Raw genomic sequence first — 72,089 nt, forward strand, 5'->3', positions numbered from 1 at the left:
AAACATATCATCATAAAACATAGTTTGTAAAATGTAAATGGAATAAAACATTGAAATATAACAGAAAATAAATATAAAGTTAATATGGAGGTTGGATTATCGCAAGCCTTTCTCAATTTTATTACAAAACCGAGAAGTTATACTCACCTTTACCTCACTGAAGTTTAATCCAAATCCTTAACCCTTCCAAAACGATAATCAATATGTCGAGCTGACCGGAAGTTGAATACGTTCAAACACTACACCAAATAATCGAAAATCAATATCATTCTTCACCTCATTAATGATAACCGTCGTTTTGTTATCAAAATAATTTTGGCATCTTAATTAAATAGAAAGGAAAATGTAGTATAGAGAAGTAGGGTCGATCCACAAGGACTATGGTTTTTGCAATTTAGTAAAACTATTTCTTGATTTTATGAAGAGATAGAGTTCCAGGTAAAGTTGAAAAGATTTAATAAAATAAAATAGATAATAATAAATAAAAAGGGAAATAATAAAATAATAAATATTAATAGTAATAAATAAAAATGAGGTTTTGAATTATTTAAAGAAGTATAATGAAATAAAAATTAAATAAACAAATAAATAAAATAACTAAATTGGAATAAAGAAAACTTATTGTGAAAGCAGCCTCCATCTTCAGTTTTGCCTCAAGTTCCTCGGATCATCGAAACAAATTTTTACTTCAAGATTCACGTCGACTTACAAGGATAATTCTTTGCTGCCAACTCGGATTATGTTGTTTCAACAATAATTGATTCCGATCTCAGTTTCCTCTTAGCAAACAATTTTGCTAAGTGTGTTCTTGGGAAGTCGAATATGCTTCAATAAGAAAATCCTTCTTCAAACGTTAACCTTAACAATATCCGGACCAATGTCAAATCATTTTGATTTGAAAAGTAAGCTCAGAAAACAGAGAGAAAAAATTCGAAGCGATTTAAGTACCTTACAATTCTCACGTTTGGAATTGAGTCTTCGCTTCAGTCTTCGGTGTGAAAGAAATTTAGCTAAGCATGACCAAAGTCATACTTTGCATAATTGAAAAGTATACAAAAACTAGAGAGAAAAAGAAGATTTTATTCTCAGATGAGAGAGATATGATTCTAGGCTTACCCTGAGAGGGTATTTATAGCCTTCAAATTCCTAAAAACAAGCTAAAACATCTTAAATCCTAATTAAAACACTTAAAACTATTTAAACTAAAATACCTAAAAAATAATATTTAAAATAATATTCTTAATCCTAATTAAAATACTAAAACATATTTAAACTAAAATACCTAAAACAAAGATAAAATATAAAAATAATATCCTAAAACTTAATTAAAATACTAAAACCTATTTAAACTAAAATACAAAGATAAAATATAATGTTTAAAATATTATCGTAAACTTGAGTTTAATTCAAATCTGAATTCCAGAAACGTGTGGCCAATCTATTCGTGCTTCTAGAAATGCTGACTGGATCTTCTAGAAACTGTCAGTTCAGACCGTGTCATGCCCAGAGTCGTGCCCATGTCTCCAGTCGTGACCAAATAATAAAAAATGCAAAATGCCTTCTTTTTAGTGTAATTTCCAGAATCTTACGTTAGCACAGAAAATGAATTAAAATGAACAAATAAGCCATAAAAATCAATGATTAAGGAGTAATTTAAAAGTAAAATATTAACTAAATTAAGCACTTATCAAATTCGCCTCACATATTCAATGCTTGTCCTCAAGCATTCATTAATTAATACATCCAAATCACAAGTTTCCATCTTCAATTTCAATTTATTCCTCAAACTTCCAATTGAACTAAGTCCATGATATTTTTCAAATTCAAGTAACAATCAAGAAAAGGTATAACCAAGAAAAATTTAAAGTAAGTAAGATATCTCAATTAATTGCCAACTTCAATGAAACATGACTCAATACCTCACAAAGATTTACACATATCCGCTCAAAGTGTTTGGGGTAAATGAAATCACTCAAACTGAAACTAACCAAAATATTACCATAGGCTTGGAATCCAATCAAGTCTCCACTACGAAAAATGAACTTAATGCAATAATCAAGGGGTCTTTAAACAAGGTGTAACGAGCTTAGGTTAGGGTAGGGAAAGACCGAAAAAAGGTTTAAAATACCAAAACAAGATATCAAAATAATTAAGAACAATCCACGAATTAACATGAAGCGCAATGAAGAACAAAACAAGGAAAAAGAATATATGAAAGACAATTGAAGCGATCAATTTTTCCTTCCTTTTTTTTCGAACAAAGGGTCTTCTTTTCTTCTTTTTTGTTGTTGTTCAAAACAGTGAACAACTTGTTTTCTTGGTTTTTTTTTGAAACATTTTTTTTGTGGAACAACAATGATACAATATCTCAAGTCTCGGCAAGGGTGTGAAAAGAGAGGAAAAATAAAAAGAAAAGATTCAGGTTTAATTATGAGGTGTAAAACAAAGAAAGGGAAATAGGCTCAAATATGGTTCACTAGTGGATATATAAACGGGTAGGCTTTTTGGGAAGAGTGGGTTTATCCTAGGTGCCCCTATCACATTAAAACATTACGTTTAACATGTAGTCTCGATATGCATTGTGATTACAAGTTCTAGAATATTCTAATTAGTTCGACACACACAAGTCAAACAATGAGCAAGAAAGAAAATGTATGCTCGTTAGGCTCAAATCTCAGAAGAAAAGTTTATATGCATTGAGTCAAGTTCATCTCTATCGACAAAAGCATGAAATATCAATACTCAACAAACAATTCACCAGCTATATCAATCACCAATCATGCAAATTAAATTCGATCAGAAACATGGTCATAATCCAAAAGGAAACAATAGTATAAAGCGAAATTCAAGACTAGCAACCAACGTTTCCAACATATCAACATTAGAATAACTCAATTTTATACAATTAAACAAGTCAAGGAAAATTTAATACATACTTATCCTTCCCCCTCACTAAATCCATTTTGTCCCAAAATGTATGTCGAATTTAAAAATAAAGATAAGGAAAATGAATACTCCCCAATCTAGTTGCGACCATGACCAAGGTCATGTCGAGACGAGCCCAGGCAAAGTCAAGAAATATTCAATCAGAATTCGAATCTGTTCAGAGAAAAATAAAATAAAATTAAGCATATGATAAAATAAAATAAATGGAATGGAATGAAATGAAATAAATTTGACTAAAAATAAAGAAAAATTAAAATGAAAATAAACGAAATGGGTTGCCTCTCATCAAGCACTTTTGTTTAATGTCGTTAGCTCGACGACCTGATTCAGACTACAGGTTCTAAGAGAAATACTTCTTCCACTTTATACACTTTTTTCAACTAAGAATTTCCTTATGAGAAATTATATGATTGTATAATTCTTTTATTTTCTCCTTGTAGAATTTGACATTCTCATAGGTTATTCTTTAGATCTTTTTTAGCTTTGACAGCTTATCCGAAATAATCGGTGAAGTAGCATTTTCTCCTAAAAATGCACTCTTTAAGTTTTTCGACATTTGTTTCAGTTCTATCTCAAGTCCCTGCAAAATAGAAGGCAAAACATTAGACTTAGCAGGAATCAATTTTAGATCGGCACAATCTGAAAATATTTTTTTTCAACTTCCTGATTTCCTCAGCATAATCTTCTAACTCCCTACATAGATTAAAAGAAAAATTAGTTTCTACAAACTCATTTTCCAAAGAATCAATAATATCAACATAATTTATACTCGCCACTTTGTCTGAGTGTTTCATTTTTTATACACATCAAATTTAACGATCTCACCATCAAACTCCATGGTTAAAGTTCCGCTTCTTACGCCAATCTTTGTGTGCACAATACTTAGAAAATGACGCCCAATAGAATATCAGAAGAAGTGTTGGTGCAATCATTCTCCATGTCAATTACATAAAAATCAGGGGGAAATATTATATCGTTTACCTCCACCAGCACATTTTCCAAGAGTCCTTCTGGGTTAATGACAGATTTTTCGGCAAGCTAAATTGATATTTTTGTATCTTTCAAGGGCTCATTAGTAATCATATTGTAAACAGAGAGAGTCATTGCATTAATAGAGGCGCCAAGATCACACATGGCTCATTTTATCATAACTTTACCAATTTTATAGGGTATATCGAACATACCTTGGTCTCTCAGTTTCAGTGGTAACGTTTTTTGGAATACAACTGAAACATGTTTTCCTAGATTTACCTTCTCATTCCTGGTAAGCTTCCTCTTTGTTGTACAAATGTCCTTAAAAAATGGGGCATATCTTGGAACCTTTCGGATAATCTCAATGAGAGGTATATTGATTTTCACCTTCCGAAATACGTCTAGTATTTCCTTTTCCTCAGTTTGTTTATCCCTTTTTACTAACCTCGATGAAAAAGGTGGTGGCACATCATAGGAAGATGGTGTTGGATCTGTTTGTACTTCGTCACTCTTCTTCTGGGATTCTAAATCTACAATATTCTTCCCTTTTGGATTACTTCATCTTTTGGAACAGGTGACGCCACTATTGTACCACTCCAAAGAGTGATGGCACTGACATTGTCCCTTGGATCAGTTGGAGAAGGTAGTCTTCATTGTGATTCCAATTTCCCCATTGTTTGAACTAGTCGGCTCACTTGGTTATCCAACTCTTGAAGATGTGTCTCGGTTTGACTTTGGAACTTTTCTTGGGATGTAACCAGCTTTTCTTATGAAATTGCTAACTTTCCTATGAGTTTCTCCAATGATGAGTTTTGTGTTTGCTATTGAGGAGGAGGCCTTGGTTGATAAGTTGGTCTTTGATTTGCTGCATAACTAAAGTTTGGGTGGTCTCGCCATCGTGGATTGTAAGTATTAATGTATGGGTTGTATTGTTTTTGTGGAGGACCTGGAAAGTTCCCTACTGCATTGATTTCTGCATTGCCTCCTTCTTGTATCACCTGGCAGTAATCCGTCAGATGGTCTAGCTTTGTGCATATCCCACATGCTCTTGTTACTCCAGATTTTCCTGCAACAAGTGAATTAACTATTTAAGTTAATTTATCTAACTTATTTTCAAGGGAAAATGTACTTATCTCGTGAACCCGTCGACTGGGTTCACTTGAAAACTGTTGAGAGGTTATTGCCATGGTTGAAATCAATTCCCTTACTGTTGTTGGGGTCATGTTGACTAATGCTCCTCCACTGACGGCATCCACCATTTTCATCTCCATTGGTAAAAGGCCTTCATAAAAGTATTGAAGTAACGTTTGCTCACTTAATCCGTGTTGCGGAAAACGTGCGCAAAGCTTTTTAAATCGCTCCCAATAGTCATAAAGACTTTCTTCAGTCTTTTGTTGAATGGAAAGAATGCTCCTTTGCAACTCGCTTGCTTTAGCCGCCGGAAAGAACCTGTCAAGAAAAATTTGATTCACGTCAGCCCATGAATTAATTGAATTAGGAGGTAAATAAAATAATCAATCTTTAGCCAAGTCGGCTAAAGAGAAAGGGAAATCTCTCAATTTAATTTAATTCTCGGTAACTCCCCGTGGTTTCATGCTAGTGCAAACCATGTGGAATTCCAACAAGTGTTTGTACGAATCGTCAGTGGGAAAGCAGTGGAAAGTGGGAAGAAGATGAATGAGTCTCGTCTTTAATTGAAATAAAGTCTCGCCACTTGGAAAATTGATGTATAATGGCCTTTGAGTGAAAGGAGCTGTGGCTAGTTCTCGGATTTTTTGTTATTCTTCTGCCATCGAAATGTTGTATGTGTCTACTTCAGAGTTCGGATTTGATTTTGTTTCTGATCTCTGCTGTTGTTCTTCTTGTCTTTTTCTCTTCTCTCGAAGCATTTGTGCGTGGATTCTTCGTGCTCGTGCTTCGATCTCCAGATCCAAATCTACAAATTCACCTGGGTTTCTTCTGGTCATAAATCAAAAAATAGAAAAATAAATCAATACTTACCGTTAGTCCCCTACAACGGCGCCAATTTGATAACTATTGTTTTGTTATCAAAATAATTTCGACTTCTTAATTAAATAGAAAATAAAATGTAGTATAGAGAAGTAGGGTTGATCCACAGGGACTATGGTTTTTGTGATTTAGTAAAATTGTTTCTTGATTTTATGAAGAGATAGAGTTCCAGGTAAAGTTGAAAAGATTTAATAAAATAAAATAGTTAATAATAAATAAAAAGGGAAATAATAAAATAATAAATATTAATAGTAATAAATAAAAATGAGGTTTTGAATTATTTAAAGAAGTATAATGAAATAAAAATTAAATAAACAAATAAATAAAATAACTAAATTGGAATAAAGAAAACTTATTGTGAAAGCAGCCTCCGACTTCAGCTTTGCCTCAAGTTCCTCAGATCATCGAAACAAATTTTTACTTCAAGATTCACGTCGACTTACAAGGACAATTCTTTGATGCCAACTCGGATTATGTTGTTTCAACAATAACTGATTCCGATCTCAGTTTCCTCTTAGCAAATAATTTTACTATGTGTGTTCTCGGGAAGTCGAATATACTTCAATAAACAAACATTCTTCAAACATTAACTATAACAATATCCAGACCAATGTCGAATCATTTTGATTTGAAAAGTAAGCTCAGAAAACAGAGAGAAAAATCCGAAGCAATTTAAGTACCTTACAATTATCACGTTTGGAATTGAGTCTTCGCTTCAGTCTTCGGCTTGAAAGAAATTTAGCTAAGCATGACCAAAGTCATACTTAGCATAATTGAAAAGTATGCGAAAAATAGAGAGAAAGCTAGAGAGAAAAAGAAGATTTTATTCTCAGATGAGAGAAATATGTTTCTAGGCTTACCCTGAGAGGGTATTTATAACCTTCAAATTCCTAAAAACTAGCTAAAACATCTTAAATCCTAATTATAACACATAAAATTATTTAAACTAAAATACATAAAAAAATAATATTTAAAAAAATATTCTAAATCCTAATTAAAACACTAAAAACTATTTAAACAAAAATACCTAAAACAAATATAAAAAATAAAAATAATATCCTAAAACTTAATTAAAATACTAAAACCTATTTAAACTAAAATACAAAGATAAAATATAATGTTTAAAATATTATCCTAAACTTGAGTTTAATTCAAATTCGAATTCCAGAAACGTGTGGCCAATCCATTCATTTCTAGAAATGATGACTGGATCTTCCAGAAACTGTCACGTCAGACCGTGTCATGCCCAGAGTCATGCCCACGTCTCCAGTCGTGACCAAATAATAAAAAAATACAAAATGCCTTCCTTTCAGTGCAATTTCAGAATCTTACGTCCTGCACAGAAAATGAATTAAAATGAACAAATAAGCCACAAAAATCAATGATTAAGGAGTAATTTAAAAGCAAAATATTAACTAAATTAAACACTTATCAATTAATATCCAATCAGAATAACTTATGATGCAAGAAACCGTACATTCTTGTTTAATGTTTAGAAGTATCAGTACTACCCCAATAGTATTGATACTTCCCTTCAAGGGTATTGATACCTCCTCATGGTACCGATACCGATATAGCATTCTGTAATTGCATATTAAAAATGGTATCGATACCATCCTTCTTGTATCGATACCATCCTTCTTGTATCGATACTACCCATACATTATCGATACCCCTTCAACCGATATCGATACTACCCTTAATAATTTCATAGATTTTTTCCCTTGAAGTATCGATACTGTTATAATGGTACCGATACTCGAAGCCTAAAATTGCCATTTTTACTTCGAAAATCACCCAAAAATCCTCTAAAATCTATTATAACATCCTTCCTTAAGCCTTTAAACTAAACTTCTTTCATTCAATCCAACTTGTCATCAATTACTACTCTTAAACATACCAAATTCTCACTAAAACACTTACATTTAAGAATCATGTCATGATTTCAAGTAAGCTCTTAATCATTTCTAATACTCCTAACCCTTTAATTAACTCATTGACAAGTCAAAAATCTCACCAAAACTCTAAAAACCAAACCATATAAAAAATTCATCTTAAAACCCATTTTACAAATCCATGTCTAATTCACTCCTCTTGATGTTTTAATCCTATTCAAGCTTTCTTTAAACTTATTTAACACCCAAGCTTCCAAAACCAACCCAAAATTAAAGAAATGATCCGATTTACAAAGGCTTACCTTTGCTAATGAAGTCCATGGAAAGAAGAAGAAGAGAAAGAAAAGGTTTCATACACTTCTCTCTTTTTACCACATACTTATCCAATAAGAAAGCAATTAAAATATCATTCCCTACAAATTACCATTTTACCTTTGTTAACCATCCATATTTGCTATAATACCCAACACAAAAATTCCTCCATGAATCTTTGACTTTATCAAATTATTCTAATTCAACCACTGAGTTTAAAAGTTCTTATATTTTGATCACTGACCCGATGATTGAGATATTACACCTTGTTTTGAGCATGTACCAGAAACTTGAAATAATAGTAATATTAATAATAATAATAATAAATAATAAATATTAAATAATAATAATATAAATAGCCTAGACAAAATGGGTGTCTACAAATATAAGGGTGACAAAGCTTCTTCCATTAAGTATTTTAACACAGCTACAATCCTAAGATTTCGATGCCAATACTTTGGTTAAGTTTTTTCTTTTTAAAGGCTAGTCTAGTATGTTTTTCTAGGAACATACAAAAACAAAGACAGTGATTCGAACCTCGTTAAAAAATCTCTATAATCTTAAGTGATAGAAAAAGAGTGTCCCGATTCAAAGCCCAATGCGACAAGAACGCTACAAACAAACAATATAAACTATTTACCGAAGACACTCACATCAGTGGTAGACCCAAAAGTTTAAGAATGAGAGTCTAAAATTTTAATATCAATTTCTTAAAATAATGGATATACAATTTTTTTTTCTATTTTTCCTAAATATATTAAACTAAATTTCACATTCCCTTAAATAATAGCACTCACTTGACCAGTTAGGGGCTTAGTGCATCCACCCCTGACTCACAAGAGGCTAAATACAACCCCATCCAAAACAGGAATACAAACCCAGACCATACAAATGCAAGACACTAACATCAGAAGTAAATTTAAGAACCAAAACCCCAAACTCCATACATCTACACAAGCACATTACCTAGAAACACACCTAATGAAGCAAGATTGAGCCAGAAGACGATAAGAAATTAGCACACCCACACATATTTATAGTTACCAACGGAACCTATAAAACCAAAAAGGAATAGAGACGATATAGCCCGGGGGCTAACAAAACGACCAGCACTGAGTCTCTCTCTTGAAGCAAAGCTACAATGCAAAACTGCTCAACAACTACTGTAGAAACACTTAACTATTCAACAATAACAACCAGGAAAAGAAAACCCCAGAGACACAAACGAATGTAGTAACACCACGAGCAACATAAACCACGGGCCAAACCATAAAAAAGAACAGACTAGTTCCAAAGCTTAGTACCAAAGCCAATCCACCAAAGCTCCTAAGCTGCTAATAAAATTAACTATTCAACAATAACAACCAGGAAAAGAAAACCCCAGAGACACAAACGAATGTAGTAACACCACGAGCAACATAAACCACGGGCCAAACCATAAAAAAGAACAGACTAGTTCCAAAGCTTAGTACCAAAGCCAATCCACCAAAGCTCCTAAGCTGCTAATAAAAAAGGCATACAACAAACTTGCAAACTAACATCCCAGAACTGCAACACTGAAAACCTCCAAAAAAAACTCAACCTGTATCCAAACTAAGCAACAAATAAAACGAAACCAAGAGCATCAAAGACTAATATCATTACACTGAAATACCTGGAGAAAAAATAGCAACAATAGGGCATAGTATCAAATTGCAGTTGTGGATTTTGTTGCAGTTGCGGTGTCGCGGTTGTAGACGTTATGTAACGTATTGCGACTGTCACGGGTATGATCTCTTCTTCAAAAATCACAATAGGTATAAAATATTATATTTATACATTTTACAATTATCTTTTAATATACTAATATTAATATACTCTTTTAATATTTTATTTTGAAAATAAAAATTTAATTTCATAGATAAAAACTTAATTTCATAGATAAAAATTTATTAAAAACAAATATAAACCATAGAAGTTAAAAACAAATATAAACCATAGAAGTGCTATCATACTGGATAATGGGTAATAACAATTATAATGTTAATGAATAACATATAAACAATATCACTAAAATCGTATCAAATTTTTTATATTGTAACAATAAAATGTTCATTTTACATAACTTAGAAAGAAAAAAAAAACATAACTACAAATATAAAAATTTTATATCTTACAGTTCACCACCAAAATGAATGGTGTGGCGGATCTAAAGCATTTGCATCTTCGTCATTGTCTTGGTTTTGATTCATTCTTATTCCATGTGAAGAAGACATCACATTATGTGCATCATAAGATGCATCATTGGTAGGAAACATGTTGTATGATAAAATTTTATAATAAATAGATTAGATAAAATTTTATAGTTTCATAATAAATAGATAAAATACATATAATATTATAGTATTATAAAGTGAATTCATCTCTTATACAAAATTTATATAATAATAAATAAACATATAATTATGATGCTTAATGTTAATATAAAAATTTAATTTAAAATTAATCACGTCAATTTTAGATACGAGAAAAATTCAATTTAAATTAATTTAATTTTAAAATAATGTTAATAAATAATTTAATTAATTCAAATTTAAGTAACTAATTTTAAACATAACTATTACGATTTTATTAATGATATATATGTATGTATATATATATATATATATATAATACAGTTTTAAGAATTAAATTAGAACAATTCATCTATGCAATTTTATATTTAAGATAATTTAAAGTTTGTTGTGGTGTTGTGGTGCAATTTATAGCGTGTTGCGGTGTTACATAACTGTTTTTGACCGCAACAATCGTAATTTGGTTCTCTTATTGCATTACGTCGTTATTACGTCGTGGTTATCTTAAAAAATGTTACGATGAGGGTGTTACGTTGCGTTGCAGCGCATGCAGTAGGGTGCCTGCAAAAATATGAAATAGATAAGCACAAATGAGGCCACTTACTTTTCACCCACATACCAGTCCTCAACACAGCAAAATCATATAGTCGATCCACGCTAAAGCTGCCCCTTTTAGAAACGATATCATTCCTACAGAGCCACATAGGCCTGTAGACACTCGTTTTGTCCAGGTCAAAAAATTAGCCGCCAACAACAATATTCCAGACGGCCGTTAAGACTTCTTGAAGCTGCCATCGTCATCACTTACGTCACCAGCACCACCGATATCACCAAAGTCAAAAGGAGAAGAAAAAATTTAAATCCCATAAAATACGGGATTTTACCTACTCCAAAGAAATCATCATAAGCAACAACCATTATAAAAGGAGTAGGGATTCGGATTTGAAAAGGGGAAGCCGAAAACAAAAAAAAAGAGGAGAGAACTTACCCTCGTCGGAGGCTTCAAACATCGTCGGAAAAGTCGAAACATCGAAGGTAAAAATTTAGATCTATGTCGATCTAGGGGTTTTTAGAAAGAAATGTTGTCGGATTCGGCTTTAGGGTGGTGATAGCTTTGATTTGATGTATTTTTGTATTTTTCAGCCACCATGAATAGTGACTGATGGTGGTGAATAGTGATCGACGGTGGTCGAAATAGTGACTGACGGTGGCGGTGCACGGTGGTCGGTCGTTGACCATTTTCCCTTCAGTGAGAGAGTTAGGGAGAAGTCAGAGCTTCTATCTCTTAGAGAGAGAAGGAAAAATGAAAAATGAGAGATAAGGGAGGGATTTAGGCATGTTATAGGATATAAATAACCTCCCCGGATCTTTGTGAAATTTCGAGAGTGGATAAACCCTTTCCGCAAACCTCTGTTTTTGTAATTTTTATATTTTAGTCATTGAATTTAATTTTCAGTATTTTAATTTGTATTTCAAATTTTATTATGTTTACATTTTAGTCACTAATTTATATTTTTTTTAATCTGGCGTAATAATTTATGCATGTTTTATTTTGGTCACTAGTGTAAATTATTTTTCTTTTATTTTAGTCTTTTAATTGTGAAATAATTTTATTTTAATCAGTCTTTTATTTATTTTGAAATTATTATTATTATTATTTCCTAAATTTATATTTTTATATTTATTTTTTATAATTTAATATTTTATTATTTTTTATATTAACATTTTCTTAATTTTTTGTGATGTTATTTTACCTTATTATTATTATTATTATTATTTTTAATTTAACCTCTTAAAATTATTTCTTTTTGTTTAGCATTCAATATTTTATTTTATCATCTAATATTTTGATTATTTTTTCAGTAATAATTTCAATTGATAAAATGTAAGTAATTCGAATTGAATTTTTAAATTTCAATTTAAATTTTAACTTTCGCAATTAAGACAACCGAAAAATTAAATGGTACCGAAAGGAAAATTCAAGGGTGCTAATCCTTCATTGACTATAACCGACTCTCGAGCTCATTTTAATCGAATCTTTCTAAACGCATACCAGTTTTTTGTCTTAACAATAATTTTTCTTAAAATTGTTTTTAAAAGACGGTTTTAGGTATTCGACCTGCCAAACTCAAAGGTCGATGACGACTCTTTTTTCAATTATATTCAATTTAATTTTAAAATCCCTAATTTTTCAAAATTAAAGTCGTAACTGTTTTTTAAAACAATAAATAATTGTTCCACCCGAAATATGGTTATGACAGCTTGGCGACTCCACTGGGGATAAGTAAGTGAGTCAGGCCAGAATTAATTTCCGGTTGTCTTTTTAAGCGAAAATTGTAAGTTTAAATCTTAATTTATTTATTCGATTCAATTATTTATCTTTGATTATATTTTTAAATAAATAGTTGTACTAATGATTTCTTTCGATGGTTTCAGCTCATCAAAACTCTTTTTCCACCAAAGGCTCTAAACCTAAGCTCCAAACACGAGCTCTAAACCCGTTTTTAAGTGGGGGTGAAAGTGTCGCTCTCGTGAGAATTTATTCTCTGTATGTGCCTAGCAAATAACCTTCGGGATTCATATACCTTACGCTTTCGTGTGACTTTATTCTCCGTATGGGCATAAGGGAATGTTTCCTCTCGAGTTTAACTTAGTCCACAAGCTTGGAATGGGCTTAGGACTAAGGGTCTGGCAAGCCCAAGGGGGAACCAGCAAGGAGAACTCGGGTACCTTCTTTAGAACCTAAACCGAGAGAATACAAGGAATTAGAGCCCACCCCAAAGCCTCATTTCAAACCCTAGGCTATTTTGAGTTTATTTCCTACCTTATTTTATGTTCAAAGCATGTTAACAAGAAATTTATGCGGTTATGACTTGTTCAAAATCAACTTGCGGGATAGACATCATGTCCGGGTAGGAATAATAAGCATGTGGGGTAGATATCATGTAGGGTAGGACTTTTATTTTCATGATTGTTTTTTTTATCTCACTAACTCTTTTCATTTTTATTCTCTTTTATTTTATTTTTATCTTTTGCATCATTCATTTAAAAGAGGTGTTGATATACAAAAATCATGTTCGTTAAACGTAAATAATTTGCATTAATGGTCAAAAGGGTTATAATACAAGAGATGAAAAACTCAGAAGTCCGACTATGGTCAGAGAATACTCAGAATAGACCAGGATTTACTCTATGCACACCAAAAAGTCAACTTTTTGAGCTGACAAAGGTTGCAGGGGCAATAAGAGAAAATGTTATTGACCTAGAGAGCTCCTTCAAAGACAACATGCCACTATTGAAAAATTCAAGAAGCAAGCTTCGGATAGTTCCTATCGACGGAGGAATCCAATGGAACTTTCATTAGGAACAGACTCAGCAGAGAGTGAAAGTCGGAGATGCAATCCTTCGAGACTTTTTTTTGGGAAAGCAGCTCATCACTTGCACAATTTAGCCAAATAAGCCGGAAAGGATCGATAGGATATTCAACCAGTGACGGAAAAAGGCTGAAGATGAATTAATCAGTCTGAAGTTGTTGGGGTTCTATACCTTTAAAATGTTTTTTGTCTCCTAAGAAGTAACACTTTTGTTCCTAATAAGGATTATTTATAATAACAAACATATTTTTTGGATCAATGGCTCGAACATTGCATGCATTATGCATTTAAACATATTTTGCATTTTGTTATTTTCATTTCTTTACATTCGCATTAACTAACAGAAGCATGTCTCCTCGAAAGGAACAAACATTGGATACACCATCTCAAGCATTGGGCACACCCCATCTGCATAACACCCGTTTGAAAAAGAAGAAGATGGAAACAATAATCCCAAAAATCGAGGAGAATATGCTGAAGTTACAAAGAGAGCTAGAAGATAAGATAAACTAGAGTATTCTGCATACTCTGGATACAATCATGAAAAGCTAAGAGTCTTTGGTCGATCAAATTGTGGCCAAATTATCTGGTCTACATCAATTGAGTGCACTTGGGGTAGGTTCATCGGAAGGGGTAGTTAAGCCACCTACCCAGCAAGTGGTTATCACACCTAGAATCTTACCCGAACATCAAGGGGACCTATCCACTATAAAGGTAAAAACCACATTTGCTGCAAAGATACATACTAATGTATTTAACCCTGAGAACAATCCAGATTATTACCATTTATCAGATTTGGATGAAGAGAATAAAGTAGAGAAGATGGAGGAGAAAATCAAGCAATTGGAGGACCAAATGAAGGTAATCAAAGGAGACCATGACTACCATGGAGTCGATGCCGCAGAACTCAGTCTAGTCCCAGACTTATTTCTTCCTCCAAAATTCAAGTCCCCAGAATTCAAGAGGTTTAACGAGAAAAGTTGCTCGTTCGCTCACATCACCATGTTCTACCGAAAAATGACAGGATATGGAGGAAACGACCAACTCCTGATCCACTGATTCCAGGAGAGTCTGTCGGGCTCAGCCATCCGGTGGTACAACCAGCTAAGCCGATCATATATCAAGACCTGTAAGGACCTGACCAATTCATTTCTGAAATAATACAAGCATGTCAATGATATAAGGCCAGATCAAGTTATGCTACAAAGCATGGAAAAGAAGTATAACGAGAGTTTTAGGCAATATGCAAAAAAATGAAGGGATTTGGATGTACAAGTTCATTCGTCCTTGGATGAGAAATAAACCCGAAAGCTTTTTGTACAGACCCTAAAGGCTCTATATTTCGAACACCTGGTTTCAATCACATTAGGAAGCTTTTCAAACTTAGTTATGGCCGGAGAAATGATCGAGTCGGTCATAAAACAAGGCAAGATAAAGGATGGAGAGGCCAGTAAGAAACCTCATGTAAAAAAAAGGGATGGGGGGATTAACAACATTAACACCTACCACACTAATAAAGGTGTTAAAATCTCCAAACCAAAATAAAATGCAACTATACCGTCAGATACTTCTAAACAAGAATCCAGAGAACCTAGGAGGGAAATTGAACATTTTGACCCTATTCGCATGACCTACAAAGAGCTTTACCAGCAACGTCTTGACACCCATGTAGTGTCGCCATATCCGGTGGAACCCATAAAACCCCCATACTCCAAGTGGTATGATGAGAATGCTCATTGTGAATATCACGGCGGTGTCCCAGAGCACACTATTGAGAACTGTTACGCATTTCAGTGAATCGTGCAGAAGATGCGTAACCAGAATTGGATCGACTTCCACAACTTGGGGGCATCCAAGTGAGGAAGATCATTTCATCATTTGAGGCATTTTGTTTGAATTTTTTTTTCTCATTTTTTTCTCAAGTTTTTGTAAGGACATTTGAATAAATTTATGTTACTTTAAAGATAACGAGCAACGAATCAAATTTGTAAACTTACAATTCTTTGAATATCAACTGAATTAAAAAACTCTGTAAATGATTCAGAGTTACAGATCTTTGACAAGCTAATATAACAAATGACTTTGACCTTACCCAGAAGTTACGCTCAAACACCGTACCATTCTCTTGCAAGAACCGAAATAGCCTTCTCATTTCATAAGGGAATGAACAAGAGGCTTGGTATTCAGGTATGTGTTAGGAGCAAACAGAATGGGACAACTAGCATATAATATTACAAATCTAATTGGTTTCTATCTATTTATAACGTTCAATGATGATCATGATCTTTTCATATGGAATGACCAAGTGGGTGAATTTAGTTTAGGTCAGTTGCTTGGGAATTAAACTCCAACGATGAGATTTTCTGATATTCGAAAAACACCTAGACTATAACATGTTCTCCTCAACGAGCTTAAGAAATAGAATCTGCTTACCTAACAAAAAAATATAATATATACATATATATACAATAAAGCTGAGTTATCCTTATAGCAATTGGTTATAAAGGAAACTCGAAAGCCCTGGCTTTATGAATAGATTATATTCAAACCATGACATTGATCGGGTACCTGGAAATTCGGTGTATGCTCCACTGTGATTGTCAAGTCAAAGACTTTGTGACGACATGAATCCTTCAGCTAGCCTGATAAAGGTGACTATAATATATATACAATAAAGTTTGAGCTATCCCTCTAGAGCAATTGGTTAAATGCACCGGCTTTATGGATAAAATTCAGCTAGCCGAATAATGGAAAATTAAATCAAATTTACTAAATAAGGAGTTTCGGTGAATAAGGACTAAGGGAGTTGAGGAACACATGTTATAGTCAAACTCACACGAACACTCAGAAATCTCATTTTTAGACAGATATTTCTGCACTACCTTGATTAGGTGAATCTACAAAGTTTAAAAAAATGAAAGATTTTAGAGAACTGAGACAGAAGTGTTCTGATAGGTCTAGCCATTGATTATACTAATTGTATGATTTTGTTCGCCTCCAATTAAAATGCCAAGCCAAAAAAAGGGCATGTTGCTATGACCGAGAAATGACATTTTTATGGCTAAAACCTTAGAAAATAGGAGGCTAACCTAAAGCCAACTCATCCATTCAGATTTTTGTCAAAGAGCTATAACTCTGAAAGCATTAAAAAAGCTATTGATTCCTTTGATATACTTTGAACTCATGTTTATGATTTAACTCGATTGCAAGCATGAATTAAGGAACAATGTTTCACAGAATTCGTATATTTTTTCCTCCTAAAATAAGAGAAATGAGAAAAATATTTTCGAATATGACAGTCTCAAATGTGAAAGGTTGCAACCCAAGAAGAAAATGGGGCATGGTCGATTCCGAGTACAAGACCGACATACAAAATAAGGCTCCATCTAGAAGAATAAAACAGAGCCAATTCATGTTGCATGCATCTTAGGCATACTTAAGAGCATTACATTTGTTATTTTTTCACATACATAATGTTTTGCAGCTTTTAGAGTTAAGTTTCGACTCCAAAATGGAAGATACTCGATTCAAAAGCACCCTCAACAAAGACCTTCGAGTTCAATTATACTCAGCTCAAAGGCACTTCATTTGCAATATAGTTCAAGCCAAGAAGGGTTATCTTCCAACAAAAGACCTTCGAGTTCGATTACACTCAGCTCAAAGGCACATTATTTGCAGTATAGCTTAAGGCAAGAAGGGTAATCTGCCAAATAAAGACCTTCGAGTTTGATTACACTCAACTTAAAGGCACATCAATTGCAATATAGCTCAAGGCAAAAAGGGTTATCTTCCAAAGACCTTCAAGTTCGATTACACTCAGCTCAAAGGCACATCATTTGCAGCATAGCTCAAGGCAAGAAGGGCCATCTTCCAAAGACCTTTGAGTTTGATTACACTTAGCTCAAAGGCACATCATTTACAGCATAACTCAAGGCTAGAAGGATTATTTGTCAACAAAGACCATCGAGTTTGATTACACTCAGCTCAAAGGCACATCATTTGCAGCATAGTTCAAGGCAAGAAAGGCTATCTGCCAAATACCTTCGAGTTCGATTACACTTAGCTCAAAGGCATATCATTACAATATAACTCAAGGCTATAAGGGTTATCTGTCAACAGAGACCTTCGAGTTCGATTACACTCAGCTCAAAGGCACATCATTTATAGTATAACTTAAGGCTAGAAGGGTTATCTGTCAACAAAGACCTTCGAGTTCGATTACACTCAGCTCAAAGGCATATTATTTGCAACATAACTCAAGGCAAGAAGGGTTATCTTCCAAAGACCTTCGAGATCGATTACACTCAGCTCAAAGGCATATCATTTACAGCATAACTCAAGGCTAGAAGGGTTATCTGTCAACAAAGACCTTCGAGTTCAATTACACTCAGCTCAAAGACACATCATTTACAGTATAAGTCAAGGCTAAAAGGGTTATATGTCAACAAAGCCCTTCGAGTTCAATTACACTCAGCTCAAAGGCACGTCATTTGCAGCATAGCTCAAGGCAAGAAGGGTTATCTGCCAAAGACCTTCGAGTTCGATTACAATCAGCTCAAAGGTACATCATTTACAGTATAACTTAAGGCGAGAAGAGTTATATGTCATCAAAGTCATTTGAGTTTGATTATATTAAGCTCAAAGGCATATCAAATTTACAGCATAACTCAAGGCGAAAAGGGTTATCTGTCATCAAAGACTTTTGAGTTCGATTACATTCAGCTTAGAGGCATATCAAATTTACATCATAGCTCAAGGTGAGAAGGACTATCTGTCAACAATGAAACCTTCGAGTTCAATTACATTCGGGTCAAGGACATGTTAAATTTACAACATAACTTAAGGCGAGAAGAGCTATCTGTCAGCAAATCTTTAAGTTCGAATACATTCAGCTCATGGACATATCAAATTTACAGCATAGCTCAAGGCGAGAAAGGCTATCCGTCAACAAGAATTTTTAAGTTCGGAGGCATATCAATCGCAGGGTAGCTTCGAGGAAATACCTTCCGGAAGAATTTTTAAGCCAAGGTCTTTAAATTGAAAAGAAGACCAAGCCCAATTCCATCCTCAACCTGAAGTCCAATTACAGATGTTCTCCAAAAAAAGAGAATCGGACAAAAACTTGTTATCTTTTTCGTCTTTACCCTATTCTTGTTGACATAAGAATGTGCAAAAAGGGACAGTTGTAGACACCCGTATTGTTCGGGTCAAAAAAATCAGCCGCCAACAACGACATTCCAGTTGGCCATTAAGACTTCTTGAAGCCGCCATCGTCATCACTTACGTCACCAGTAGCATCGAATATCACCAAAGTTAAAAGGAGAAGAAAAAAAATTAAATCCCATAAAATCCGGGATTTTACCTACTCAAAAGAAATCATCACATGCAACAACCATTATAAAAGAAGTAGGGTTTCAGAATTGAAAGAGAGAAGTCGAAAATAAAAAAAAAGAGGTGAATAGTGACCGACAGTGGTGAATAGTGATTGACAGTGGTAAATAATGACTGACAGTTATGAATAGTAACTGACAGTGATGACATAGTCGGAGAAGTCGAAACATCGTAGGTAAAATTTTAGATCTAAGTCGATCAAGGGTTTTTAGAAAGAAATGTTACCGGATTCGACTTTAGGGTGGTGAGAGCTTCGATTTGATATATTTTTGTATTTTTCGTCCACCGTGAATAGTGAGTGACAGTGGTGAATAGTGACCGATAGTGGTGAATAGTGACCGATGGTGACGGCTCACGGTGGCCGACCGTTGATCGATTTCCCTCCGGTGAGAGAGTTAGAGAGAAGTCAGAGCTTCTTTCTCTTAGAGAGAAGCAAAAATGAAAAATGAGAGATGGGGGAGGGATTTAGGCATGTTATGGGATATAAATACCATTCCCAAAACTACGTCGTTTTAGGAAGGGATCTCTGCGTAATTTCGAGAGTGGATAAACCTTTTCCGCAAACCTCTGCTTTTGTAATTTTTATATTTTAGTCATTGAATTTAATTTTTAGTATTTTAATTTGGATTTCGAATTTTATTATGTTTACATTTTAGTCACTAATTTAAATTTTTTCGAATATGGCCTAATAATTTATGCATGTTTTATTTTGGCCACTAGTTTAAATTATTTTTCTTTTATTTTAGTCTTTTAATTGTGAAATAATTTTATTTTAATCAGTCTTTTATTTATTTTGAAATTATTATTATTATTATTTCCTAAATTTTATATTTTTATATTTATTTTTTTATAAATTAATATTTTTTTATTTTTTATATTAACATTTTCTTAACTTTTTTGACGTTATTTTAACTTATTATTATTATTATTATTATTTTTAATTTAACCTCTTAAAATTATGTCTTTTTGTTTAGCATTTAATATTTTATTTTACCATATAATATTTTGTTTGATTTTTTCAGGAGTAATTTCAATCGATAAAAGGTAAGTAATTTGAATTGAATTTTTAAATTTAAATTTAAATTTTAACTTTCACAATTAAGACAACCGACAAATTAAATGGTATCGAAAGGGCAGTTCAAGGGTGCTAATCATTCATTGACTAAACCGACTCCCAAACTCGTTTTAATCTAATCTTTGTAAATGCATACCAGTTTTTTGCCTTAAAAATAATTTTTCTTAATTTTTTTTAAAAATACTTTTTTAGGTATTCGACCTACCAAACCCAAATGTCGATGGCGACTCTTTTTCAATTCTATTCAATTTAATTTCAAAATCCCTAATTTTTTAAAATTAAAGTCGTAATTATTTTTTATAATAATAAATAATTGTTCCACCGTAAAAATGGTTATGACAAGACCAAATGCCCGAAGAAACCCAAATTCCAAACAGGCTTTACCGTTCTCGCAGTCTTTGATTATTCCAAAGAATGAGTGATTTAAGATTGTCCGGGAAGACAAGATGAACCTTTCAATGGCTACACCATCTTTGCCAAAGTTATCTCACAATGGCAAAAGAGGTGATTTACAGTCCCAGGTTCCTTTTTACAGAAGGCGCAAACAATACCCTCCTCGGCTATCACCTTTCCTTACGAAAGTTCCAAAAGGACATAAAGTTTCTATTGCACTGCTCTCCACACGAACACCTCTACTTTAGGGGTAAGCCTCAATCAAACAAAATTTCTTCGACGAATAAATACAGTCTGCATAGTCTTTATCAATTACTAATTGATAATAGTAATTTATTTTGGTCACAATAAAACACTATTAATAACGAGATACTTTTGACACAATATTTTAAAATTGTCACAATTATTATTTAATGAATGACTAAATAAAAATAAATCACAATTACTCATTTTAAAAGTAACAGAAAATAATTTTTGTCACTTTGTTACTTATCTATCTTAAAGTCTCCGTAATTTTTAAATTAAACGTTTGTTTGTTACATAACCCTGGGCAAATAAATACAAAATTTAATTATAATATTTTTTATTTCTTTCTAAAAAAGGAAAATTGTCATTCTACATTATATAAGGTGTTGTCTCCTTTTGGTTTGAAACATTGAAGTGTTATAACTTCAAGGCTTAAAGGTCACCTTTGCCCCTGTATAGACCAAATTTATTATTTTCGTCCCTATCGTATTTTCGCATCAATCTACCCTTTCAAAGTTGTTTAATTGCATCATTCTATGTCTTTTCCCCAACTTAAACTCTAAATTATAAACCCTAAGTTAGTATTTAGAGGCAATAGGGTTATTGTTTAGGGTTTAAGAATTATAATTTAAGGTTTTAAGTTAGGGGTAGGGTTATAGAACGATGCAATTGAGCAACTTTGAGGGTTAAATTGATGTGAAAATAAAATAGGAGCGAAAGTGATAAATTGAGTCTACTACAGGGGAAAAAGTTATCCTTTCGCCTAAATTTAACATAAAATTTTTGAAGAAATATTAATAATTTACCGCTTTAGTTGGAAATGAGAGGGATGCCATTCTTCATTATATAAAGTGGTTAACTCTCTCCAATTAGACGCAACAAATTATTAATTTTTCTCTTTAAAATTGTAATTGGTTAAATAACGTTGTATTTATTTAACTCAAAATGGATCATTAATTAAATTAAAGTTTGAATTCATAAATTCTATTGCAAAGACAATAATTAATCGACTAGGTACCGACTTTCGGGCCTTGTGGCGGTGCTTTAACCTTCCGCATACATAATTTATTAAAACAACTTTTAAGTCTACTTTACAGAAAAAAGAGTTCAAGAGTCAATTACATGTATGTCCTTTAGTTAAATTATAGTCCAATTAGACAATAATTAAGCATAATGTATTTCCTAAAGGTACCAATTTTTTGGCGTTGTCGGTATACTTTAACCTTCCCCGTACGTAATCAACTCCTAAGCCTATTTTTATCTAGTTTTAAACGCAACCCCAATTTAAAGATATTCTATCATACCTAGCCCAAAACGACCGTTGGCGACTCCTGTTTTCAAAACACATATATTTGCCGTGACTATTTTTAAACCATCTAAAAATGGTTTCAACATTAATAAATTGTATTGGAAGGGTTATCCTTACCTCTGCAGTACACAATCCAAATTAGTCGATTAATATATTAGATGCCGCTGGTTATACTAGAAAAATGAACTCATGAAAACTAACCTTATTCAGTTTCACTTATCTCTATACCTTTATCTCAAACTAATTACATATATATTAATGTCTGGAGTCGGTATTTATCAATGCAATTACTAAGATCTTGAATAACATAAATTTACCGTGTATAACATCAGAGTCATCTTGGTGTCACCTATCTTTCAAGGTATACGCTCGAGAAGGTGTCCAGATTTCTACTTATCAATTGTCCCTGAATTTTCTCTTTGTTCTACCTCTAGCATTGTATGAACCACTCTCAGTATGCTTACAACCTCTGGATGCTAGGGTAGACCTATTCCAAGCCACAGCTCCAGACTTAACGGTTCATAGTTCTGTTAAATCTTACAACAAAATGAACATAAGCAATAAAGAATGAACATAAATAAAGGAAATCCGTTATTATTAACAGTGTTGGATATATGAACTGCAAAACTACACTGTTAGCACTGACTGGAAATATAAACAGTAATTAAAAGGAACAAATTCGTAAATCGTGTCGTGGTATAACCACTGCCTTAGAAACGAATTCGCCCCGATGTGTGTAATCACTGCAGTAGGCGGACCGTCCCCCGAGGTTAACACGGTCGCTCTGAATTCCGTACACCCGAAATCGGAGTGGACTGCCGGTAGTATTGCTCTTCTTATCGGAAAGCACAAAAAGAATAATTGCATAAAACACTTAGAGAGTGAATTGTAAATGTTGAGAGTGAGTTAAGAAGCTGAATATAACCCTCTATTTATAGGCTAAAAATAGGGTTAAAATCGTCCATAAAATTTCAGGATTAAATCTCTTCTTTTGTAACAGTTGAAACGTCTAGATGAACCTGACTCAAAAATAGTTCAGGTTCATTGCATCATTGTTCAGCTGTTATAACTCCCGAAATTATATCATGTAACCCATGGAATTAAATCAAATAACTCCTGTAACTCCTGATATTAACAGCTTGTCTCCTCTGTACAAAACTGGAAATCAGTCCAGATACATCTTAACATTTTTTGATTTAATTTAGGAAAAGCTGTTTAATTTCTGATAACTCTCATAAACCAACTGTTATCATTTGAAATTAAACAGTCCTCGACAGCCTATAAATATCAGTTGAAATCTTTCACATTTTTCCATTTGTTTCTTTCAAAGAGAAATTCCTCAAGAATTTTCTCTAAAAAGATAGTATCTGCGCGGACGTGTCGAAGACACGTATTACCATGACCACGACCACGACCATGAGCTGAGCCGAGCCGTGCCGTGCCGAGACGAGACAGACGGCGGCAGCGATGCTGCGCGAGAGTCCCCCTTGTTCTCTTTCACTCAACAAGGAAGTGTGAATTCCATACTATAAATACCCATTCCCAATAGTGTTTCCAATACTATGTGGGATTGAACATTACCAACATTCCCCCACTATTGCGAAAGAATTCTTCTGAAACTCAAAAACAAACTTTCCAGAAGAGCAATAGCGAGATTAGTTGCTTAAGCACTAGTGAACGTATCTGGAACTAGTACATAGCGATGATGAGCAATCCTTCCCTTAGATAAGTGAAACTAGTAAGTGTGCTAGAAAAATGGCCCAACATTTTTCATAGAAGGGATATGAAATAATTAAGAGCTTTTGAAATAGCACAACCTCACAAAGGGTATGGTGACTTTCTTCAAGTTCATTATAAATGAACCACCCAAACTCTGGGCTAAGAAGTCATTAAGAATAAATATTCAACCTCATTTATCGGTAAATTCAATAAGTCCTTCTCACTAGAACCATCCAAATACTTGGATTTGAATTTATTAAGAGTTTAACAAACTCAACCTTTCTGTCGGTAAGTTCATCATTTCCTACCCACTCACTCTTGGTTATGAATTTATTAAGAATAGATATTCAGCCAAAATCAGTAAATTCATCAAGTCTTTCTCACTAAGACCACCCAAAGCATGGGCTATGAATTTATTAAGAGCACTTAAGCTCATCCTGGGCATGCACATTATTCGTCATAAGGATAGGCAATAGGAATGTGCACTATGAGTCTTTCCATGGTTTCGTTTGACCACATGGAACTTAGATAACTAAATTGGGTATCCACCATGAATTCCTCAACCAATGGGCTTTAGACCCATCCCCCTCGACGAATCTAGGACCAGCTTACGACTTAACCCTTTGGTAAGTGGATCTGCTAGGTTCCTTTCCGACTTCACATACTCTAAAGAGAGCACTTCATTCTTTATTAAGTGTCTAACAGATTCATGTCTTATGCGAATGTGTCTTTTCTTACCATTGTAAGCTTGGTTCTTAGCCACACATATCGCAGCTTGTGAATCACACAATAATGAAACCGGAGGAGTCGGTCTTCCCCACAACGGAATATCTGCTAACAAGCTTCTGAGCCACTCGGCTTCTTGCCCAGCTAGGTCAAGAGCTATAAACTCTGACTCCATGGTAGAATGAGCAATACAAGTCTGCTTTGATGATTTCCACGAGATTGCTGCTCCACCCAAAGTAAAAACATACCCGCTCGTAGAGCTTACCTCATCATTATCAGAAACCCAGTTGGCATCACAATATCCTTCTAGTATCGCAGGAAAGCCAACGAACTCAAGTTTCCAATCCAAAGTACCCTTAAGATATTTCAGTAAGCATTTAAGAGCAATCCAATGTTCACCACTCGGATTATGAGTATATCTACTCAGTCTACACACAGAATAAGCAATATCAGGCCGAGTATAGTTCATTAAGAACATTAAGCTTCCGATTAATTTAGCATATTCAGTTTGGGAAACGATACTTCCTTTATTCTTAACAAGATGTATGCTAGGGTCATAAGGAGTTCGAACAGGGACGACATCAAAATTGTCAAATTTCTTTAGCACTTTCTCTATATAATGTGCTTGACTTAAAGAAAATCCCTTTTCAGTTTTGGTAACTCTGACTCCTAAGATTACATCAACTTCTCCCAAATCTGTCATCTCAAACTTAGTGGACAAGAAACTCTTAACTTTGTTAATGGACTCGATGTTAGAACTGAAAATCAACATGTCATCAATATACAGGCTTATGATGACACATTCAGTGTCAAACATCTTCGAATACACACAAGCATCCGAACCATTTAGAACAAAACCAAAACTAAGAATAGTTTTATGGAATTTCTCATACCATTTTTTAGGAGCCTGCTTAAGTTCATAAAGTGACTTTTTAAGTCTATAGACTTTCCCTTCCATACCAGGTGCTTCAAAACCTAGTGGCTGCTCCATGTAAATCTCCTCATCTAGATCCCCATTCAAGAAAGCAGTCTTAACATCCATTTGATGTATATGTAACTTATGAATAGAGGCTAGCGCAAATAATGCACGGATAGTTGAGATTTTCGTAACGAAAGAGTATGTATCAAAGTAGTCTAAACCAAACCTTTGAGTAAACCCTTTGACGACTAACCTTGCCTTGTACAGCTGAATCGAACCATCTGGCCTTAGTTTCTTCCGGAAGACCCATTTTTTGGAGATTGGTTTGAATCCCTTAGGCAAGTCAACTAATTCCCAAGTATGATTAGACATTATCGATTCTAGTTCATCATTAACAGCGCTTTTCCAAAAACTATCATCGATAGATCTTATAGCTTCTTCAAAAGTTTTGGAATCCTCATCTAACAGAAAAATTTGAGCTATAGGATCTGAAATGGAATCTAAATCATTTATCTCAGAAATAAAGGAAGTAATAAAGTCTGGTCCAAAAGAGGTTTCAACTCTTTGCCTTTTACTTCTTCTAGGCTAAAATCAATTTTTTCAGAAGACCTAGCAGGATTACTAGAAGAACTTGATGGAATATATTCTATTTTTGTTTCGACATTTAATCTCGGTTCCTTTAAAGGAAAGGTATTTTCAAAGAAAACAACATCTCTTGACTCACAAATAGAATAATCTTGTAAAAGCATGAATCTGTATGCAACACTATTCGTAGCATACCCTATAAACATGGCATCAACGGTTTTAGGTCCAATGGTGGACTTCTTAAAGTCTGGCAAACCCACTTTAGCCAGACACCCCCACACTTTCAGATATTGTAAATTAGGAACGTATCCTTTCCACAATTCATATGGGGTAGAATCTAATTTCTTATAAGGAACTCGGTTCAAGATATGAGTTGACGATAGAATGGCTTCCTCCCACATGTATCAGATAACCCTGAACTTATTAGTAAAAAATTCATCATCTCTTTTAAAGTTCTATTTTTCCTTTCGGCTATACCATTCTGTTGAGGAAAATAGGGGGCTGAAGTTTCATGAATTATGCCATTCTTTTCACAATTATCTTTTAAGAAATTAGATCCATATTCACCACCTCTATTAGATCTAACCCGTTTGATTCTCCTATCTAACTGATTTTCAACTTCTGCCTTATAAATAAGAAAGAAGTTTTCAGCTTCATCTTTAGTCCTTAGGAGATAAACTTTTGTATATCTTGAATAATCATCTACAAAAGTTATGTAATAATGTTTTCCTCATTTACTTTCAGTGTTTCTAAAATCTGCTAGATCAGTATGAATAAGTTCTAACATCTCAGTCTTTCTATTAGAAACAATCTTAAAGTGAGGTCTAATATGCTTAGCTTTTACACAAATTTCATATTTGTTAAAGCTAGTTGTGTCTAGTTTAGGCAGAACATTCATATTGATCAATTTCTTTAAAGCATGAATATTCACGTGTCCTAATCTAGCATGCCACATATCAATGGATTCAACAATATAAGCAGAAGTGGTAGTTTTATTTTAATTAAATTGAGTTTCTATGACAAATAAACCATTGCTTAAAAACCCTTTCCCAATATAATCACTATTTCGGGAAAGTACAAGTTTATCTGCCTCAAAAACTAACTTAATACATGCCTTATTCAGAAGCTCACCACTTATCAAATTTCTACGCAAGGCAGGTACATACAGAACATTATTTAAAGCCAGAGTTTTACCAGAGGTCAGCTTGAGTAAAACCTTGCCTTTACCTAGCACTTCAGAGCTGTTAGAGTTCCCCATGTACACACGTTCACCTTTGTTCCCATCCTCGAATTCGGTGAAAAACTCATTCCTTGCGCAGAAATGCTTTGAAGCGTCAGTGTCAACAACCCATTCCAAACTATTTTCCACCAGATTGACTTCTAAGACCACCGCAACAATGATCTCATCATCTTCTTCTACAACGTGCATCTCTGGCTTGTTGTCATTCTGGGGATCTGAGCGGTGTTATGGGTAAACCGCAGACATAACACTTGAGCGTCTTTCCTTCAGGTTTGGCCTTTCCTGACTTTTTAAAGTTGGTAGCCTTCTGAGGTTTCATCTTCTTGTCTTGATTACCACGTTTCATGATCTTCTTAAATTTAGACTCAACCAGGTTAGCTCTAAAAGATAAATTAATCATAGAATTAGTAAGCTTATCTTTTAAACGGTTGTCTTCTTCAATCTTTATATGGCCCACGAGCTCTTCAAGCGAAATTTCTCTCTTCTTATGCTTAAGAGAGTTGCGGTAGTCGGACCAGGACTTGGGCAGCTTCTCAATGAGAACATTGGCTTGCAGCACCTCGCACATTTGCATCCCTTCGGCGATGATGTCAGCGACTAGGTTCTCATAGTCATGGACTTGATCCATTATCAGCTTGTCATTAGTCATCTGGAATTTGAGTCATTCGCCGACAACGTACTTCTTGATTCCAGCATCGTCCGCACCATACTTTTTATCGAGAGTATCACATATTGTCTTGGCACTCCTTTCTCTAAGGAACATATCAAATAATTTATTTGACATGTGACTGAGCAGATGTCCTCGCACCGTTTTGTTGTCTTTCTCGTACTTCTCATAGGTAGCGAGTGCAACAGCGGCAATTGCTAAGGCATCATCATTGAGGATCGTATCAGCATCATTACCGGTAGCTGGGGTTGGCGGCATGGTAGGTGGTGGCTTGAGCAGGACGTAGTCAAGATCAAGTTGCTCGAAGAATATCAGGATTCTTTGGGACCACCTTCTATAATTCTTTCCATCAAGTGCATCGAGCTTGGAAAGATCGGGTATCAGTTTGCTCAAAGGTGTTGACATGATTGCTGTATATAGAATTCATTTCTAAATTGTTGGATATATGAACTGCAAAACTACACCGTTAGCACTGACTGTAAGTATAAAAAGTAATTAAAAGGAATAGATTCGTAAACCGTGTCGTGGTATAACCACTGCCTTAGAAACGAATTCGCCCCGATGTGTGTAATCGCTGCAGTAGGCGGACCGTCCCCCGAGGTTAACACGGTCGCTCCAAATTCCATACACCCAAAATCGGAGTGGACTGTCGATGGTATTGCTCTTCTTATCGGAAAGCACAGAAAGAATAATTGCATAAAACACTTTGAGAGTGAATTGTAAATGTTGAGAGTGAGTTGAGAAGCTGAATATAGCCCTCTATTTATAGGCTAGAAATAGGGTTAAAATCGTCCATAAAATTTCAGGATTAAATCTCTTCTTTTGTAACAGCTGAAACGTCTAGATGAACCTGACTCAAAAATAGTCCAGGTTCATTGCATCATTGTTCAGCCATATACATCTTAACGTTTTTATTTAATTTAGGAAAAACTGTTTAATTTCTGATAACTCTCATAAACCAGCTGTTATCATTTGAAATTAAACAGTCCTCAACAGCCTATAAATATCAGTTGAAATCTTTCACATTTTTCCATTTGTTTCTTTCAAAGAGAAATTCCTCAAGAATTTTCTCTAAAAAGATAGTATCCGCGCGGACGTGTCGAAGACACGTATTATCACGACCATGACCATGACCACGAGCCGAGCCGAGACGGACGGCGGCGGCGGCGGTGCGCGAGAGTCCCCCTTGTTCTCTTTCACTCAACAAGGAAGTGAGAATTCCATACTATAAATACCCATTCTCAATAGTGTTTCCAATACTATGTGGGATTGAGCATTATCAACAAACGGTTCATCATTCTGATAGATCTTACAACAAAATGAACAAATGCTATAAAGAATTTTATGATGCATCAAGAATCTAAGAATAAGCAGAAATTAATTGACTCCGATACTACACACTAATCTAAAAATTTATGTCCTGGAAACATATGAATCTTTATGAAATTCTGTATGTAACAAAAGAATGAAAGAATAATGATAGATTTCTCTACCTACAAAGAATCATTGTGTCCCCCATTTTTGTACTCAATAATGGAATCAAAATAGTTACCTGTAAAACAATCAGCTTGATGAGGAAGTGAGGATGAGGTGTATGCAACATCAATGGGTGCCCAAGCTGAGACTGAATAAAGTGGCTGATCTAACCAACCAAGTGTAAGCGCTCCACCGTCTTCCCCTTGCTTCTTCACATTGTACTTGTAATAAGTGTACATCTTCAACAACAATTGGCTCTGAACCACTTCTCTCTGTAATCCCCATGCATCTGAACCTTCCTTCTTCCATCCACCTCCTCCACTTTTCGAAACTCTCGTGTCTTTCTAACCTGTCACTTCCTTCGTAAGCAATTATGTTCCTGATCTCCCTTGCAAACATCTCCTCTACTTTGATCCCAACTGGACTCTCCATGGGAAGGATTGAATCAATGGAGTCGAATATGGTAGAATAGTATCTCAATGAATTGGCAGCCCTTGCTTCTAAGATGAGTATATTAATTTTTAGCTTCTTTCTCGGCCATGACCACCACCGTAAGGTTCGTGCTACGAATAAGTCCCAAGAAGTTCCTGAGAACTCCTCAATTTCCATCATAAAGTGTCTTATGCAGTTGAAACACACAGTTCATAGCTACAGTCTCTCTCTCCTTTATATGGAGCATCCACAACCTAACATCTTCGAACTGGTTCACAAGTGGATGGAACTTGAAAGGTAAATTCAGTGCCTCGGCAAATCTCGAGATCCTGTCTCCTGTTTTATTCAGTTATTGCTTCGACTCGTCAATTCTGGTAATTCTAACATGGCTTGGTGGATTAGCCCTTGAAGCTAAACTTTGGAACAAACTAGGCCACTGAATCCCTTGCTTGATATCAAAATCTATTATGTGAACCATGTCTTTCCCTTCAAAGGCTCTCAACAATATCTCATTTGATGTGAAGTGTAAAATTTTTGGAACTGGACTTATCTGATTCAAGAGCCTCAATGCAACATCATTGTCATTATCAACCCGATCAAAGTCACGAGGAAGTGTGATATGAAAAATGTGAGACCAAAGCCTTGCGACTCGTAGAGCCAAAGCTTCAGTATAGTAAACAGTTAGATGGCTTATAGCACTCCCTCTTGGAGAAGCAATATCACCCAACTTAGCTATAAAATGATTGATGGCCGCAATATTCTTCGATCCAATTGCTTCAACACAAGCTGTAAGTAAGTGAACAAGTTCAAACGCCCGATGCTACCCATGGTTGTTCTCCTCCTCCTTATAAGCACCCATACCAGCAACCTCGTGTGGATGAGGATTCCTTTACCTATTTCCCACTTTATGTTCAGTGTCTTGTTCGTTTAACAGAAGTCCCAAACTACGACTCTCCGAATAAGTACTCGATCCAGAAGCTACCACCGGCCTATGGATTATCTCGACGTCATTGTCCCGGACATCAGTGATTTTAGTTATTACTGATTCAGTCTAAGGATTGTTAGACGATGGCAAGGACAGTGAAATCACTTCATTGAGCACAAAACACACCCTTTCTTCTTCCCCTGAACAATTAAGAGAGAAAGGTGTTGTGGAATACGGCTATAGGATAGAGCAAAATCGCAACTGATAATTTGAGAAAATAAAAATAAAGATAAAGAAGACAAAATATTTACGTGGAAAACCCCTAAATAATATAGGTTAAAAACCACGGGCAACGGTAGAAGAATTTCACTATGAGAAAATACGAATTACAACTTTTCTAGATCTACCAAGGAGAAAACAATGATAATTCTCTCTTGAAAAAAAAGAGAAAATAACTCTCAAGAAACTCTCTAAATTCTCTAGTATTGAGAGAAAGTTAGAATGATTTGGGATGGTTTTGAAGCTAAATGAGTTAGGATATTTATAGTTGAAGCTTAAGGACTAATCTTATAAATACCCTAAAGTACAATGACTAAATTATGTAAATTTACCATCCATTTTTCAATAATTGTGGGTGATTTTTTTTTCATTTCAAATCACCTTTCGGTGGATTTGTTTTTCCACCTTTTCGGTGGATAGTCAACAATCTCCCACTTGAAGATTTGATTGGAACAATCATATCTTCACACCATTCTTTCTACCTTGTACTATCATGTTGCTTACGTCTCTGACAGGCCACGAGAGGATCGACACCAAGTAAATTTATCGACATTGATTGCATTCGACTTGAATTCTGCTATGTTATCTTTGGTATGGATCTTCTACATATCTACCGTCCCTTTTTCCACCTTTTCATGAATGAAATGTCGGATTCCTAAATAGATGCAAGGCGCTTTGACTGTCAAAAAACAGAGAGACATACTCTTGATTGTGCTCAAGCTCCTCCAATAGCATCTTCAGCCAAATTGCTTCTTTACTGGCTTATGTAGCTGCTACATATTCTGCTTCTGTTGTGGATGTAGCCACAACTGACTGCAACTTAGAAACCCAGCTTACAGCTCCACCAGCAACTTTGAACACATATCCTATTGTAGATTTGCTTTTATCCAAATCCCCTGCATAGTCAGAATCGATATACCCATTGATAAGTAAGTTTGATCCACCGTAACATAATGCAATATTTGAGGTCCGTTTGATGTATCTCAGGATCCTCTTTATTGTATTCCAATGCTATTTTCCTGGATTTGCCATGTACCGACTAACCACTCCCACTGCTTGTGCAATGTCTGGTCTTGTGCATATCATAGCGAACATTAAACTTCCCACCGCCGATGCATACGGTACTCGAGACATCTCCATCCCCTCTTCTTAATTGCTAGGACTCATACTGGAGGATAATTTGAAGTTAATAGGAAGAGGGGTAGAAATTGGCTTACAATCTTGCATGTTGAATCTTGACAAGATTTTCTTCAAGTAATTCTTTTATGAAAGCCAAATCTTCCTATTACTTCTGTCTCGGTGAATTTTCATCCCTAGAATCTTATTTGCTGATCCCAATTCCTTCATTTCAAATTCCCTAGCTAGTTGTGCCTTCAATTCTTCAATATGATCTTTGTTGGGTCCTGTAACTAACATGCCATCCACATACAACAATAATATAACAAAATCGTTATCATCAGACCTCTTGAAATAAGCAAAAGGGTTTGCATTAAGTCTGTTGTATCTAAGGCACATAATGAAGGAATCAAATCTCTTATACCAACACCTCGGCGCTTGCTTTAGACCGTACAGAGATTTGTTCAACCTGCAAACCAAGTTCTTTTTTTCTTTTTCTTCAAAACCTTCAGGCTGGAGCATGTAAATCTCTTCTTCAAGATTTCCATGAAGAAAAGTTATTTTAACATCTAGCTGCTCTAGATGTAAGTTCAATGTAGCACACATTGCCAAAACTACATGAATTGTTGTTAGTCGAACCACAAGAGAAAAGATTTCATTAAATCAATACCTTCTTTTTGAGCATATCCTTTGACCACCAGTCTTGCACGATACCTCTAAACTTGATCGTCATCATTTCGCTTGATTTTGAAGACCCATTTGTTACCAATTAGCTTCCTTCCTTGCGATAGTGGCACAACGTCCCATGTATTATTTTTATGAGGGGCTTCAATTTTTTCTTGCATCGCCATCATCCACAGTGAAGCATCTGAGCTGTTTATTGCCTCTTGGAATGTTGATGGCTCATCGTCCTCTATTAAAAGGTAGTATGCAATATTACCTTCTATAACATAATCTGAGTGTCAATTGGGACGTCTTGTCATACGATCTGATTGACGAGTTGTTGGAGCTTCAGAACTCTCTGGTTCTTGTTCATCATGTGTTGGTTCTGCTTCAGAAGAATCGTCTTGTTCAAACTCATTTTTCACTTGTATCTGTGTAGTCTCTGACTTTTCAGTGTTATAATCTTCTTCTTTTCTTTGTAGTTTATCTTCTACAAAGATAACATCCCTGTTGATGATCACTTTACGGGCAGTGGGATCCCACAAGCGATACCCCTTTACTCCATAGTATACCCCAAAAATTTGTATTTCCTGGATTTTGGATCCAACTTTGAAATTTCTTGGGAGTTGTACATCACGTACACAATACTTCCAAATACATGGAGGTTTGAATAATCAGCTGGTTTAATAGTCCACATCTCCATTGGTGTCTTCAGCTCTATTGCAGTTGATGGAGCTTGATTCACCAAATAATAGGCGGTATTGATTGCTTCTACCCAGAATGATTTTTCTAAGTCTGCAGCCCTCAACATTGCTCTTTTTCTTTTTAACAAGGTTCTGTTCATCCGCTCTGCCACTCCATTTTGTTTAGGAGTGTTCGCCACTATGAACTGTCTTTTGATGCATTATTTCCTGCAAAAATCATTCAATTCTACACTTGTGTATTCTCCTCCATTATCTTTTCTGAAACACTTGATCTTATTTCCAGAATCAAGTTTCACCCGTGCTTTGAAGTTTTTGAAAGTTGAAAACACATATGACTTATTCTTAATAGAATACACCCAACATCTCCTGGAGTAGTCATCAATAAATGAGAAAAAAATATTTTGCTTCACCTAGGGATGTAACTGGTGCTTGCCATACGTTAGAATGAACCAATTCTAGAACACTTTTTCCTCTAGAATTTGACGTGTTGAATTTCAACTAGTGCTTCTTACTTGTTATGCAATGCTCACAAAAAGGAAGTGATACCTTTGTTAAGCTTGAAAGTAGTTTTTGCTCCACAAGGACTTTCATTCCTTGTTCTGACATGTCTCCAAGTTTCTGATGCCATAACATTGCAGAATATGAACTACATGAGGCGAAAGAGGCTTGTGCTTCTAGTAAAGTCTCTCCCTTCAGCATGTATAAGTTTGCAGCTATCTTTTCGCCTTTCAGTACCACAAGCGCTCCACAGAACACCTTCATGATTCCTTTTCGTGTTTCAATATTGCTTGCATTATTATCCAATAATCCGTAGGATAATAAATTTTTCTCCAGGCCTTTCACGTGCCGCACATCTCGAACAACTTTAATTGTTCCATCATACATCTTCAATTTGATGGTTCCCACACCAACGATCTCTATGGCATGATCATTGCAACTATACACAGAACCTCCTTAGAAAGGTTCATAATGAAGGAACCATTCTCTTCTTGAGGTCATGTGATATGTTGCTCCCGAATCAATGAGCTATATATCTGCATATCTCTTTCTACTTTCCAAGGTGGTTGACACTTCACAACATAGAATATCTCCATCATCTGAAGTGTTTGCAGTATTTCCTTGTGGATTGGATTTTTTATTTAGACTCTAACAATCCTTCTTCAAGTGACCCTTCTTTCCACATTTGTAGCACTTTAAATTCTTCTTACTTCTCGACTTCGATCTACCATGTTTGTGACTGCTGCTTTGGCCACGTTTTGTTGATCTCCCTCTTATCGTTGTTAACGCTTCTTCTTGTTGTAGATTTACTTGTCTGTCTTCCTTGTTCTTGTGCCAATTTTCTTCTTGTAGAACAACACATGCAATGTCATCGAAGACTAGACTGGTGACATTACTGTTTGTCAAGTTGATGATTAGTTGATCATACGAATCAGGTAGACTTTGAAGTAGAAGTTCAGCATGTTCTTGTTCTCCTATTGTACATCTTAAGGATGTAAGCTGAGAAAATAACGTGTTCAGTGTGTTTAAGTGCTCTGTCACTGAAGTAGATTCTGGCCCACGGAGAGTGTAAAATTTCCTCTTAAGGAAAATTTTACTGTGCAGCGATGTGGCCTCGTACAGTTTGGTGAGATGATCTCATATCTCCTTAATTGTCTTTTTCTCCTCGATGCTTGACAATACTTCATCTGCTAATGCTAGATGAAAGTTTGTCATAACATTCCCGTATATTTCGATCTATTTGTTGTCATCTGTGAAATCTATCGGTCTTTCACTGATAGCTGCTAGACAACCGTCTTTTCTCAGGATTGTCTTCATCTTCAATTTCCACAATGAGAAATTTCTCCCATTGAATTTTTCAATATCAAATTTCGTTGTCAAAACTTCTATTACTGATAGCTCATACTATTTCACTATCGTGAATAGTTCTCTGAAACCTTCAAAGAATGAGTAATACCTTCTTAATTTCTTATGTTAGAGGATCCACCTTTTGGTGGCAACCACAAAGACAATAAACAGTTATTACACACTTAAATCTGGCTCTGATATCAATTGTTGCAGAATACGGCTATCGGATAGAGCAAAATCGTAACTGATAATTTAAGAAAATAAAAATAAAGATAAAGAAGACACAAAATTTACATGAAAAACCCCTAAATAATATAGAATAAAAACCACGGGCAATGGTAGAAGAATTTCACTATGAAAAAATAAGAATTACAACTTCTCTCAATCTATCAAGGAGAAAACAATGATAATTCTCTTTTGATAAAAAAGAGAAAACAACTCTCAAGAAACTCTTTAAATTCTCTAGTATTGGGAGAGAACTGGAATGATTTGAGATGTTTTTTAAGCTAAATGAACTAGGATATTTATAGTTTAAGCTTAAGGACTAGTATTATAAATATCTTAAAGTACAATCACTAAATTGTATAAATTTACCATCTATTTTTCAACAATTGTGGGTGATTTTTTTTTCTTTTCAAATCACCTTTCGGTGGATTTGTTTTTCCACCTTTTCGGTGGATAGTCAACAAAAGGAACTTGAGGAGCAGTTTATCCAGTAAAACTTGGTTGAAACCAAAAATCTCCAGCACCAAGTTGACCCATTCGCAAATTACGTCCACCACCTTCATGAATATCACCAGAAAATTCATTATGATAGCTACCCTTTTTCCTCTTTGCCCTGTCAGCGACCGACTCATCAACTAAACCCTCAGCAAACCTCTTCCAAAGCTCATCCTTGATCTCCCTCCTTTCTTTAAATGGATTGTGTGCAGCAATTGACAATGGCGGCAGCCGGATACTCTGCTTGAGGGAACAACCGCTGGTCTTGGATTCAATTGGTTTGTCCACAGACAGGCCAACGGACCTAATAGGCTGTGACCTTAAAGTAGTGTCCTTGCGAGAAAAACTGCATGGAAGGTTCAATCTTTGTGTGCTCATTGAAGTTGGAAAATGGCAAGCTTGAAACTGTGCAGACGCTTCACTCCTCAGTCTATGCCTTGGTGACAACATTGTTGAAGTAGAGCACCCTGCCAACATTTCTCTACAGCATTCCTATTTTTTCTGAGTTCAATTTCAATTCACCCACCCCAACTTTGTTCTCTCTATTTTCTTTCCCTATCTCTCTTTGTTTCTATAATTCTTATGCAATGTATGAGTTTTTGTATAAAATCATATATGTTCATTTGAAACTTTGCATGTATGCTTGGACAACTAAATCTAGAGAGAGAGAGACAAATTCTAAGTGAGTGTGATTTTCATGAAACACAAACAGATGAAATAAAATAAGAAGGAATCCGATAAAAAATTACAAAAACGAATTAAAGAATATTGAAAATACAAGCTTTCCTATATGAACAATGTGTGTATACAACGAAGAACTGATTAGAATAATGGAAAAGAATATTCAACCCCAGAAAGAATCAAAGATTTGTTAAGCATTACACTAAAACATCTACCTCAAAAAAATCATCGGATTCCCAAGCACTCACAAAAAGCTCATTCGGAAAGGCAATGATTAACAATGTAAAAAACACACATCGATAATGGAAGCAAAAACGCATAGATACTCAAACCTGGACTTCATAACCTGAAAAACTGACACTCATCTCAGCTTTTGAGACTTACAAAATCTCCATGCTAACTGAAATTGAAACTGAACCCAGACTCAGAAAAAACTTGCGCTTTGAAATCAGACTATACATGCATGAACAAGCGAACAGGAAAATGATCAACCAACAAATGAAACATATCTCTCGAAGCTCACAACCCAAGAAAACCAACTAAAGGCTTTTTGAAAACATTTTACTATTTCTCCCGGTTCATGTTCTTCATTTAACTCATTTTCACTACAGCTACTACTATAGTATACTATACGATACACTATACACCTTACTGGTAAATACTCACCTCTTTCACCTTCACGTCTCCATCATTGCTTTCTTTGTTGTTCTTTTTTGGGGTTTGTGGGATTCTTTTCAAGCAAAAAAAAATACCAGGGTGAATAATAGCCTTCGTGACCGTTGGAGTGTTGTCGGTGAGATATGACCGTTAGGGAGTTGGCGACTAAGGAGCTGTTTGTTTACTTAATAAATAATTAATCGTTGAATGATTCAATTGAATCATTCAGAGATTCTGTATGAATTAACTCCGAATGTGACATGCTGTTTGATAATGACTTTGAATCATTCAGAATGTACTTCTGTGTTGAATCATTCAGAGGTAAAAAACAAACAGTCTAAATTCTAAACGGTTCAACATTTAGCGCCGAATGATTCCATACAAAATCAAACAAACAACCCCTAATTTTTTATTTCAGAAATTTCGCCCTATTTTTCTTCTTCTTCTTCTTTAGTTTGTACTAATATTACTATTTATTTTCCTACTTTCCTGTCAGAAAGTGTTAAATTTCACGTGATGTGCACGTGCTTGTCTCCCCCATACTTTAAAAATAAAACCTTTGGGTCATTTGCTCATACCTTAATCTTTTAACTAAAATACGTCTCTCAGAAAATAGGATTAAAGTTAAAAACAAATATGAAAAATTCTATGGTATACGTTGCATACAATAACATATCACTAAAATTATGTATTAAAACACACCACTAATAAAATTATTTTTATTATGTAAATATTAAAAATATAATGGTTTATTTAAAATTAATTATTTATTAAAATACAATTTTAATAAAATTATAATTAAACTAATTTTTATTAAAAATAATAATTTATTTGAGTAATAATTCGTTTGGAACTACAATTTCTAACCTATATTAATTTAAGTTTCATCTCAAATTAATCAACAACCATCGTCATCACCGTCGACGTCTACTGCATCTCGTCAAAAAATCATTTTATATAATATTCAGTGCTGTTGAAGAGTCACATCAAGAAAATCAATCTTGATTTAAATTTTAAGAATGAAGTCTAAAATTTTAATTTTTTTCTTAAATATAATAGGTATGTAAAAATTTTATTTTTTTAACACATTAAATTAAATTTAACTATTTTCCTAAAATAATGAGATATACTTGACCATAAGGAATTTGGTGCATCCGTCACTGTCCGAATTGATCATCGACGCCCAAAACCGACCGTTGTTAACAAAACTGTTGTTGTTTGTGTCGGTCGCCCGATCGTGTTCCTATGTTTTGAACTTGCGTAGAGCATCGGATACCGCCGCCCATCCCAGCCCAATCGAACTCGACCACCGCTGCTCATTCATCGGAAACCAGTCTGCGTGAATATGCTGCTTGTAACCGTCAGCCGTGATTTGGGTAAAACCCCAATTGCTTTCTGTTGGTCAAATTACGTTCCAAGCCCCCTTATGTTTGTTTTAATTCATATGGTAAAATTTCATGCAAACCCCACATATTTTCACCCGATTATATTTTGGACTTAGACGTATGGATTTTAATATACATGACTAAATTACATGAAAATCCCCATCCTTATATTTTAATTTAAATGGTTAAATTTCATGCAAACCACTATACTTTCCCCTATTTAGATTAGAAGCCACTCAAAATTTTGATTGTTCCAGAAAAAACTCCACGGTACAATTAAATTAGAATTTCACATAGTTTAGTATATGAGTAGTGATATTGAGTAGTTTGATTTTTTTGTGCAGACAGAGGAAACTAAAATATTTGGGAAAACTAGTTACTAGCAACCACAATGGAATTGATATTTTCAAGCATCGTGTATTTGAAGATGAAACCATTCAACTTAGGGTTAAGGGTCACTATTGTCCCTATATTAAATTAAATTTATCAATTTCGTCCCTATTGTATTTTCGCATCAATTTTATTATCGAAATTATTTAATTGCATCAATTTATATCTTTGACCGTGGTAACTAACAGAACCGTTAATTTCTGCTGATGTGGACGCCAACTACTTCCACCTTAGATAATTTTGATGATGTGTCAACCTGATGACATGTAAATTATTAAAAAAATATTTTAAATATTAATTATCCTATTATTTCTCTGTAAATCTCCGACCTAAAACTAATCTCTTAAAAGTTTTCTCTTCTTCCTTCATCGTCACCCCCTTAAAAACATCTGCAAGTTTGAACGTGTAACAACGATTTGTGCAATTCCTGAGAGCAATAAGCAGAGAAGCCTAAACCTGGTGATTTTCGATTTCGAAAACCCACGTTTCCAACAAGTTGCTCTTCTGTTCCACCATGGAAACTACTCTTGTTAACAAGGATTTTAGTAAATGGATTGATCCAAAGTAAAGCAATGGACAATCAACATGTAATTGACATAAAGAACCATTCTAGCAAACCATCCACAGCGAATTGAAATGGAAATCGAAAACTGAGGGTCCTATACCAGAACAAATCATAATTTCTATAACAAACCTTAAAACACCAAAAATCGCAACAAACATGAAATACCCACAAAAAAGAAAACAAAGGAATTGTGGTAATCACTAAAGAAAAGCCTAGTTTGAAGATGACCCTCATCGAGTTTCATCCTGCAGATCTGGGCATTGTTTTCATCGAACTCGAACTTCTTGTCTTTAGATTTGTCCTTCTCTTTGAGCTCTGGATTGGTCCTCGACGATAGGGATTTGTAACCATTGAGTTCGAGACCAGAACTTGAACAAGAAGGTCTACGAATGGCGACTCTAACGCCAGAAGATGAATCGTTGTTCCCTTGGTCGACGTTTTCAGGGTGGATGTAAAGAGATCATGGAGAAACAAAACAGTGATCTTGAGGAAAGTGAGGATTAAGGTAGAGGGAAATTAATTTTTTTTAATAATTACCACATCATTACTCAAACACATAAACAGTTGGTGTCTACGTCAGTAGAAACTAACAATTCTGTTTGTCAACAATGTCAACGGTATAAAATGATGCAATTAAACGACTTCGAATGCTAAATGATTGCGAAAATACAATAGAGACGAAATTGATAAATTTGATTACTATAAGAGCAACTCTGACCCTTAAGCCTTCAACTTATAAACATTTCGTAAATTAACTAAATTCTTTTTGTTCGAGATTGAATTTGAATCATTACTTTTGTTTTAACTAATATTAATCTTTTATTAAACTTTTAATTTTCAATTATGGGTAACTAATATATATTTAATTTGAAACATTATTTTTATTTTCAATTTTCAATTTGAATTTTTTAAACGTTACATTTACTTTCTTTAGCTTGAAAATAAATTATACAAATTTTAAGACCTATTTTATTTAGATTAGTTGTAGAAACGAACATCGAAACACTATTTTTTTAATCAAAGTTTATTTAATTAAATTTTAAGACCTCGTTAATTTTTCGGAATGACCTAAAACCAAACATTAATAGGCATTACGAATTACAAAAATATTAAAAAATGAATGATAAAAATTAATTTAATAATATAACATACTTACGTATTTATTTACAGGATATATGATATTTGTGTTGACTTTATCATTTTATTACAATGATATGAGTGAAATTTCTCAACTTTTCAAATTGATATTGTTCATTAAACTTGAATTTAATAAATGCTTAACATAAAATTCTACTTATTATTTTTATTCACGTTTCCTATTCGGTAAGTTTATATATTTTTTTTCTGTCTAAGCCTTCTTTTTGACAAACCAATTTCTTTGAAATTATGTGATCATCACTTCGATCCTTATTGTTGAACTCATTCGAACTTCAATACCTTTAACTTTTGCATAAGTATAGTAGAAATCGACACAATCTTCCAACGACTTTCACTTGAGCATATCCATATCATTTTCATCGTAATCTTGTAGTTCATTTCCAATCTTGTCCCATATATGCTCATTGATGAAGTAATCAATGGTATTGTCATCGTATGTATGTTTACCATCATCGATATTAGATTCAAGTTGTGCTTCTTTGATATAAGTTTCACTATTTGTGTCATCTATTTATCATCTTGGTTGAGACTACAATTTATCATCTCCTTGTTCTCAATCTTTTCTTGATCATCCATAATACCTAATATGATGCAATTTAAGATTAATGACAAAAATAAATATAAAGTCAAGATTAATGATCAATATTAATAGCAAGTAAAACTTATAATCAAAATTAATATTATCAAGATGAATTTTCACAGTTAGTATCAAGTTAAAATTTTAAATTTTAAATTAAAATTAATACTAACAAAAAATTAATGGTTAGTCTAAAATTTTAAGATTCAAATAAACACAATTGATATCAAGTTAAATTTAAGTATCAAATTGTCAAGATTAATGATAACAATTAATGCTAATAAAAATTAATGAATAAAACAAATATTAATATTATTGTTAATTAAAATTAAAATTAAAAGATAAGTTTAAAATTAATTATCAAAATTAAAATAAAGTCAAAATTATTGAGGATTTAAAATCTACAAGTCTAAAATCTAAACAGGAGAAAGTATGGGGTTTGCATGAAATTTAACCATTTAAATTAAAATATAAGTATGAGGGATTTCATGTAATTTAGCCATGTATATCAAAACCATACATCTAAGCCTAAAACATAATTGGGTGAAATATTGGGGGTCTGTATTCAATTTTACCGTACGTATTAGAAAAAAAAAGGGGTTTTGAACATAATTTGACCAAACAAATTAAAACACAAAGCAATTGGGATTTTTACCCAAATCACGGCCGACGATACGGATAGAATATTCACGCATACTAGTTTCCGATGAATGAACAGAGACGGTTGAGTTCAATCGAGATGGGACGGACGACGGTCGCGGATGGTTCTCCGACTATCTACACGCGTTCAAAACAGAGGAACACGATAAGGCGGCGGCCGACACAAACAATTACAGTTTCGTTCACGATAGTCAATTTTGGGCGACGGCGATCGATTGGGACGACGTTGGATGACGAGCAAGACTGGTTTCCTCTTGTTGTGGCTCTCCGGAAGCACTGAATATTATATAAAATGATTTTCCGACGACTTGCTGGTTGCCGGTGGTGAATAACGGTGATTGTTGATTAGTTTGGGATGAACCCTACGTTAATATAGGTTAGAAATTTTAATTTCAAATAATTAAATGTCAAATGAATTATTATTTTTTAAAAAAATATAATTTAATTATATTCCTATTTAAATTGAAACTATATTTTAATAAATGGTTAAACCATTATATTTTTTAATATTTATATGATGAGGACAATTTTATTAATAATGTGTTACGATATACGACGCTCATTGTAAAGTCATACATAAAAACATATATTATCAAATAAATTATTCAAAATATGATTCAAGACATAACATTATTAGAAAAATATTATTTAAATTGAACCATAATTATAATGTAAGATAATAACATAAAATTAAAGTATCACGTGTATCATAAATTAAAAACATGCATTTACTCATCGTAATAAAAATTATTAATTTGCCCATGCAACTTTTATTGTAAAAATTCATATTTGATGACATTGCTGAGTTGGCATCTTATCCCTTCCTCTCAAAACTAAATTCTGCTTTAAAATTAAGCATATTATTATTATAGAAAGATTATATATTAAGTTAATAAGAGTTCCCCACATCCGACTGCGTGGGGACATTCCGGTTAATTTGCCTCGTTCGACAACAAGCGACAAAGGACAATCAGGTGCCTCCATCTTTGACGCGGACCTGCAACCTTTTTTAGGTAAATTTGGTTGGGTAAAGGCCCAACAAATGAAACGAGGAAATTAGAGATGGAAACTTACCCCATAACTGCATTCTCTTTAGTCATACCAACAAAAGGCAGAATACCGACTGACCATTGTCAGGTCAGATTAAATGTATCCTCTCCTCAAATTCATCTACTTCTTCAAATTTCCATAAACCTTATAGATTTTCCGACTATTTTTCTACAATAATCGAGTAGGGATTAGATATTATTATTTCTTCAGATCAACTCCAGAAATAGGGCCTCTTGTTTGCTTGTTAACCCAAGTTCGTTTAGTATCAAACTGCTCTCTCCATCACTGAAAGCACGCCTTGGGTATGGCCTCACCTGTGCACCAAATGTTGTACTTAGAATGAGCTTACCCAATATTTTCATCCAAATTGTAAAAAAAAAAATAGTAAATCATTCATCTGTTTGTCTGTATATCTATCTATCTCGAATGATAGGATGGGACGAGGGATGAGAATTTACCAGTCTATAAGTTCCTGGCTTGACTCCTCTACCAATATCTATGAAGTCATATAAAGACTGCGAAATAAAATCAAAGTCAGGTCTAACACTAGGCATGCACAAGTAACTCTTTCTTTGCAAAATTACCTGCAGCCTATCAGACTTGAGAAATCTGCGGCCCCTGCGACTGCCATCTGGCATTCGCACAAGAAGGGTTACGGCATTTTGCTCATTGGCTGCTGGCTCCTGAGGCAGTGAGGCTTCTTTAGCAGCTAATTGTCTCTCACATTCCTGCAAATGGAATCATAGAGGATGCAATTCATAACCATAAATATTAGGTATCTAGTGTGAAATTATATTTACAAAGCATAAATTAAGAACAAATACGTTGATTGGAAAGCAACAAACAAATTAACAATTCTTTTTTTTTCTAATTACAGGAAAACTTAAATTATCTGAATAATAAAATTAATTTCTATATCAACAGAATGAATTGCTCTTATGAAGATAAAATTTACAAGTTTGTTTCACCTACAAGAAAATTTGCTGGTAAAAGTTTAATCATACTGCACAAAGTTAAAAACGAGCATCTATATAATAATTTGCCTTCAAATTATTGCTAGAATGCTGGTTTTTAAAGGTGCAAGGCGCACCGAGGCACAAAAGGTCCCTGGAGCTCAGGCGCAAGGCACTCGCCTTTTGGAGGTGCACTGTTTGTAGTATATGTAAATATAATGATAAATTTTAATTTCAAAGTAAGTTAATGAAATCTCTTATTATTTTATTTAAAAAATATATAAATTCTGATTTAGTTAATATTTTATATCTTTTCTTATTATAAATAATAAATTATAATGATCTGATTTTAAAGTTAATATGAATATATTAATAAAAGTTTAAAAGAAAATATTAGTGTAAGCAAATTTATTTTGAAATAAGAAAAGAGTTGGGTCCACACAAATTAACAAAGAATAAAAAAACAGTGGGATACACTTATCCTAAGGTGAGGGGTGTCGGAAACGGGATTTGGCACTATCCTATTTATATTTAATTACATTTTTAATATTAGTTTATTATATTATAGGCTATCTTTATTATATTATATTATAATATAAACAACAACCAAAAAAAGGTGAGGGGATAGGCCGCGGCACTATTGTATTTACTCTATCAATCTATTATTTTATAGATTAGTTTTATTTTATTATTATTAGGGCAAAAGAACTACCTGGTCGATGGCACTATCCTAGTTATGAAGGAAACTGAAAAAAATTGTTCATCCGTAGAAGAGGACAGAACAGAGCAAACAGAATAGGAGGAGGAGCAGCCGAGGAAGAGAGAAGGAGAACTACCTGGACGGCCGGTGAAGAAAAAAATCACGGTGGTGAAGAAGAGAGACGTGTCATAGAGAAAGGATATTAGGTCTTATGTTTGGTGATTGTATTGTATCGTGAGTGGGTTTTTTAATATTAAAATATAATAATATATTAAAATAGTAATCTAAAAACAAAAGGCGCAAAGGCGCTGTGCCCGGCGCCTAAAGCCCGTAGGCGTGCGCCTCTTGTATCTGGCCTCGCCTCAACCCAGGCGGGCGCCATCTTCAGTGCCTGGCTGCGCCTTTTAAAACCAAGCTAGAATGTAATTCTTTATCCACAAAATCAAGATACAAGATAGAACATATTTTCCTCAATAAATGGACTAACATTGTACCACCAGTACTAATGATCAAAACTATGACTAAAATATTACCTGCTCCTCCTCCACTTTCCTGCGAAGCTCTTCCACTTTTCGATGTTCTTCTTCAAGTGCAGCTTTTCTAGCTGCTTCCTCCTCTAAACGGCGAGCTTCGGCTTCTTCAATTGCTTTCAACTCTTTTTCTCTGTCAGCTTGCAATGATGCATAATATTCATCATCCTGAATGCATCATGCGTGTAGGCACCTGTTATATCATTTCTTTTGGACCAAAAATACCATACCTTGCATTCAAATAACAAGAAAAAAAAAACTAACTTGTTTTTCCCATATCAAGCGTTGAGCAGCCAAAGAGGGTGATGGAGGACGAGGGGTACGCCAGGGATTGGAGCCCTCAGGTTGAATGAACTGATGAGGTGCATATGGAAAACGATATCCACTTTCAGGGATACCACCAAACATTGCAGCCTCAAGCATGACTGCTTCATCATGCTCCTCAGATGAGATGCCTCCCCACTATAATTTATTAGAAAGCAGAAACCAAATTTTACTTTTAGTAAAGAACATAAGCAAAAAGGCACTAGTTAGAGGAAAAAGTCAAGTAAATGCATAAAATAAATTGTATGCTTAAGTTCAAACTGCACATAATAGGAAATTGGGTAAGGGTTTAACCTCATCAGAAGGAAAGGCATTTCCATTGCTCTGTGGGCGATTGCCTATGTCTTGCTGTCCAGGACTTGATGGTGGGCTAGCCTCAACAGCTCCAATATCTTTCACAGACTCCCTCGAGCCAGATGATGTCCGTCTGGACCTGTGCCTAACTAGAGGCTGCTGCTCCACATCTCCAGCATCATCTTGAATGGAAGAGCTTCCTCTCATTAACCTAAACCAACTCAATCAAGTACGCCATAAAATGAAGCAAAGATAAATAGAGTTACAGATTTGTTGTCATAACACAATAACTCAACAGAACACCTAATACTTAACAAGTGACTATGAGATGTACCTCCCATTTGAGGCAGCCAAGCTTCTTAGCTGCACCTCAGTTGGTTTAGAAGCTACCGATTCCGATGTTCCGGCAGACCGATCCAGCTCATGCAAAGCCTTCTCTTGCTCCACAGACTGAATTTGATAACATTGAACAAAATGAAGAGATAATCATATGAAAGAATGATTCTAACAAACTTAAGCACAACAAACCTTCAAAGACAACGAAACTTCTTCTCCAAGTTGAGCATCCTCCTCCACATGAGACCGATTTGGTGGAGGCCCCAGATCAGTTAAATCCTGCACAAACATTAAAAGGCAATTCGTGAAGCAAACAATAAGCCATCTACAAGATGGAAGTGCACCAGAATGACATGACACTGGAAACACCTGTTCGTAAAAGCTTACCTCAACTTCCCATTTGGAAGCCTCAATTGCAGCTCGAATCATTTGTTCTTCAATGTCATTGCCATAGTCTGGCAAATTATCAAAGACAGGAGCACTGGGTGTAACATGTTGGTCACGAGAGGGATTGTTCGGCTGATGTGGCAGCGTGGTAGAATCCTCATCAACTTCATCAATTACAACAATCTCATTGGAATTAGGTCCATGTGCTTGTGCAATTTCAGAGACATCCTCAATAACAGGAGCATGACCAGAATGATGTGATGGCTCATTGCTATCCCTAACTTCTATTGGTACCTCCCTCACCTCTCTTGGATGTGTAACAAATGGTTCTCGAGTTGTAAAATCAGAAACACCGTCAAAGAAGCTTCTACGAAAGTTTGGATCAAGCAATGAGAATGCATTCATTGCTCTAGATGCTGGGAGAAGTGGAAAGACTGGCCTGCTTGGTACATTTTCTAACGGATCGTCTATATCCATGGCATCATCTACAGGAACTACAGTAGATGTTGACCTTGTACTGCGCACAGGAAAAAAAATAAAATAAATAAAGCTATAAACAGAATTGCTAATAATAAGAGAGAATAGCATAATTGACAAACATGTTTCTATCTCCTTCGCTGAAATGTGCATTGACAGCTGCATTTAGATCACCACCATGCTCCTGATTCCAAGCAAAATAGAGAACAGATAAGTGAGAAATGCACATATCTAACTTGAATTTAGTAACAGATGCAAAGAATCCAAACCAACTCAAATAAATAATGCAACTCAAGAAGAAGTCTATTTGATAGTGGTAAAGGTGTTATCCAAACATCCCATTCACAAGCCATTTTCTTCATAAAATTCTATAAAACACATTAGCAAACTATAAAATGAAGTGATGCCTAGGAATTCCAGAGTCAGATATTTAGAATAAACCTCAATTTAACCATCAGTACGAAATATAGGGATAAGCTCAATAAGGATTCCAAATGCAAGAGTGCCGAAGACACTGACTGCAACACTTCTAAAATCACTAATCACATTCCAGGGGCACCAATCCATGTTAAGCGTCCCTTGCTTCTAATTGCCTTTCTAAGAGCTTCGAGACAAGAGGTTCAGAAAACCTTAGGCGTTTAATCAACATCAAATGCAATTTAGCGAAACTACGAGAAGAAAACAACTTCAAATTCCAACCAAATGCAACCTCATCTTTTCATTCAATATCCCGCTTTTGGGTACCACGTACCAACCATCGAATTTCTCTCATTTTATTTTTAAAGCGTGTTCATTTGACATATAAGTCATATACGCAGAGAAAAACAAATTAAAAAGGGGGAAAATTATGGATAATTCATTCAACACTCAAAATAATCTCATCAAACAGCAAGCAATGAAACTAAATCAGCAATGCGAAACAACAAAATTCCAATTCATTAAAATAATCAATCATCCGATCAGTTATTAACCTAAAATGAAAAACCAATTGGACAAACAAACTAAAATTAAATAAAATTAAATCAAAAAATTTCCGGAAAACTACCTCAAGCTTTTCTATAGCAACAGCTTCCGATGCCCCAGTGATGCTGATGAAAGTGTCTATTGCTTCTTGATCAGTTCTGGTCATTGCAGGGATTAAGGTTTTCCTAACTTTTCTAATTTAATTATCCGCAGATTATACTAGCAGGGGGGTTTTATGTGGAAGGAGATGAGGTGATATTTGTGAAAATTTTGGTTGGGGGATGGGCTTCTATATAATATAGCCTTGTTTATTTACTTATATGGTAGGATTTTCTCCAATCTTCTATTCATGTAGAATTACTTGAAGCTGAAATAAAAGGTGTTTTAATTAAGGTAAAAATAAATCTGTAATTTGTTTGCTTTGAAAATAAGCACAATCTATGGATGTTATAATTTTTCTCATTGATGATTGTATTTTTTTAATAGTATGAATAATTAAAAGATAATCTATTTTAAAAAATAATTTATTAATAATGTATATATTTTATAGATATAATTGTTCAAATCTAATATCTCTAAAAAAGGAGTGACCAAGGGTCTAAACACAACGTTATCGTTATGAAGAATATCTATAACAGCTGCCGGAGGTTCCTGAAACACGCGCAGACCAGGCGATAGACTCCATGCTAACCGAGCTATGCAGTCGGCAACCATATTCCTTTCCCCAGGGGCAAACACAATAGTCATACTCCAATTCCTGCGTATAAAATCAGTGATGTATGGAGTCATCATCGATACATATCTCATACCTGGCTTAGCATTAACCTAAAAAACTTCCCGACTATCTGATTCCACTATAATCAACATCAAACCCAGACTCCAAGCTAGAGAAATACCTTCAAAACTACCCCAAAGTTCTGCAGATCGAACATTTACCGTTTTAAGGAACCTTGAATCCAATTCCCCCTGGCATCTCGGATAACACCTCCATACGTCGCAAAACCTGTCGCATCCCTCCGAGCACCATCAACATTGACCTTAAAAATACCCATAGGCGGTCGCTACCAAGGAAGGCTCCTGTCAAGGGGAGCAGTGCAAGCTCCCGCATCAGTTGGTCGATTGGACACTACCAAGGCAATTTCTCGCTGCATTTGACCACATTGCACTAGAATGCTTCCTTCAGCAGCTGAGTTCTCCTCGAAGAGCAACTTGTTACGTCGCTGCCAAAAGCACCAAGCGAGTGATCCAAACTTTAAATCTCAATCAACGGAAAAAATAGGAAACTAGTCCGGTTTAGTGAGATTGCATACAATCCACTTCTAGTAACGGTATCCCAAAAAAGGTATCGGTCCGGTCAGGTCGTATTAAGCTCCTCCAAATATCTCGAGCAGCTATACAATCCCTGACAATATGCAAACTAGATTCAACCTCGGCTCCACAAATCACACAACAAGAGTCGGTAGCCATCCGCGCCTTTATGGGGTTTTTGATACGCGTACGTAAGGCGCGGATGATTCCTTCAATATCCCAACCGTCCACCTCCCACATTTATGGGAAAGTCTTCTACCCCCTCCCCTCTTCCTATAAATACCCCATCCCCTCTTCCTTCAAACACAACCTCCAAACCACATTCAAATCTCAAATTCTATCATTCTTCCGAGTTTCAAATTTTCTATCAAGAAGGTAAAATATTTTTATTGTATTATAATTAATCAACAATTTATTATTTTATTAAATTTTATTATACAAATTTTTTATTAATTTTTGCAGTTATAAAATGGAATGTGATTTGCTACGTTTAGATGGACATCATATCTCAAGGCATTTTGCTGATATGGTAACAATATTTAATTCTATTGTAATTTTAATTATTGTTAATGTTTTATTTATTTAATTTTTTAGTATTAGCTTATATTTTAATTTCTGTAATATTTATTAAATTAGGAGATAGACTATATATTAGATATATTCATTGGTAACCTTAAGTTAGAGATACCTACTCGTGTATGGTCGTATTTAGTCGAGGCTGTATTCGGTTACGTAGAAAAATATGAATGGTGATGTAACCTTGAATCTAACCTTATTTCTGCATTGGCTGAGCGGTGGAAACTAGAGACACACACATTCCATCTTCCGTGTAGAGAGCGTACAATTATGTTGAGGATGTTTCCATGCATTTGGGGCTTTCGATAGACGGGGATGTGATTTTTGGGGTGGCGCTTGGTGACTGACATTCCTTGTGAGAGTAGTATCTTAGAGGTGGTCCGCCTAATTTCAACGGTGATCGAATTCCGTTAAATTGGTTGGATACAACTTTCAAACATTTGAGTGGCGACACCTTCGAGGAGCAGGTTAAAATGTGTGTACGGGCTTGCATACTATAGCTCATAGGAGGGCTTCTGATGCCTGAAAATCACGCAACCAAGTTCATTGTATGTGGTTGCATCACCTCGCAAATTTTCATAATGCTGGCACACTCAGTTGGGTCTCTGCAGTTTTGGCATTTCTGTATAGGGAAATGTATCGAGCATTTGACTATAGAAAAATGCTATCGGCATATGTCTCTCTCTTCTCCAATCTTGGGCGTGGTATCGCATGCCCTTTTTATGTCCGATAGTAAAAAATAATTTGGTATTCCTTTTATTATTAATGTAATTTCAATATTGATTTCATATATTAATAATTTTGTTTAGTATATAATAAAAATTATTTCATTTAATAGGTGGTCAAGTGCAAGAAAAGATCATCAGTATTTACCTGATAAATTGGAAGAAATTAGGCTACTCATTAATTAGAAGACTGATACAAATATATGTATTTAAATATTATTAATTAGTTTTAATTATCGTTATATAACTAGAATATTATTTTGATAAGAATTATACATATTTGTTTTAGTTTCAATGAGCTCTTTATTCTACTGAACATATTAGGATTTGCATCCTGCATCACTTAAGAGGCCCATTAGATGTCTGGATGGCGGTGGTCCCTCTGATATGTTATGCTGTCGAGTGCATCGCACTGATCACGTGCTCCGCCAATTTGGTTTTGTACAATCTATTCCGGAAGCACCTAAGAATCTCGACGATTTGCATATCATCGATAGATGGGGCAAAAAAGAAGTCGACTGGCTGCTGAAGCACATTGAATGGGTAATGATATGGGAGGATCGACGTGGGCATATTCCCCATACATAATCCATTTATGTAGATCATTACTCGGTTGCAGATGATTATTATGAGTGGTTCAACATGAAAGGGAAATTTTCCTACTTTTGAGAAAGCACGAGGCGGGAGCATTCATCGAGTAGGAATTAGATATTATTGTCCACCGCTAAATCATCATCGTCCCTTGACTCATGGATGGAGAGCAGACGCTTTCGGATTGTCCTCAACTGCATCATCAGAACCATCACAGCATCCACCATCTACACCGTTGTACATTCCGCAACCATTTCAGATGGCACCGCAGCCGTATTAGATGGTACCACATCCATTTCATATATCACTGCAGCCAGGTTAGATGCCACCGCTTCCATACCAAATGCCGCCACCGCCGCAGAGTTTTATGAACCCTCCCTGTGGATATTATACTTCTATGCTTGCAGATCCAACTTGGGGTTCATATATTAATTATTTGGCAAGTGAAGCTTCACCACATGAAAAGACACCTCTTGCACAGTTTTTGCACTCATCGATGTCGGTCTTTTCATAGTTTTCACAGTATTGTATGAGTGGTGGGATAGTCAGTCATACACCTTTAGGGTCCTTATTCTATGTAGGTGCTACATCGTCATTCGTCCCTCATCAACAAAATGTAACTTCTCTTGATGATGATAATTGTGGTGATGATGATGATGATGAGAGTGAGGAGTCAGAACAAGTTATACGAAGAAATTCTCCTCGACACAAATAGCTACCGCCTTACGAAACACATTTAAGACGCTGACATCGATAGAGTTGTTTACTTCGTTATTTTTTATTTAATTTTTTTGTTTACCATCAATTGTAAAGTTTTTATTTAATTATGGACTTTTTATTTATTTTGTTTCTTAATTTTTTATTACTTAATTGTTCGAATTGTTTTTATTATTTAGTTTTTTTTAAATTTTGTTGTTGTATCATTTTCTTGTTTTTAGTTTGTTTGAATTATTTTTATTATTTAATTTCTTTAGTTGCCAATTAATTGGTGATACTCGAATGACATTAACTGAAAGTAAATGAAAATTAAATTCATAAGCTTAGATTTCATAAACAACAACTACATCAAGAACAACATCAACGGTTACTTGATGAAAAAAGAGATGGACATTTTTTTCTTATTGTGTCCTAGGTTTCTACAATGCCCACATCTTTTGTTTTCTCTAGACGTCTCCCGAATATCCATATCATAATGAATTGAGTGGATTTTGGACGATTGAGCTCCCTCAATAAGGATGGATCTGGTACAATCGGAAGTTAATTCTGAACCTCATAAGGGTCTTTCTCATTACCTATAGAGGGAACGCAAATTCATATACCTTAAATACTTCTGAAAGTCAGTATACATGATCCACAAAATGATTATAGTCTTAACAGGTATGCGAGCAAGCTGCTATGACATGAGAAGATGGATACTTCAGAGCTTGAAAAAAAATCCACAATCGCACCATCTGTCTCGTAGATTAACTTTGAACGAGTTAGTTTGAATCCCTTGAAGAGGTTACGACATCTCTGTGACACGAAATAATTCATGGGTTTTAGAGAAACTTGTTACATGCATTCCATTTGATGTAACAATAATTTTTTGTAGATTTGTAACTAATCTTGGGTAATAGACATGACCATTTTGCATCTAAGTTTAAGCTTGTCCCTCGAGCTTGACAAAAAGCACTACCAAACGAAAATATATCGTTTTAACCAAAGTTGTTACTGGTAAATGGCATGCCCCTTTAAGGTCAAATTAATAGCCTCAGCCAAGTTGGTCGTCATGTGTCCATATCAATATCCACCATCATATGCATTTATCCACATTTCTTTGTTGATGAGGCTGATGTAATCGTATCATTCCACATTCTTTCCTCGAAACTCTTAAAGCATGGACTCAAATGTTTCAGGTAGTAGTTCATAACTTGAGCATCAAATGTAGAACTTACTAATTTTGTTTCCATAAAAAATGAAAATGATTGAGAAAATAAAAAATAACATTTTGAAATACCCATGCGCACAAGTAATTGGCGCTCATCATTCTTCTTGAACCTTTCATGATAGTTAGCAACAATGTGTCAGATACAGTACCGATGTTTGACATAGGGTGGTTGCCACATTGGACCCAAAGAATCCATTGATGCTTTGATCCCAGCTCCGCGATATGAAATGACACAAATTTTTTCCCTCGTGACAATATGTAAGCGTAAATTTATGAGGAAAAAAGCCCAAGAATCTGTATATTTTCCTTCAACAAGGGCAAAAGCAACTGAAAGAATGTTGCGATTACCATCTTGGACAACTGCCAATAGTAAAACTTGCTTGTATTTTCCATACAAGAATGTCCCATCGATTTGGACCACGGGCTTGCAGTATTTCACATCATTAATGCACTATGAGTAAGTCCAAAACACCAGTAAAATTGGCATCGATGACGAAGTACTCGATCATTTTGGTATGCATGGTAAGTTTTGAAGTCGATAATTATCCCAGGATTTAATTTGTGCACTACCCTAAACCAACTTGTTAGTTGGTTGTAAGATGCATCCCATTCGCCGTGAAGTTTTATGATGGCATTTTGCTTTGCCTTCCATGCTTTCCTGTATGAGAATGTATACCCATACTGCGGTTGTACAACTAAAATCAACACCGCAATATCTATATGGGAGCTTGCTTTTACCATGGGCATGATGGCTTGACAGATAATGTTGGAGTCCAAGTTGGGATGATCTTTGGTTGATCCCTCTAGCACAGTATGTGTGAGGATCGTTGTATATCGTTAATTCTCATATATTGTTTTTTCTCTTCCTCTTCAATACGTGAACCATACAATTGCATTCGTTATCACGTTGGACACAATGACAGACATAATTTTTTGTGGTGGAACGGTCGACTCTGGACTGAACAGAATTATGAATGTTGTAATTCTTAATTGCCATCATCATTTCTTCTTTACATAGAAACTCCATTCCTTTATATAACTCACTATCATTGATTGATGAGTTAAATATATAGTCACCGATATTAGGCATATCCGTAAATTCTGGCCCGTACATTGCACCATAGTCAGCTTCATACATGTATGTTAGAGGTTAGGTGTGTAGCATATTTTAGGGAACTTCATCTACATCATCATCATCAAAGTCCATATTGAACTGGGGTGATTCTGGCTGAACGAATAGTCCATTTTCAACACCATCCGCACCTGGCTCACGAAGAGGTTCTTCTGGTGGAGAGAGAGGTTCTTCTACGATGTCAACATTTAAGTCAAACAAACTGGTAGTTGCATGTTTCCCCTTAAACTTTAAGGCATCTCGACATTGAGGTCGAAGAAGCTCGCAGTTGAATATCTTCCCTTAAACTTAAAGGCATCGTGTCAAATGGGCATTACATAGATTATTGCATCGAGGGAATCTCCATATTCAGGTCAAAGAAATTGGCAGATAAATGCCTTCCCCTTGAACTGGACGCAATGTTGACATACAAATTGTTTATGGAGCCACCTCGGTACAGATCGTAAGAAGTTGTCGATGAATGTCTCCCCATTAAACTTGATGGGATGGCACCATGATGTGGATTTCCCATTAACTAGTTAAAATCATTACATATTACTTGAGTTGGGCTGTCAACTTGATCAACTTGTTGAGCCAACCCATAGTGGGAGCATAATGACATACCACGAACACACACTTCAACAAATTTCACATACATCTGGTATCGACATCTGAATAATGATTTTGAGAATCAATCATCATAGCAACATCGTCATCGTTGGATAGTTCGAACGTTGTGTAAGTTAACGAAATATTACGGTTGAAAATTTGTACTGAAGTGAGGACAGTCTTCTAGTACTTCCAACATGAAGCTTCCTTGAAATTTTCGTTATCAGCTCCTCAAGAGTGATGTTTCTCTTGAAGGATATTATGACATAATGATTTGATGCGAAGACAACATCAATTTCATCTTCCCAAATTTCTCCATCATAGTAAACAATAGCTGAAATATGCGTCATTCTGAGAAATTGAAAGATTGAGAGTCTTATATCTGCAAAAGAAATAGTTGAAATACGCCTAATTAAATAAATATTATATGAATTAAAATATAAACTAATAAAAATTTTAAAAAATTTCACAATAATTTAAATAATATAATTTTATATTGTTGTTTGTATCGACAAAAATGTCTCGAGGTATGATCTCACTTTCCAATTTTACAACTGCAAAAAATAATACAAAATAATTAGTACAATAATTTTTTTTTCAAATAATCATATATAAAATAAATATAATATAATAAAAAATAATTTTACCTTACAACAAAAATAGAAGGAATTGATGAAGTAAAAATAAAAAGAATTGATGTGGTGATGTTTGCAAAGAGAGGGTGTTATTTATAGGATAAGGGATGGTTTAAAGGCCGAGCTGCTCGGGTGGTACCAATAATGGAAGGCGCAGATGGTTATCCGCACCTTATGTACGTGTGTCAGAAACCCCAAAAGACGATAATGAGGATTCACGTCTTTCTTGACGTGGTGCCAGCTCAGATAAGGCTTGGATGGCGATCCACGCCTTTCATGACGTGGCGCCAACTCGGAAAGAATCCCGCAAAGACATTTTTATGGCGTTCCGCGCCTTGTCAGAAATGATGCTAGATCGATAAAATTATGAGAAAGGTTGCCTGATAGGTAATTATTACCTGTACGAGTGATATTTTGGTAAAATCACCCAATTTTTTTTAATTATAAGTATGCCTTTTTGGCCATCAATTATTGATTATAAGTCTAATCAAAAGAAATTTATAATATTTTAAATATTATATTCAATAAATATTTTAATCATTTTGAAGATCAAATGACATTCCAAAAAGTAAATTTGGTCTCTTTTTTTTCTTTCTCACTCTTTGTTTTTTTATAAATTTCTTGTTAACGTATTTAATTTCATCGGACACCGCTTAATTCCATCTTACTTTTCTTTCTTGTCTTATTGATCTTATATGTTTGGTTTGGAGAAATTCTCACCGTCGATTTTTTATAGTTCGGAGAAATCTTAAACTAACTCGTTTGGATATCTTTTTTCAATTTTTTTTGAATATTCTTAAGCATGATCAACCGAGGGAGGAGGGTCGAGGTAATCATCGCCCCTTAAAATTTAAAATTGTCATATATTTTGAATATTTTTCTATGTATTTTCTATAGAAAATCTTTTTTCCCTTGAAATTTTAGTTCATCCGTCTAAGTTTAAGTTTACCTCCTAATATAAAATCATGCATCCGTCTATATCATTAAAGATCATTTTAAATGGTAAGATTGTGTCTTTCTCTCGTAAACAAAGATAAATGAAAGGTTTCAAAGGAGGATTCATTATTTTTTAGTTTTTTTTCTTTTTTGTTTCATCTCTCTTGTCTTTCTTTCTTCCTTTTTTTTTAATTTTTAACAAGTAGTGGATGATAAACCTTCGATGGCATGGCTCCCTAGTCTCTCTAATCAATTGATGGCCATATTATGATTAATTCTTTTTTTTCATTATTGATGCTCTATTCTAATCTAATTTCTAATTAGTCTAGTTATTTTCAATGACAAATTTGATTGCTCTGATGAGATGATGATTTGTATCCTCAAATGGTCTATATGGACTCACATTTTGTTATTTGTCTTTCTTGAAGATTTTTGTTATCCTTCAAATTTCGCTGGTGATCAACATCTCCTCCTTCGTTCAAGAAAAATCTATTATGTTAAAACTCTCTTCCAGAACTAGTAGTACCTGAGGCTTCTGAGGTTAGAGCTTCCAGCAGCAGTGTAGGTCAGTCCATTGAAGGTGTCAGCACTGGTGCAGGAGAGACTGTTGCAAATATCGAGCCAGAACAGGCAGAGCAGTCTGTTGAGTTGTTGGTGGGTGAGCCGGTTCAGGTTGGTCAGTCTGGGCAGTGTGAAGATGATGGCATATCATGTTCATTAGTTAATAACAGGCATCCAATGGTCACCCGCGGTAAACAGGGTATTTTTAAACCAAAAGCATTTGCTACTCAAATTGGAGACAGCACGAGTCAGCCAAGCACAATTGATCAGGATCTTCGAGAACCAAAGTGGAAAGAGGTTGTGCTTGCTGAGTACGATACGCTAGTTAGAAATGGTATGTGGGTGCTCGAACCACTGCCAGAATGACGAGCATCAGTTGTATGCAAGTGACTATTCAAGGTTAAGTACAATGCTGATGGTTCTGTGCTAAGGCACAAAGCTCAGTTGGTGGCTCGAGGGTATTCATAGGTGCCGGGTCGTGACTTCAATGACACGTTCAGCCCGGTGGTGAAGGCTACCATAGTTAATGTTGTGTTATCACTGGCAGTGACTCGGGGATGGAGTTTGAGGCAGGTGGACGTTAATAATGCCTTTCTTAAGGGCGAGCTTGGTGAGGAAGTCTACATGGTGCAACCACCAGGCTTTGAAAAAGTAGTTAATGATGGCAATCGGTTGGTTTGTAGGCTGAAAAAGGCGTTGTATGGGTTGCGCCAAGCACCACGCATGTGGTATGCCAAGCTACGCCAGTTTTTATTGGAGTTGGGCTTTTATGGCACAGCAACTGACGCCTCGCTGTTTGTGAAATGGGTTGCTAGAATTCGCACGGTGATTCTGGTGTATGTAGACGATATCATCATTACCGGTGAGTCGAGTGGTGCTATTAATGAAGTTGTCAGGTTGCTTGGTAAGAAGTTCTCTTTGAAGGACTTGAGCGATCTTGGTTATTTCCTTGGTATTGAAGTCAGTAAATCGGCTGATCAATTGGTGTTAAGTCAGCGTAAGTTTGTTTGTGAATTATTGAAGCAAGCGGATATGCTTAATGCTAAGTCAGTACCTATGCTAATGGTGGTTGTACCCAAGTTGACGTGTGATGCGGGGAAAGTACTTCAAGATACGAGCATATATCAGAGCGTTGTTGGCTCCCTGATGTATCTGAGTCATACAAGGCCAGATATAGCGTTCAGCATTAATCGCGTAGTCCAGTTTATGCATCGACCTTGTGATGGCCATTGGCTTGCGGTTAAAAGAATTTTGCGGTATTTGAGTGGGACGATCGACTATGGCTTGGTGTTTGGATCGGCTTCTGTATCTGAGGCGTGTTGCTTGACTACGTTTGCTGATGCTGATTGGGCCAGTAACGTTGATGACCCTAGGTCGGTCTCTGGCTCATGTGTGTTTCTCGACTATAATTTGGTTTCTTGGAGTGCTAAGAGACAAAAAACTGTGGCTCGCTCGACAACAGAGGCTAAGTATCATAGCATTGCTGACACAGTGGCTGAAGTAGTCTAGGTTAGATCGTTGTTGTCTGATATGGGTGAAGAGGTTGCTACAGTTCCTGTGGTGTGGAGTGACAATACGAGTGTTGTTGCCATGAGTGCTAATTCGGTATTTCATGCTAGATCGAAGCATATAGAGATGGATATACACTTTGTGCGTGAGAAAGTGGCCTGTGGAGCGGTTCAAGTAAACTATGTGCATACAGAGCACCAAGCTACTGATGGACTGACGAAACCCTTGGCAAAGTTTGCACATACAGTGTTTCGACAGCAAGTGCAGATGGCAGAGAAGGATAGAACTGAGAAGGATGACGAGAATGTTGAAGTATAAGTGTGTGTTCATGTGCATGGTTGGTAGTTGTGCATACGTGAGCTGTATGAGTTGGTTAGAGGCTTAGTTGTGTCTATTATAGGTTGGTTATGAGATTGTTAACTAAGTTGGTTAAGGCTGTTATACAAGTTGTTAAAGACTGTTATACAAGTGCTCTTGTATATAAGCGTACTGTACTTCGTTAATGAATGATAAGTCTTAGTACTCTCTTCAACTCTTTGATAAGTTCTTGTGTGAACTTCAACACATCGAAACTTGTGATCGCATCGGTAAAATTTCATACATTTTTCGATCGATGACAGTTCTTCACAAAAATATTCCATTATAAATTATTATTAGGGTAAACCACACCAAGGGTCACTAAAGTTTGAGTAAGTTTTTATTTTTTCAATGAACTTTCAAAAGTTAAAAATTAATCACTAACGTTATTGATTTATAACAAATCGATTACTCACTATTAGTCAACGTTAACATAAGTGACGAAAAGCTTAGTTGGGCTGTTAACGGCTGACTGAACCATTTGAGTGTACTAGGAAATGGGTGAAAAAGAAGATGTTTGACTGTTAACCACTTACATGGAGTTATTGAATTTTCGCTCTCTTCTTCCTCCTTCGATTCCATGTTCACTTCGTAATTTCTTCTTCTTTTCACCAATTTCCTACTGCACAGAGAAAATATATAATAAAAAAGAGAAAAAGAACAAAATGGCTCACTTCTTTCGTGGATTATTGATGAGATGTTTTTCAAGAACACCAAGAAGATTAACGAGAGTGGTGAAATTCATGTGACTCACAAATCAAATGGCTTCTTTCTGGACTAGAATTTGTGAAGGTTAGCGGCTACAGTAAACCTGAGGCTTATACACAAGGTTCATTCAATTTGACTCAAGATACTACACCAAGTATGAGTTTGGTGGTGACAAGAATTTCTTCTATCATTCTAACAAAACTTATATATTTGGTTTATCTCTAACTATATCACCATGAGAGTCAACATAATTTTAAAGCTCAAGTAATCTTTAATTTCATGTTTTCATGTTCTCAAGTAATATTTTCCATGAGAACGTTCAGTTCAAGCTAAATATCATAAAATGAAGTTGCTTATTGTAAAGCTCAATGGCGTCTAGACAATATCAGTTTAAAGATTTAAACAGTAATCTTAAAACCCAAAATCTTTCAAGTACAACACTTATCGATACTAAGATATAAATTCGCAAATATTTATTTTTCAAGCAGATGAGGAAAAAACACTTTTCATTTACTAAAACTATCATAAGGGATTATGGAAGGTATTGATTTTATATTTACTTGTCAGATGTTTGATTCTTTTCTCCAATTATTTGAGCAATGATTCTTCAGAACTGTGGATATGTCAACTTCATAAGCACTAACATGCTTGAAGTGTATAACCGCGGTATCGAGATTCTTTTCTAACCATTTATTCCTAATTGTTTTCAACTTGAGATCGTTTAAACTTCAAATAGCACGTTACCCCTCAAAAGATGTATTTGTGATCTCATCACAACTGCTTGTTCAGCTACTTATCCAGTCGAAAGCTCACATTGATTTCAAGTTTTTGAGATCTCATTTTCGGTAGTGCTTCTGAGTTTCTTTCTCTCTTTCATAACTTTTCTGTTGAGCCTATTTTGATATAACAAATTTAAGAGTAAAATATTTTTGGACTAAATTGAACACAAATTTTTTTTCAAAGCATGAAGTACCGATATTGTTACTTCAATATCGATACCACATTGAACAATATTGATATTGTTCATGTAGTATCGAAGTATCGATACACACATGGCAGCACCAATACTGCCTATTGGTTTTAAACGTGTTCAGATTCAAGTATGCATTTTTGGTATTGATACCATGCAAGTATTGATACCAGTATCGATACCCTTAACCCTAGTATTGATACTCCTTGTCCAACGATCATAAACAACTAGTTTTTATTAGAGCATTACCAATACTCCTAGCTTGAGTATCAATACTCCCTGGTCTGGACAATTTTGTTTTGCAGAAAATTAATCTCGAACGGCTACAAACATCCACAAACTCATTCAACATATAAAAAAAGTTTAAGACACTTGAAGATTAGAAATTTAGTGAATTTCTTAGAAATCGCTAGTGAGGAGCTAAGGTAGTGGATGTAGACTTCATTGAGGAAGTTGAACTACTATAAATCATTGTGCAAATCTTTTCTATTATTTCTCCTTATTTTCCTAAATTTTTAAAAAAACCAATTCACCCCATATTGGCATATTTCAGTTGATCTTTTAATCTTCCAAAATCCCAACAATTAGTATCAGAGCGAGTCAAAAATCGATGCTATAACAACCTTGTGAAGATCCTTGAAGCTCTCTATCAACTTTTCAAAGTAACCGAAAAGATGACTTCCACTTTTGGCCAATACTACCTTGAGGATTCTCACTCCATTGGACACTCTACTTCAATTGACCAAATTATTCCTATTGAAAGAATATGACAATGTTGTTCATCCAATCCATCGATCTTGATGTTTGAGATGCTATCATTAAGGGTTCTCCTGTGCCTCTAAGAAATCGAAGAAAGTAGACAAGTGAAGATATGAAGCTTGCCCAACTCAATGCTAAAGCTATGCATATTCTCTTTTGTGCTCTTAGCCCTGACGAGTATAGCAGAGTATCTTCATGCTCTAATACTAAGGAGATTTGGGACAAATTGGAGGTGACCCATGAAGGAACAAACCAAGTGAAGGAGTCCAAGATTAGCATTCTCACTCTCAACTATGAGAACTTCAAGATGAAGCTTGATGAAGTCATCAAGACAATTTTCGATCGGTTTACAACGATCATCAATGAATTGAAGAACTTTGGGAAGGTTTGTCTCAATGAAAAGATGGTGAGAAAAATGCTTGTCTCATTGTATACATCTTGGGAAGTCCATTGAAGAAGCCAAAGACTTGGATTTATACACTCTCGATGAGCTCATTGGTTCTTTACTCACTAAATAGGTAAAGCTCCAAAGAAAGAAGAAAGAAGAAAGAATGAAGAAAAAGAAGAGAAGAACAAGAAAAAGAAAGAGGTGAGAATTGCCTTCAAATCCACTAATGAGAGTAATCAAGACTCAATTGAAGAGGTGGATGAATAGGAAAATGAAGAAATGGCCAAGTTCTTCAAATGATTCACTAAATTCACGACTTATAAAGGAAAACAATTGAGCATTAATCTAGTAAGAATAAATGCACCCCAGTGTGCTTTGAGTGCCAAAAGACTGGACATGTCAAGTATGAATGTCCTCTCCTAAATAAAAAAGGGATCAAGCAAAAAGAAGACATTTGTGGAGGCTTGGAGTGATGGAGATAACTCCGATGATGAAGTAGCCAATCTATTCCTCATGGCTATTCAAGAAGATTCAATGGTAACTTATAACTCTTGTTATTTAAATTCTTATTCATTTAAAGAGTTGCAAGATGCCTATGATGAGTTGTATTTGGAATTTGAGATCATTAATTCCAAATATAAGAAATTAATTTCAAAATTTTGAAAAATGATTTTAAGCTTTCAAAAACCAAAATCAACGATTTAGAAAAAGAAAACTTTGATTTGAAAGTTAAGCTTGAAAACTTAACAAAAGAAAAAGAATTAATTTCTCAAAATAATTCATCATATTAAAAAATGGCAAAATGCTCACATTAACATTTCCATGGTCACATGGAACATATTTGTTTAAAGAAAGTAAAACATTTTAAATTAGACAAGTATGGGTTCTTAAGGGAACAAGGGACATTGAATCTAATGTTCATGGATCCAAAGCAATTTGGATACCAAAATTCAATTAAATGTCTCTTGTAGGTGTGTAGGAGCAATGGTAACAATAATGAAAAAAATCAAATGCTCTAATCACATATGATGAGGAATGGGCAGCCTCTAAACTTAATGTTTTTAATTTTACAATATTGGTTGCCTATTTGTTTTATGCATACATGAGTTTTAAACTTAAATGATTATGTGTTGTTTTCTATCTCATGTGTGTTAAAATATATTATGATGAACATTTTTAAAGTCTTAATGATTTTTCATAAGTTTTAGTTCATCATAATGATTTTTGGTCAAATATGTTTTTAATACTTTCTTTTTACAAACCTTGATATTTTACCTTAAATTTAAAAGTTTATGCATGTGATTTATTGCAAATGATATCTCTCTAACAATTGATATCAATTTTTCAAATGCATAACATTTTTGGATAAATTTATGCATATGGACTTTAATGTCTCATGTTTGTTCATCCTTATTGAAATTCAATATTTTTTTAGTGTCAAATTTTTAAAGTTAATTATTTTTGGAATGCTTTTGTTGAGGGGGAACTTTTGATTTTTCAAAAGAATTTTAAGTTAAAATTTCTACTTACACTCCATTGTTTATTTTTGAACCATAAATTTGAAAGAAAAAGGGGGAGAAGTGTGGGTTTGAAAAATTCAATTTCAAGAATGAAAAAAGGGGAGGCTTAATATTTTCTAAAATATTTCTCTTTTTCATCAAACGTTTTACTAAGGGGGAGTTTTGCCAACAACCATTTTCAAAGGTTTTGTTATATTAAAAAGGGGGAGATTGTTGAACCTATTTTGATATAACAAATTTAAGGGCAAAATGTTTTTGGACTAAATTGAATTTATGCAAAGTTTTCAAATATAATTAAAAGTCCATAAAACTTGAATTTGAACACAATTTTTTTTTCAAAGCTTGAAGTATCGATATCGTTCCTTTAGTATCGATACCAAAATGAACAATATCGATATTGTTCATGTAGTATCGATACCGAAAGTAAGGGAGGTATCGATACTCCCATGGCAGTATCGATACTCCCATGGCAGTACCGATACTGCCTATTGGTTTTAAATGTGTTCAGATTCCAGTATGCATTTTTGGTACCGATACCATACAAGTATCGATACCATTAACCCTAGTATCGATACTTCTTTCCCAAAGGTCATAAATGACTAGTTTTTATTAGAGAAGTACTGATACTTCCAGCCCGAGTATCGATACTCTTTTGTCTGGACAATTTTGTTTTGTAGAAAATTAATCCCCAACGGCTCCAAAACATCCCCAATGGCTAGAAACGTCCACAAACTCATTCCAACATATAAAAATAAGTTCAAGACACTTGAAGAAGGTTACACAACACCTATCCAAGCATTCAATATCAAGAGAAAAGCATTTTACTCTTTTATTTATTTTTCTCTTATATATAGTGTGTTTGAGCTTAATTGTATATCTTTAGGATTTATTTTTATGAGCTTAAATCTTTGTAAACACCTACATTGTGAGGTTTTCATGTTTACATCTTTATCCTTTTGTAAAAAAGGGAGTGGTTCTATCTTAGTCATTGAAAATATAGGAAAATTGTAAATGTTACTCTTGAGCCTAGGAAAAAAAAAGAACAAATTAGTGAATTTGTTAGAAATTCTTAGTGATGAGCTAAGGTAGTGGATGTAGACTTCATTGAGGAAGTTGAACAACTATAAATTATTATGCAAATCTTTCATGTCCTTTCTCCTTATTTCCCTAAATTTTCAAAAATTCAATTCACCCATTCTTGGCATATTTCAGTTGATCTTTTGAGCTTTTAAAATCCCAAACATTTTCCTTCTTGCTTGAGTTTGGATATGTCAACTCATTAAGTGTAAATTGCTCCAACTTCTCCCACATTTTTGTTGTGTGTTTCATATTCTCCTCCATACCACACTGTAAAAAATTTGAAATATTTCTACAGGATATGAGGGCGAGAGGTCTATTTTCTTTGCAAGTGAAAAAACCAATTAAATTTGGCCATTTCGAGTTGTTGTTGTCTTAATGCCAACATTCTTCATAAAAGTCAGGTTCAATTAAGATTGCTCCAGTTCAACATACTTCTCTTTGGCCAAAGAATACTTTTCTTGAACCCAATCGTAAGCCGTTTGAAGTTTTTTTAACACTAACTCCTTCTTTGTATATTCATCTAACAGAATCTCTATCAAACCTGATATTTAAGTAGAGAGGTAAGAGAGAAAAAGAAGAACGTGGAAGAAGAGAAAGGAAGAAGAACAAGAAAGAACACTAGTCAAAAGCTTTGAAAAGTCAAACACGTGGTAAAATGGGTTCAAGTAAGTAGTTAACAGTCCAACTCAACTTTTCGTCGCCCACGTTAACGGTTACTAATGGCGAATGACCGATTTGTTAGAAACATATAACGTTAGTGACTAATATGTAACGATTGAAAGTTTAGTAGACAAATAAAAATTTACTCAAATTTTAATGACCATTGATGTAGTTTACCTTATTTTTATACTATAAAAGTTATGCTGATGAATTTAATTGATTTTAAAAATATTTTTTTTAAAAAAAAGATAATTTATTTAAAAAATAAATACTTCATTATAAAAATAAACTTGTTTACCTGCATAAATATATGTCTAAAAAATACTCCCTCCACCCCATTTTTAATGTTCATTGTTGACTTTTCACGTTGGTTTAGGAAGAAAAGGTTTGTATAAGAAATGTGTTGTAAAAAAATAAAATGATAATTTTATCCTTAAAAAGTTAAATTTTATTTTATTAGGAAACTAAAAAAAAGGTAGAAAGGAAAATTTGCCTAGTAAAAGTTGTTGATTTTTTCAAATGGACAATTTAAGTGGAACAATTTTAAAACACAAAAGGGATATTTTTAATGGGAGAGAGGAAATAGTATATATTTGTTTTTATAATGCATTGGGTCATAAAATCATTAAAGGGTAAATTTAGAATTCTTTGAGCCTTATGTTTTTTACGCTTCGAGTATATGAAAAACATTTTTTACTCAAATTTTTTTAATAAATTTTTCTCAAAATTTAATTATTTTAAATTTGGAAAATAAAATATTACTTTTAAAATGTATCAATATTTAATTTATTTATTAACTAATTTAAATTAAGTTTTGTAAATATTTATATAAGGACAGTTGTCTCAATCTAGTTTATTTTATTCACAATATCCATCTTTACATATTATCTAAAAGATATAACGTCTCATCTTATGATATTAATTAAATATTAATTTTATTTTTAGATAATTTATTATTTCATTCTACTCCATTTGATTATTTATTTTACAACTTTATTTTTAAGTTCCTTGTATTCTTTTTCATCTTTATACCAAAGGAGGATAAAGCCGAACCTAAATTACAGAGGCTTACTTTTTTAATTAATCTAGAATTATTATAAATGGTTATAAAGGTCAAATTTTAAAAGAGAACAAGTATTCGGGCTGTAAGTTATCCCATTGGTTGATATACTCCAAAAAAATAATTTTGAAGTTACAAGCCCTAACCAATCATATTAATCAATCTCATTTTTTGTCCAAAGTCACCAACTAATTCTTTTTTACCACAAACAAAACATAGCCACCGTCTCTCATCTCTTGTTTGGTATTTTAATGTCTTTGAAAAAAAAGACTCTTTAAAAATTATATTTTAATATTAAAATATTCGAATTTTATAATCTTCCCCAATATAACCCACTAGAGCTTTTAGTAGAGTCGAAGAACATCAACCAGTACTATATGATATGTCATATGTAATAATGTTTACATAATATAAAGTAATAATATATTAAAATTTATTAAAATATATAAATATATTGAGTGAACTCAATGATTAAAGAGAGTATTGTTCTCTAGAGATTTTGAGTTCGAAAAATTACGTATGCAGAGTGTATGTGTGTTGTCAATAGTTAAAAAATATTCTAAACAGATACTACCTTATACTCATCTCATATGATTTTTAAAAAAATATATAAATATATAAATAAAATAAAAATAACATAAAACCACAAAATAATTAGTAGGGAGATAACAAAGGCTAAGAGATGAAGATTGAAGATTGAGAACATGGAAATTAATTGTAGTTGAAGGGTCTGTAATTGAAAGAGCAAGGCACGGTCATGTGTTGGTAGGCCATGAATTTTGGGAGATTATGCTACACCACCTTGCTTTATTTAATTCACAATCTACTCGATTACACATAGAAACAATTAAATTAAAAATTCTAGGTGGATAAACTTTCTATTTCACGCTTTAATCCAAAAATCAATGACATTGCTCCAAAATTGAAAATAAAATTTTCTCTTACTTTGTATGAAGCTCTCATCCATGACTGATTTTGAAGATGAATTTGTCATGAAATTTCTACATTAATTTCATGTACATTTGTCATTTATAAGCTCTCATTAATGGCTGATTTTGAAGATGAATTAATTTCATGGATTTAAAATTCATTTAATGAGAAATGACAAATTTACCATTAATGAAACTTGATAATTACATCCATACCAAGCCACGTAACATTTATCATCTTCCCAAAGTCAAAGATGAACAAAATATTATACCCTTTAAACATTTCCCTTCACTTTTCCAAAAATTTTAGTCTTGCCATTTTCATCCAACGGTCCGAATTGAACATGAAAATAAATTCTCAAATCCAATGATTCATATTATTTTCCATCATTTTAAAATATGGAAATAATATTTTATTAATTTAATTTCCTTCAAATTTTCTCAAAATTCCTATTCGTTTCGATTTACTGAATTTTTACCGGACTTTGACACTTTTTAGCTTTTAACACAATTTCCCGATCAAGAATATGATTCCCAATAAAAGATCATTCTTGGGGGTGAACTATTCATTTACGGAGTCAAAACACCTAAATTTAAAAATTACATTGTTGGTCTCTAAACTTTTAAAAATTGCCTTTTTGATCCCTAAACTTTTCCAAACTTTATACTTTGGCTACTCAAAATTTATATTTTGGTCACTAACCAAAATTTTGGGGTTTTACAATTCTTTCCCCTTAAGAAAATTCATTCTCAAATTTTCAACATGCACATGATGTAAATAAATAAGGATGTTGCTTTTTCATATCTTGTTCTCCATTCCAATTAACTTTTCATATTTTTGATTTCTCTAACGAACTTTAACAAGTATTCATTTCATAAGTCAATTTCTGACTAATCTTAATGTCCTCCGGTGTGATAACATGAGAAGGATCTGATCGATGCTTTAAGAAACACTTATTACCACTTTAATAAAATATCTCTTTTCTTTTTAAATCTGAATGAGACTTTTGTTGATCGACAACTATTTTGAGATTATGTTAAATAATCTTCACCCATTACAAAGTCCATTGTAACTCGTACCTATTCCCACTAAGGTTGGAAATTTATTACAATAATCCAGAAGGCACTTGATGCTTTACTTTAACTCGTTAACATATCAGGCATTTAGAAATAAACTCTGTGATAGCTCTTTTCATACCTGCTACTAATATCGACTCTGTCCTTGATAATACAAGCATCCATCAGACTTAACTTCAAAGTCTTTGGTTTCACCTTTTTTTCACTTATTCTACCCTTGACATGCACTTTTCATCTTTTCTTTGAATATGCTTTATTTGATCTAGCAATATAGGTTTTAACTTTAATTCTACATTCGAAGCACCATCTGTCTTTAAAGATAATCACATATTCAAAACTCTCATAACAGAAATGTCTTTCGACTTTATCGTACAACCACCACATTAGCCTTTCCTGATTGTAGTTGATAAGCACATCATCATTCTTTAAGGAATTCAATCCATTTACTTTATTTTCACTCATTCGAGTTAACACATACTTTTCACTTTTGAGTTTCGTATAGATATAGCGTCACTTATTAAATGGATAGTGGCATTATATCAATGAAGTAAACACAATTGTTAACAACTTGAGATCATAAATTAGGTTATTTCTTTCATGATTCTTTAGTTGCTTTGAAACATAAGCCACAACCTTTTCTCCTATATCAGCACATATCACTATAAGTCACATAACCTTTTCCAGATCTGGTTAAACTGTTATTGAGGCTTCTATCAGTATTTTTCTAACATCTCAAAATTTTCTTGTCACTTATCAGTCCAAAAGAATAACATGTATTTTCTCAAAAGTTTGGTCAAAAGGGAGACAATCATCGAAAAATTCTTTATGGACCTTTGATAATAACCAGCAAGTCCCAAGAATTTTGAATTTCAAAAATATTCTTTGGACTTTATGATTCGACTATGGCTCATGCTTCCTTGATATATATTTGTATCCCTTAGCTGAGATCACATTGTTAAGGAATACAACCTTAGGAAACCAGCATTTACACTTTGTTAACTTAGCATACAACTTTTCTCCCAAAGAGTTAGAAGAGTTATACAAAGATATACATCATGTTCTTAATTGGTTTTACAATAGATCAAAATATTAGCAATGAACATTGCAACCAATTAATCCAAGTATAATTGATCAGTTTATCAAATCCATAAATTTCGCATGAACATTTGTTAAACCAAACGACATTACTGCAACTCGTAGTGTCCATATTGAATCCTGAAAGTTATCTTAGGAACATCTTCTTCTTTAATCTTTAATTGATAACATCCAGATTGGAGATCAGTCTTGGAAAACACTAATGCACCTTTTAATTGATCAAAAGATCATCAATCATCGAAAGAGGATACTTATTCTTCATTGTTACTTTATTTTAACTAACGACAATCCATGCATAATTGCATATACTCATCTTTCTTTTTCTCAAATAACACTGAAGCGTCCCAGATGACACACTTGGTCTTGTAAATACTGGATCTTAACAATTATAATAACCATGCCTTTAATTCTCTAAGCTCGGTCAGAGCCATCCAATATAGGGCTATAGAAGTAAGCACAATACCTGTTAGCATCTCTACTTTAATTTCTACATCTTGATCTGGTAGTAGTCCCGATAACTTTTACAGAGACACCTTTGGATACTCTTGAACAGTTGGAGTATCTTCCAACTTAACTATGAAAGTTTGAGTATCAACCTAATTTACAAAAAAAGGCTTGGCAACCTTGTAGCAATAACTTCATAATATTTACTATCAAAATCAAACTAGAGAACATATTTACTCTCTTCCCCTACCACTAATATCTCAAAACCTTTCGAATTCTTTAAAATCAATCGCTTTAAATGATAATTCATTATGGGATAGTGGGAGGCAACTAATCCATACCAAAATAATCTCAAACTCATTAAATGACAATTTCATAAGATTCACCAAGGACACAATCTCTCCAAATCTTCATCAAACCATTTCCACTTATCTGCTTTACTCCAGTACTATGACCTAGAGAATTTGTCACTATCATCACTATCAATTTATTTCTGATCTTTTCCTCTAACTGATTTTATACTAACATAAGAATATGTAGAACTCAAATCAATAAGAGTTAATACAGACTCATCTTCTATTATCAACTCTCTTAACTACTGATTATCTATATATGACTACATGAAATCATCTTTCTTTAAACTTTTAGCGGACCACTCACTTACCACTTATCTTTATTCTATAGCCTTAAGGATTTACTCTGTACTCTAACCATAAGGATTGTCTCAAATCAGACATTTCTTTAAGCGACTTAATACTTTTCAAAAATTTAAACTTACCTGTAGAAACCCCATAATCATCAGTAAACGCAAAAATCTTCGCATTCTTTTAAATCTCAATTTCTCTTGAATACTTTCTAAACTTTCTAATAGATTCTTCTAATTCATTAACCTAATTAAAAAGTAGGTCATTTCTTCCACACAAAAATGAAGGATAATTTCTTACAGCTCTAACTTTTCTAGGGCAAAATACTAAAGTCATCTCTAATTTGATTGGATCGATTAAATCTCGATATTCTTTCTAACATTTTTTAGTTTTCTTACCCTTATTCTTAGCTTCCAACATCTAACACATACATTTCAATGTTAGTAAGGAGCAACAACATTAATAAAATCACATAACCATACCAGATCAATATTTTTGACATCCTTGTGGCATGTACACTTTTTCAACATAAAACAAACTTGGTTTAGGTCGAGAATAACATGTAGCTTTAATACCAATGAATGTAACACTCATAACCCGTATAAGTCTCAAATAATGAGTTAAGATGTTACATTAATATTTCAGACATTCGTGGAACATAAATGTTCAAAAATTTTGTTTCATTATAAAACATCCATTTATCAACTTTTAAAATCATTTCATTAAGCGCGTATATTCATAAAATAATAATTTGTCTTTCAAAACAAATCCGATTTTACATAGCAATTAGGCAGTTCAGAGTTGTTTCATAATCATATAAAATTTCCTAAATACTACTTAATTTAAAAACAATTTAAAATATACCATTTATATTATTCTTTCATAAATATGACTATAATTAAAATTAGGCAAAATTAAAATAGTCCTAGTTTACTATTACAAACCCTTTTAAAATAAATCCAATAAAGCAAATAAAAAAATATAATGTACATGCCACTAATAATTCAAAGACAGGATGACTTACTGATACTGTCAGTAGGTTTGATTTCCAAAAGATGCACTTCATGTCATTTTCTTTTTTCGAACCTACACATGAAAATTCATCACGCGCTAAGTAAAACTTAGTGAGACAGTAATAACTTAAGGTGAGATAAAACATAAAATGTCATAAAATATTTTAAAATATAAGAAGAAATGTAATTTAAAGAAAAAACATTGAAACTTTCAAACCGAGCTATTCAAGCTGATTTTTCTCATCAGAAACCTGAAAATCATCATATCATGATTTTATCAAAATCATGTAAATTAACATCAGATACAACGATTATTTCATATTTCTTGTTTATTCGTATAGAATTCAAAACTTTCATTTTCACTTTCTTATTATTTCCTTTTAGATATTTTTCTTATCTTTCATAGTCACTTTTTCATATTTACTTTCATAATCACTTTTCATATTTACTTTCAAAGCACAATGTCTATGTAAGAGAATGCAAGGTATGTGAGTCAAACATAATGTGCACACTAGGCAGTACACGATGCCAATCATCA

General features: G+C 34.1%; 1 protein-coding gene and 1 pseudogene across 2 annotated transcripts; both read right to left on the reverse strand.

The window, feature by feature from the left end:
- Nucleotides 1-29,605: 29,605 nt before the first annotated feature.
- On the reverse strand, nucleotides 29,606-36,871 carry LOC120114451 (annotated as a pseudogene).
- A 6,687-nt stretch (nucleotides 36,872-43,558) lies between these two features.
- Nucleotides 43,559-48,615, reverse strand: LOC120114388 (plant UBX domain-containing protein 8-like). 2 transcript variants are annotated; one of them, XM_039135327.1, is made up of 11 exons: nucleotides 48,442-48,615; nucleotides 47,519-47,580; nucleotides 46,920-47,436; nucleotides 46,725-46,811; nucleotides 46,531-46,646; nucleotides 46,197-46,407; nucleotides 45,843-46,040; nucleotides 45,618-45,746; nucleotides 43,980-44,126; nucleotides 43,854-43,910; nucleotides 43,559-43,709 (listed from the first exon to the last, which is right to left on the reverse strand). In XM_039135327.1, exons 1-11 carry the CDS (start codon nucleotides 48,523-48,525, stop codon nucleotides 43,602-43,604), a joined length of 1,716 nt encoding a protein of 571 aa, XP_038991258.1. In that variant the 5' UTR covers nucleotides 48,526-48,615; the 3' UTR covers nucleotides 43,559-43,601. The 2 variants fall into 2 exon arrangements, with proteins under 2 accessions (XP_038991258.1, XP_038991257.1); XM_039135326.1 differs by having other exon boundaries at nucleotides 43,980-44,123; nucleotides 45,582-45,746; nucleotides 48,442-48,609.
- Nucleotides 48,616-72,089: the final 23,474 nt, after the last annotated feature.

The sequence above is a fragment of the Hibiscus syriacus genome, unplaced genomic scaffold, assembly GCF_006381635.1.
Source record: "Hibiscus syriacus cultivar Baekdansim isolate YM2019G1 unplaced genomic scaffold, ASM638163v2 tig00110223_pilon, whole genome shotgun sequence".
NCBI classification, from domain to species: Eukaryota; Viridiplantae; Streptophyta; class Magnoliopsida; order Malvales; family Malvaceae; genus Hibiscus; species Hibiscus syriacus.

What these genes read in the sequence shown, in the direction of transcription:
- LOC120114388 (XM_039135326.1), bottom strand. Translation starts at nt 48,525, where the DNA reads ATGACCAGAACTGATCAAGAAGCAATAGACACTTTCATCAGCATCACT. An exon ending in TTGCTATAGAAAAGCTTGAG is followed by an intron (nt 47,581 to 48,441) that starts GTAGTTTTCCGG and finishes GCTTGGAATCAG; the next exon opens with GAGCATGGTGGTGATCTAAA. An exon ending in AGCCAGGAACTTATAGACTG is followed by an intron (nt 43,710 to 43,853) that starts GTAAATTCTCAT and finishes TTTGGTGCACAG; the next exon opens with GTGAGGCCATACCCAAGGCG.